This window comes from Pongo pygmaeus, chromosome 10 (assembly GCF_028885625.2).
Source record: "Pongo pygmaeus isolate AG05252 chromosome 10, NHGRI_mPonPyg2-v2.0_pri, whole genome shotgun sequence".
NCBI lineage: Eukaryota > Metazoa > Chordata > Mammalia > Primates > Hominidae > Pongo > Pongo pygmaeus.
In genome coordinates, this window is record NC_072383.2 from 66,040,896 (window position 1) to 66,112,984 (window position 72,089).

The 72,089-nt window shown below is 38.9% G+C and overlaps 1 protein-coding gene across 1 annotated transcript; it reads right to left on the bottom strand.

Moving 5' to 3' along the window:
• Positions 1-24,811: 24,811 nt before the first annotated feature.
• IL26 (interleukin 26) lies at positions 24,812-55,430 on the bottom strand. The gene is made up of 5 exons (XM_054444759.1): positions 55,208-55,430; positions 55,066-55,122; positions 54,771-54,905; positions 25,481-25,546; positions 24,812-25,394 (listed from the first exon to the last, which is right to left on the bottom strand). Exons 1-5 carry the CDS (start codon positions 55,376-55,378, stop codon positions 25,308-25,310), a joined length of 516 nt encoding a protein of 171 aa, XP_054300734.1. The 5' UTR covers positions 55,379-55,430; the 3' UTR covers positions 24,812-25,307.
• Between the last annotated feature and the right edge of the window lie 16,659 nt (positions 55,431-72,089).

The following is a 72,089-nucleotide window of genomic DNA, read 5'->3' on the forward strand; positions in this document are numbered from 1 at the left end:
TCATTACACATGCTGATGTTAGCTTTAAACTACGCCTGCCCTCTGTTTTCCTAAAAGCTGTGTTGCTGCCAATCTCAAAAGCTGCTGTTCATAGTCATTCACTGTCGGACATTAATGACAAGTCACTTTCATGAACTGACATCCATTTAAAGGGATTTTTAAAAAATGTGTTTATCTCATAACTGCTCCTGTTTATATGAGGATCCTCTCTTCTTTGAGATTATAATGACATCAAATGTTATTTGTTTTCTGCACTATTCATATAAACAACGTAACTGTGCATAATACTTTCATGATATCATGTCATTACTAATAAATCACCTTTTTAAAACATCTCTATGATAGTGTCATGGTTAACAAACAGCACATACAAACGAGCAAGACTGAGTTTGTGTCTGGGCTCCATCTTTTACCGCTGTGTAAACTGTGTGAATCTAGGCAAGCTCGTTAAAGTCTCTGGACTCTACTTCACAGGTTTTTTGTGGGATTCAAATGAGTTATATGTGCAGCTCTTGGAATAATACTTGGCATATAGCAAGCACAATGTGTGCTCATCATTTTTATTTCCATTTCATGGGTTTTTTTCCCTTGTCACCTGATTTAGAAGAAGTTGTATTTGTACATTTCTTCATGTTTAACGTATTTGTTCAGGTTAAATTGAAATATTTTACATATAGAAACTGAAGTTGGGTTACCTCAGAAACAGCTTGAGACAAGGATTTTTTTTTTTTTTTTTTTTTTTTTTTGGTGGTGATTCTAGGAAGCACCAGTAGAAAAGAGGCAAAGAGATTCAGGGAAGGGAAGGAAGTCAGTTCAGGGTGGTTCCCAAAAGGAGCTACTGTAGTCAACTGAGACTCAGCCCACTATAGACCTCTGGGTGATGGTATAGCCCATGACCCAAAGTTATCCTGCCCAAGGGACGAAGAAGTTGGGGTATCTATCCTGCAACTATCTTTAGCACTGTCTGAGCACTGCTCCCAGGGCATTAAACCCCTAGCTCTTCCAGTCTTCTTCATGTGCAAATAGAGAGAAGCCCTTAGGCCAAGAATAGTGAACTGTTACAGTCACAGGCAGAGGGTAAGAAGAGAGAGGGAGGCTGCTGAGAGGATGTTGGCAAGGCAAGTAGTATCTTCTATGAGAAGTTATTAATTATTCCCTCGTAATTTTTTTCAGTTTCTATTACATCCTTTATTTTTCAGCGTTAGTGTCAGTATACCAACAAGTTGCATTTGCCAGGACTTTTGTGGTAACAAGTGATGAAAATTCCAGTCACACTATTTTGATCAAAGAAAGGATCTCAGAGACAGGTACTCAAGTGTTGACAGGATTTGTCTCTCTAGCTGTCACTTCTGCTTCTCTTGGTGAGACAATATCAATCCTGCCTCCCACAGAGCAGCATTAACCAGCTGGAAGGTAAGTTAGCCATTAAGGCATTTAATTTGAAACACTGCACTAATTCATCAAATACTTGCTGAGCTACATATTTATATCATCAGGGAAATGCAAATTAAAACAAGATACCCACACACCAGTTATGAAATGGCAAAAATCTGGAACACTGACAACACCAAATGCTGGCTGAGACGTGGAGCAACAGGAACTCTGAAGGTACAGCCACTTTGGAAGACAGTTTTGCGCTTTTTTATAAAACTAACCTTACTCTCATTATACCACCCACCAATCACAACACTCCTTTGTATTTACCCAAAGGAGTTGAAGTCTTATGTCCACACAAAAATCTGCACACAGATGTTTATAGTAGTTTTATTCATAGTTACCAAAACTTGGAAGTAACCATGATATCCTTCAGCAGATGAATGGATTCATAACTGTGGTGTATCCATACAGTGGAATGTTATTCAGCACTAAAAAGCAGTGAGCTGTCAAGCAATAAAAAGACATGGAGGAACCTTCAATACATGTCACTAAGTGAGAGAAACCAGTCTGAAGAGGCTACGCACTGCATGACTCAACCATATGAGATTCTGAGAAAGAAAGATCAGTGGTTGCCAGAGGTTGGCAAGAGGAATGAAAAGGTGGACACAGAGCGTTCTTAGGACATGCAAACACTTTGTGTGGGACTCAGAATGAGAGATACATGTTCTGCCTTTGTTCAAACCTGTAGAAGTTTCAACACTGAGAGTGTAAACCATGGACTTTGGGTGATGATGATGCCATTGTAGGTTCATCAGTTGTAACAAACATACCTCTCTCACAGGAGATGTTGATTATGGGGAGAGGCTTATATGTGTAGGGGACAGGGGGCACACGGAAAATCTCTGTACCCTCCTTTTAATTTTGCTGTGAACCTAAAAGTGCTAAAAAAAAAAAAGCCTATTAAAAAAATACTTGCTGATGTGCAAGACATTCTTCTAGGCACTGAAGAAACAGCAAGAACTAATGAAAAAGGGACAAAACTCCTGTCCCCAAGGGCCTTACATTCTAGTGGAGAAGATTAACATAAACAAACACGTAATTGTGTAATACAATGTCAGGTTGTGATTAAGATTTGAAAAAGGAAAGCAGGAGAATGGAATAGTGCTATTTTAGATAGGGGGGTTGGGGGAGGATTTTCTGAGGAAAGAATATTTGAGCAGAGACCTGACTGAAGGTGATGAGAGAGTCATGGACACAACTGGGAACCATGTCCCAGGCAGAGAAGAGCCAAATGGAAAAAGCCAAGACAGGCGCCCCTTCAGCGAGGGCTGAGTCATAGCAGGGGTCATGTGTCTGGACCTGAGGAACAGGCAGTGGGGTTGGAAAAATAATCAAGGGCCAGATCATGCCCCCGGAAAGCACTTTGGGTTTTAGTCTAGAGGAAATGGGGTACCCTCTACTGGGTTTTGAACAAGAGAGTGACATGATCTGAGATATATTTTAATGGAATCACTGTGGCCAGCAAATGGAAATTTGGCTCTAACGGGACAAGGGCAGAAACTGAGAGGCCAATTTAGGAGGCTTCTGTACTCATCCAGGAAAATCCAACTGAGGGACTCCAACAGTTCAAATGAATTCCCACCCAAAGAGTCAGAAAAAATATGGCAACACGCCCCCTCACAAATCATGTGTACCATATAAGCCAGCTTCTATAGAGGAAGGAAAGGTACTGGATGGACAAATAACAGGGCCCATCACATAGTTGTAATTTACAAATTACCTCACAAAAAGTGGTTATTTAAAATGTAGACACACTCTATCAGGATCATATGTCATCATTCATGTATAAATGAAGCATGTCATTAGAGCTTTGAAATTTCTATTTTTAAAGATAGGAATGTAACTTTGTCCTAAAATAAAAATAAAATGAAAATATTGCTTTGATGAAAGCTTTATTATCATTTAAATGCACATGCTAAAATTTAATATAACCCAGTAAATAAAAATGTATAGCAATTCTCAGAGTCAAACAAACAAAAACTGAGCTTACAATTATTATTAGTCATACAGAAAAAGACGCTCAAAATTAGAGTTTTTTCATTGATACCCAACTAGCATGCCAAAACTCAAAGAGCTGAAAAGCACTCCTGCAGGTAAATATACCCTTTTATAACCTTTATCAAATAAGACATACTTGTCTATATATTTGTCCATCTTATTCATCCTTCCAACTTCATTTTACACTCCAATTCTATTTGTTTGTAGAACACTGTCTTTTTTTTTTGTTACCAGCCCTAACATATTGTAAAGATCCATTTGTAACTACTTTAATATCCACATTATCATGCATCTTTCAGTAAAGTAAAAATTGTCCAAGTTTCTCCATTCTCAGAGTTTGTTTGTTTTTTTTTTTTTTTTTTTTTTGAGACAGAGTCTCTGTCGCCCAGGCTGGAGTGCAGTGGCAAGATCTCGGCTCACTGCAAGCTCTGCCTCCCGGGTTCACGCCATTCTCCTGCCTCAGCCTCCCTAGTAGCTGGGACTACAGGCGCCCGCCACCGCGCCCGGCTAATTTTTTGTATTTTTAGTAGAGACGGGGTTTCACCGTGTTAGCCAGGATGATCTCAATCTCCTGACCTCGTGATCCACCCGCCTCGGCCTCCCAAAGTGCTGGAATTACAGGCGTGAGCCACCGCACCCGGCCTATTCTCACAGTTTTACTACTTCTGTATGCTGACAGCTTGTCCATCTCTACCTCTAGGACAGACCTCTCTCCAGAACCTCTGATCCACCCAGCCCACTGCGGTGTAGACGGCCTAGAGCAGGCGTTATCTTGCTTGAGACTCCTTTGTTTAGAAGAATTATAAACCAGCTTAAGCTATCTTAAGAAAAAAAATTATTTAAGAACCCAGGTTTTGCTCAGAGAATCCAGAGCAGGAAGTTCAGCCATGGTTCAAGACCTTTCCCAATCTCTCTCTGGTTGTGTGCTACACAGTTGATCATCTCCACTTTCTGTGCACATTTGCCTCGTTCTTTCTCCTCCTCCATCTTCCTCTGCTTCTCCTCTCACAGTTCTGGAGTTTTTACTTGTCCTATGGTTTCAACTATCTGAATCATAAATTAGAATTTCCAGTAGGAGCTGATTGATTTATCTCGGTTGCCTGTTGTCAGCCTTAAAGAACCCACAAGCCATTTTAAGATCTTCCCTGCGATGTGTGAAGCCAGAAACTACATTTCCCAGAATCTTCTTCCTTGTATATTTCCTGGTTAGAGTTGGGCAATTAAGGCAATTGCAAGAGATTTAGAAGGTGAGATCATTATTCTCTAGAGGCAGGAGCATGAACAGGTGTGAGGTTCAAAGCAGCTTCCTGGCAAGCTTTTGATAATGTTCCACCTCAGTGCTACAGACTGACAGGGTGCATAGGAGCCTTGCACACAGCTCAATGCTGTAGGCTGACACTGTTGGTGGTGGCTTGCCTGACCACAGCTCCCTACAATGGTTGAATCAAGCTCTCAAGCTCTAAATCCCTACATTAAAACCTCACGCAACCTTGCAAGTGGAATAAAATACCTAAAGCAGCTTCTGTTTTCCTGGTCAAACCTTGACTGTTACACCTGAAAAAGCCAACAAACAAGGCTGCCAGGTGTGAGGTGGCTCTCAAAGCAGCTGTCTTACAGTCACCCTAAACATAATCTAGCCACCCTAAGCCTCCTCCTCTTGTGTTTTCTCTCCATGGTGGTGACATCAACTCTATCCAGTCCCCCGAGAGGAAACCTCTCCCACGTCAGCTCAGTCTCCTCAGTTCTGCCAATTTTATCTCCTAATCGGTCTAATATTTTTAGCTTTCTGTCCGTCCTTGGAAACAGCCTTATTATCTTTCCTGAACCCTGATAGCTGCCTAACCAGCTCTTGATCTCTGCTTGTAGCCCCCTGAGCATCATTTTTTCAGGGATTCTTTCCAAAAGGAAAATCTGATTAGGGAAGGCCTTCCCTCAAATAAGAGTCACTCATACCTGAAAGTTATTTAACTTGTTGCAGGAGACCATCCCTGTGCTTCTGCCTACCCGCCCATCCTCATCTCAGCATTCTCTGACTCCCATTTTAAACTCCAGCGTTGCCAACTGGATTTCAGCACCAAGCTCTTGCTGAACCCACTGTCAGCTGATGGACCTGATGACTTCTACTTTTTAAGAGTCAGGTTGGACATCACTTGTTCCAGGAGGCTTTTTTTTTTTTTTTAAGATGGAGTCTCGCTCTGTCGCCCAGGCTGGAGTGCAGTGGTGTACAATGGCAGAATCTTGGCTCACTGCAATCTCTGCCTCTCGGGTTTAAGCAATTCTCCTGCCTCAGCCTCCTGAGTAGCTAGGATTACAGGCATGCACCATCACATAGGGCTAATTTTTGTATTTTTAGTAGAGATGGGGTTTCACCATATTGGCCAGACTGTTCTTGAACTCCTGACCTCAAGTGATCTGCCTGCCTCGCCTCCCAACGTGCTGGGATTACAGGCGTGAGCCACCACACCCAGCCTCAGGAAGCTTTTGATGATTCACTCAGGTTGAATGCAGTTCTCATCCCCTGTGTTCTCTTAATATATTATATATAGCTCTGTCACTGTAGTGATCATATTATCTTATAATTTTGTTTATATGTTTTAAGCTAGGAAGTTTTCCAGGACAAGGAATTTTGTTTTACTCATCTTTGTAATCCCAACATTTAGCACAGAGCCTAGCACATAACAGATGCAATTTATTATAAATGATTAATGAATAAAAAATATGAGATTTTTTGGGAGGCCAAGGTGGGCGGCCGAGGTCAGGCGATAAAGATCATCCTGGCTGGCACAGTGAAACCCCGTCTCTACCAGGTGTGTTGGCAGGCGCCTGTAGTCCCAGCTACTCGGGAGGCTGAGGCAGGAGAATGGCGTGAACCCGGGAGGCGGAGTTTGCAGTGAGCAGAGATCGCGCCACTGCACTCCAGCCTGGGCGACAGAGCGAGACTCCATCTCAAAAAATAAAAAAGGATAAAAAAAAATAAAAAGAGATTTTTAACAGAATGAAAAGACAAGCCACAAGCTGAAAGAAAATATCTGCAAAACATATATTCGATGAACAACTGGTATCCGAAATATGCCGTGAACACATAAAGTTCAACAATAAGAAAATAAACAACTTGATTTTAAAATGGGCAGAAGATCTGAACACACACATCACCAAAGAAGATACACAGATCACAAATAAGCATATAAAAAGATGCTCAAAATCATATATCATTAGGGAATCACAAATTAAAACAACAAGACAACCACTAGATACTTTTTAGAAGGGCAAAAATCCAGAACATTGACAATATCAAATGCTGGCCAGGATGTAGAGCAACAGGAATTCTCATTCACTGCTGATGGGAATGCAAAATGGTACAGCCACTTTGGAAGACAATTTGTTAGTTTCTTACAAAACTAAACACAGTTCTGCCATACAATGCAGCTATCACACTCCTTGGTATCTAAACAAATATGTTGAAAACTTATGACCACACAAAAACCTGTACAGGAATGTTTTATTTATAGCAGTTTTATTCACAGTTGCCAAAACTTGGAAGCAACAAAGAAGTCCTTCAATAGGTGAGGGAATAAGTAAATTCTGATACATCCAGACAATGGAATGTTATGTTGTGATAAAAAAGAAATGAGCTATCAAGCCACAAAAAGACATGGAAGAAAATTAAATGCATATTACTAAGTGAAACAAGCCAATCTGGAAGGCTACTCAGGATCGCCTGAGCCCAGGAGGTGGAGACTGCAGTGAGCCATGATCAATCGCACCCTTGAACTCCAGTCTTGGCAACAGAATGAGATATTGTCTCTATAATTAATTAATTATATCAGTAGTTGTCATGGAGCTCATGGGAAAGGAGAGAGGGATGAATGGGTGGACCACAGGTGATTTTTAGGACAAATTCTATTCTGTATGATACTGTAATAGTGGATACATGTATCAAAACCCATAGAATGTATAACACAAAGAATGAACCCTGATGTAAACGATGAAATTTAGTTAATAACATATCAAATTTGTCTCAAGTGTAACAAATGTTACACTAATGCAAGATGCTAGTAACAGGGGAAAATAGGGAGGGGGATATGAGAACACTACTCTGCTCAAATTTTCTATAAACCTTAAAGTGCTCAAAAAATAAAAAATAAAACACATATAATATGATTTTACCAGTGCTATCAACATGCCTTCCATAAACCTCTGGCCCCTCCAATTTCTAGTCCCTGCCCTCTCGGGATCCCGCCCACTGGTAAATCTCTAGCCCATTCACTCTTGGCTGTTGCTTCTCCTTACACTTTTCACCTACCTTTGAAGCACTCCATTTCCTCCTGTTTCTTCTGGCTGAGTTAGTCCACTTGTGGTGCATTCCATGCCCTGGATGTTTCCCCATCTGGTAACTTTCTTTCTGCCGAAGGAAACTCTTCTGGGGTCATCAGTAAAAGGATCAAAGCACACGGAACCCAAGCGGCTTATTCATTTTGGGGTGTGGACTTATCACAGATGATAAACCTACATGGTCCAGTCTAGATGAATGGGAATAATGCATCTTTATTTTCGACCATCTTGCTTGCTTATTCCATAAGTAATTTCCTGAAGGTCTTAATTTTCTGGAAGCCATGCTGGAGGCAGGAGTGATTTAGAAAGATGATCTTTACTATATTTGGCTTAAAGCAAAAGGATTTAAAATATGACCTTTATGTTATTTTTCCAAACTAATAATGGAAGTGGTATTAGGGTAATATATTTATAGGTGAGATTCCACGGCTGATTTAGTAAATATTAATTTCTAATACTTTGTCATTCCCACTGCATTATTCTCCTATAGCTGTCACAACAAATCACCATAAACCAGGTAGCTTAAAACAACAGAAATTTGTTCTCTCTCAGTTCTGGAGGCTAGAAGCCTGAAACCAAGGTGTCAGTAGCACCATGCTCCCACGATTCCTTCTAGGGAAGAATGCTTCCTTACCAATTCTGGCTTCTGCCTATTCTTGGCACTCCTTGGCTTGTGGCAGCACAACTCCACTCTCTGCCTCCATCTTCACATGCCCAGCTTCCATCCATTTATGTGTATCTATGCCAAATTTCCCTCTTCTTATAAGGACATCAGTCATTGGATTAGGGTTTACCCTAATGAATTTGGGGAGGACCCTATTCAATCCACTACAACCATCCTTCATGTACATGTAGCTGGTTTCTCTGTCAATTACATATTACAGAGTAAGGACGTTGCCTCTCCTCTAACAAGATATTATAATAACAATTATTGTCAGATTATTTAATGAATGCTTACTATATGACAGTTACATGCATTAACTCATTTAACCCTCTGACAATTTTATGAAATAGGTGCTATTTTTATTTCCATTTTGCAGATGAGCAGCCAGAGAGATTTTACATAGGGCAAATATCACCATTACCTAGAAAGAACAAAATAAGAGGAATAAGCAGTCCCCTTGTATTTTGGTTACTTAAAAGGGATGGATCTCAAGACAAAGGAAAATGGTTGGGTGCATGAGGGGCCAGATGCTGGAACCAGTTCTGAAGAAGTTTCCGGGGCCAGGAGGATCTGAGAGGTGGCCAGGTATGAAGACTGAAAAAGCTGAGTGTTAAGAACAGCAAAGTTGGCTAGGCATGGTGGTGCATACCTGTAGTCTCAGGAACCTAGGAGGCTGAGGTGGGAAGAATATGAAGGCCCAGGAGTTCAAATCCAGCCTGGGCAACACAATGAGACCCTGTCTTTAAAAAAAAAAAAAGAATCAGCGAGCTGGGAAATAAACTTGGGGCACACTGGGCACTTCATCATGAGGAAACCAAAATCTCCTGTCTTGGCAAGCTTCAGGAGCCATATAAGGACTGAGCCAGCCTCACCCATCACACTGTGTAGGGCCACTCTTCAGCAACGACATCATGTGGCAGAAGAAAACATGGTCACAGAGGATTCCTTCATTGTGCAATTACCTATAAGAAGAAGAAAAGGAAGAAAAGAAGAAGAAGGAGGAGGAGGAGATCTAAAAAGGAAATGCTTAAATTCTTACTGAAAGGTGAGTGAATTTTGGAGTTCACTGTAACAACCAATAAATAACATCTCTCTTCTCTTCTTGGTTCTGTGCCCATTGAAAAATAAGACAAAGAGTGAAACAAATGGAAAAGCAAAGTATTATCCTCTTTCTGATAAAGCAAATAACAGTGACTGTAGCTCTAATTTGTGGGCAAATGGGGGTCTTAAAACTGAACCTCAGAATTTAATATTTAACCAACTTCTGGTGCTGGACAGGATGGACACCCTCTCCAAGACCCTGGGGGAGAAGGACAAAGCCAGTGCTCCCCACAGGTGGTCACTCCCAGGAGGAAAAGCAGAGAGATGTGGAAGGGGCGGGGTACATGTGCCCTGTTTGTCCTCCCAAACACAGCAGGCAGAAGAGTCACTCCACCCAGGGCAAAGTGAAGGAGAGGGTGGAGGGAGATTGGGAATGCTGTGCTCACAGATCTCTCCTGACAAGAATGGGGAGAAAAGTTCCACACCAGCAAGGAGGGCAAAGCCAGAGAAATAGGGAAGAGGTCTCAGGATCTGCACAGTGAGTTTGTGGAGCATAAACTCCACATCAGTTTATGTGGCTACACATAAAGATAACTCGAAGAAACCACCTTCAGGGAGCCTGCTCGAAGTACTTGGCATGCTGGCTCCTTACACGGTTTCACTTAACATAATATTGTTACACAAGTACATCTAACTATCTTTTTCTTTTCTTTTCTTTTTGTTTGATTCGTGCTTTTTTTTTTTTTTTTTTTTTTTTTTTGAGTGAATCCTAAGTCAGGAGGCAGTAGGGGGTAGCAATTTAAAGCCCAGACAAAAAACTCTGGTTCAAATCCTAGCTCCATCTTCACTAATTGTGTGACAATGGGCAAGTTACTTAGCTTTTTAGGATCTTACTTTTCTCAATTAAAAGTAGGGAAGAAAATAGCACCTATCCTATAGAGTTGCTGTAAAGAATAAGTGTTGTTGGGTGACTCATGCCTGTAATCCTAGCACTTTGGGAAGCCAAGGCAGGTGGATCACTTGAGCTCAGGAGTTTGAGACCAGCCTAAGCAACAAGGCAAAACTCTGTCTCAACAAAAAATACAAAAATTAGCCAGGTGTGGTGCCTTGCACCTGTAGTCCCAGCTACTTGGGGGGCTGAGGTGGGAGGATCACTTGAGCCCAGGAAGTCGAGACTGCAGTAGGCTGAGATGGTGAGGTTGCACTCCAGCCTGGGTAACAGAGTGAGACCCTGTCTCAAAAAATAAATAAATAAATAAAGTGTTGTTGACGTTTATGAAACACTTAGAGCTCTACCAGGCATACAGTGACCTAGGATGTTGTTGATGACGATAATCATCCTTACTGGCACATGCCAGGACTTGATAACTTTAGTTTGTAATGTGAATCCTATTTAAAAGTATTTCCACTACAACTTAAGAAACTGTCATCAGGTGCAAAGCTCAGGGTAGACAGCAGAGAGTTGGATTTAGCCATGATTGATTGGAGTTTTTCCAGGAGAATACAATGAAGGAAGACAAGAACAAATGACAGACCATGGAATTGAGGATCGATAATGAGAGAAGTAAAGACATAAAGTGGAGAGGAACAGTGAAAGGATGCTAGGAATAACGGTTTTTTTCAATTCCATCGGAATTTAATGATAGCTAGAGTGGGTTATAGAAAGGGCAAGCTGAAAAGTCATAGAGTAGGAGTCATGTCATTGACATAATGTGGGGAATGGGGGCTATTGCTATTACAATGCAAGTTCTAGGATCCTCCCAATGGGAAGAATTGGCTAAAGTAAGATAAAGGGCAAGATCTGAGTGGAAGGGAGATCAGGAATGGAGAGACCAGCATGTTTGAAGTAGCATATGTACACATATTGAAGTGTATGATATGAGGTGGTGTTGGAGAGTGTGACAGTGAGCAATAGGTAAAATCTTTCTAGAATGAGGAGGAGCACCTGAGGGATCAATACAAGATGACCATGGGGATTAGTGGATAATGTAGTCTGATGATAGGATATTTAAAGCAGGAAGACACTAAAGAGTTTCAAGAAGAAGAGAGGGAGAATGGGGTGTGCCTTGATGAAACCCAAGAATGGTACTTAAACAACCTCCACCTACATGCCCGAGGTGCAAAAGAAAAGGGAAGAAAGACAGATGCATCTAGAGAAATCTGCAAAGGAACCAGGTCTCCAAGGGACAGTCAGGTCAGTTACAGTAAGAAAGCAAAGTTCAGAGAAAGTGTTAAAGATACAAGGGATCTTGCTGGTGACTGACAGTGAGTTCAGGGTACACATTGAAAGGGTTTCAGAAGCTGGAGATAGGTGGAAGATGAAGTGAGGGAAAAGGAAGTGCAGTGCCATCACGGAAATGAAAGCCTTGGGACGGAGGGGTCACCTGGATGTCCTGGGCTTCTTGGGCCCTCCGTCCTAAACAACCATAAAGAGCATCATGGGATTATCCTTGGTAGTCTCAAAGCTGAGAGTGATGGGGAGGCTGTGAACTTTGAAGATCCTACCAGGGACACAAAGTTACGGGTCCCTTCTTCAATCCGGCCTGTGGTTACCAGGAGGTTGAGGGAGCGATGGTCTTATTTCCCAGAGGAATAAGAGCTCTGGGCTCCTTCAGGAAACCCTGGGGAAAAGGATGTCCAAGTCTGCATAAATACCAACAGATGAGGCCATCGGAAGAAGGGCTCCTATGAAAGAGAAACCACACACAGAAAGGAAGAAGTGGGTATGACCCATGCTCACACACCAACATGCCTATAGCCAGGAAGAAATATGAGAGCTAGGAGGGAATTTAGGAGTCTCTGAATTGAAAGTATTCATTTCAGTGAGGAGGAAACTGAAGTTCAGAGACGTAGAGTAAACTTATTGTAAGAGGAACTTCTGTAATATGTCTTAGAAAGCTCTCCTTCAAAATCATTATCCAAAAAGAAAGGAATGGGCCACTTAAAGGAGTATTGATTTATTATTCGGGAAATTTGCTTATGAAAAATAGGCAAAACTTGCTTCGAAATGCTTGTCGCAATCCACCTAAAATTTCTGTTGGCAGCATCATTATCTGTAGCTGCTTCAGTGGTGACACTAATAAATCCACACTACAGAATAGTAGTAAAGGATTTATTTTTCTTTTACATTTTATATTATGGTCACCAATTGTGAGCTCTGAAGTAAAATGTCCTGTTACATGACAAATTTAAAACAATACATTTTAGAATTTACCTTGACAACACTCTCAGAGAAGATTATCTTAAAAACTATTGATAAATTTAAAATCTAAGTGAATTATATGCCTAAAAGCTTTCTTTTAAGTGATACTTGAGGGGAAAAAAGGTCATCCCAACATTTTTAGACACTGAACTTTACAAGTGTAGAAATGGTCACAGAAAGCCTATATTATTCGAAATATATTTTGTTTCAGCTATGTTTGTGAAAATTGACCAACTATTTGACAAATCTAGATTTTCTTAAAGGCACTCAACTAAATGCTATTATCTCCTAGGACTTGTCTTGGCCATTTTGATTATCATAACTCTCTAATATAGGCTTTAGGATTTCCAAATTCGTACTCTGATGCCCAAAATTATTCCCACTATAATTTAGAGTAGCCTTTGAAATAACTTATAGAAAGCATTAATTGATTCCATATCTAGGGGCCTTCTGAGTTGTTTATAACTTATATATCTACATATATATTTATTGATAAAATTTTATTTTTAATATAATTTACAACCAGATTTCTCTTACAAAAAAGATTCAAACTATTTTAAAAGTATGATAATCAATTATATCATATAATTTGTGCCACAATTCATACTTATCTATTGATTTAGAAACCACATTCAAGATAATCCTCTCTACCAAGAATTGGCCCCCAGTGTAGCAGCAAAGCACCATTAACTATCATTTCCACCGACAGCTGAGGTTGTGGTTTTGCATTCAGCACTTTTTTCCTTGTGTGGAGTATAGAACAAAAGATGTTACTAATGTAATAATGTGAGTCATCATCCGAATCTGTGGTTACTACTACCATGAAAATTTTCTTTCTCAGTAGGAAAGTGTCATTGGTCATTCCCAAGATGTTACAGATGAACAGAAAAAAAGTGAATATCGTTGGCACTTCCATTTTATCTAGGAAATAAAACTGAGTTCCTCACTTGTGGGTAAAGGCAAGTCACTGTGGTGAAACACCATGTTTTTTTCAGTAGATGAGGTGAGCAGGAAGCAGCAATCTGTGATGTCTCTTCAGTGCATTTCACACTTACGACATTCACTTTGTTTCAATAAATACAAATAGCAAACATAAAAGTTATTATCTATATACTTATTAAAATCTCTTCTAATATCCTCCAAACATACATATCATATCAGCATTTTGCTTCCTCAAATGTTTTTCTTATTCTTTGAAGAGAAATCCAGTAGTTGTTGTTTTTCTTCTTCTTCATTAATGATACACTTTTCTAGCTCTGCTTCATCTCAAGATAACCATTTGTGTGAATTGGTGTTTTCCAAACTGTTTTCTAGGTAACAAAGACATTTGATTTGACTAAGTGCCTACAAGGCCAATGTATTCTTGGAAGAAACAATCTTCTAGAAACTCATATTAAACAAAGTTAAAGAGTTGTTTTAATGTGGAACTTCTCCAACCTGTAACATTCTAACGGGCATTATAATTCTCCACACAGAAAATATAGTTTGCACCATTTTCTTAAACTTGTTAAATAAGAAAACACTTTTGTAAGTTTAAAACAGGAAAACTAATAATATGTTGAGGAAATACTATATATTCCGTGCAACAGAGTGAGAAAAGCTGATTTCAATCACACATTTGTTTCTTTCTTATGGGCAAAGTACACCATTACTTTGTGGTTAGTGCTTGCTGTTATGTCCAAGGCATCTATATTATTATGATGACCATATATTCATGGTTTGGTGCCAACTTCAATTATGTGGTCCCATTGTCCCTCTGAGCATGTTAGAACTTTTCAGAGTTTGTTGCCCAATTTTTAATTCAGAAAATATATTCACTGCATATATTGATAAATAATTTGGTAAATCAAAAGAACATAATTTTCCATAGTTAAGAAGTTGTTTCTCCCATTTGTTAAAAGTAACCAGGTAACTAAGAGGCTTACCTGAGAGAAAATAAGGCACAACAGGTGACTCAGAGAATTGTAAAATCTTCTAGATTATGGCTTTAACTTCTTTCATGATAATTATGTGATGCTACTAAAAATATTTAATATCCCCAAGCCTGTTTCTACATCCATATAAATTACAAAACCAAAATCAATAATCTTTTTACTCTGTACTCCTTAGTCATTGTAAGGATCCTTCAGGTCTGTGCAAAAATGTCACCTCATCGGTGAGCTTTTTCCTGACCAGCCCTTTTTTTTTTTTTTTTTGGAGACAGAGTCTCCTCTGTCACCCAGGCTGTAGTGCAGTGGCGTGATCTCAGCTCACTTCAAGCTCCACGGGTTCACGCCATTCTCCTGCCTCAGCCTCCCAAGTAGCTGGGACTACAGGCGCCCGCCACCACACCTGGCTAAGTTTTTTGTATTTTTAGTAGAGACGGGGTTTCACAGTGTTAGCCAGGATGGTCTCGATCTCCTGACCTTGTGATCCGCCCACCTCAGCCTCCCAAAGTGCTGGGATTACAGGAATGAGCCACTGTGCCCAGCCCTGATCAGCCTTTTTTTAAGAGCAAACCAGCCCCGCCCTTCCCCAGTCCTTGAAACGCCCCCCACTCCTGCTTGTTTGTTCTTGTTATTCTGACATCCTTTATGTTTACTTCTTTGTTTATTTCTGTGTCCCCCTATCGAGAATGGTATGTTCACCTGTTTAACGTTTAGGACAGAGCCTGACACTTAATAAGTAAAACAAATAAATCTTTGTTGGCTAAATGAGTAAAATACACAATGTAGTAAAATTTGAGGAAACACTTGGAAAGCTATATCAGAATAAAACAGCAGAGCCGTAAATAGTTTCCACAAAATCAGGTACATAGAGAAAGCTCAGTATGTATTTACAGGCAATCTTTGATCACACTGGGAAATTAACCAAAGGGGAATATTCATTGTTGGCTACAGTGGCCATGCAAGACTTAATAGAGCAGAGGAGATCATGAAGAAAATATATAATTTATCTTGAAATAAAAGAGTAGAGAAGACATAGCAGATGGACAATCTGGCACACAGAAGGACATGAAAGCAGAAATAAGCTTGTCTCGTGTTGGGGGCTTTTTTAAAAAAATAGACTGATCTTGAAGGAGTCATACATGTCAAAGGGTAATGAGAGATGGATTTTTAAACTTATTCAGTCATTTATTTGACAAACTCTTGTTGAATACCTACTATATGCTGAATTTTAGGTTAGGATTGATGAGAGTAAAAGGCCAGATAAGGACTCCCTGAATGTCAGGCTAACAAGTGAAAAAATGCTCATGCTGCCTCACGGGATTATTTTAAGGATTAAGAAAACAGTGCACCCAAAGTGCCCCATAGGCCATTTTGCTCTGTGATAATATAATCTGTATCATTACCCAGCTGGTGATTGGTCTGGTGAAAACAACATGTTAGGCCATGCATTTAACCAAATGGCCACAGCCAATATATTTCTGAGGATCATGCAATGTGTCAGAATTTAGAAAGCACAGTTGTGGGAAAAGCAGAATAGCAGTAAAATAGATTAAGCACCATCAACAAACAGAGCTATTTTATATTTTAAGAACAGAAATTTCTAAAAATAAGTTATAAACTCAACCTTTCCAAAAATGGAGCCAGACTCTTTAAAACAATCTATTCTGAAACTAATAAAACATACTTCTACTACCACTTTTAGAAGTTGTTGAGTGGAAAATTACAAGTGGTTAAAAGAAATAAATAGCTGTCTATAAGAGTTAACATCTTTCCAGAGATATGGAGAAAAAGCAAACGTATGCCATCTTCCTCAAAGCAGTCTTCTGCCACAGATTAATAGCGAGAATCGTCCTCAAAACATCTTTTAATATGAGAATTACTACTTTTATCCTCAAAGAACTGATAATGCCTCTTTTCATTCTGACAAACTTGACAAAACTTCTGCTGCATGTAATAAATCATGCTTAATTCATCCACTAGACTCTTTTGAGCCCCTATTGTGTTCTAAGCTGTCCTTTAAATGTTGGCAATACAAAGATCAACAAGGTACAATCCCTGCTCTCAAGGAGCCTTTGATTTGGTGGGAGCATCAGACAAGGGAGTCCAAGGTTTCAACAGTGTGACAAGTGGCATTCTACAAGTATTAACAGGTATCATGGCAACAAGAAGAATCCAGAGAAGGAATCTCATTTGACTAGGGATGGGAGTGAGAATATGAGAGGTGGCAAAAATGAATAGATGGGTAGAGCCACAGACAATATGCACGAGACCTCTCTTCTCATGAAGCTTACATTTTAGTAGAGTCAAAGAAAGGAAGATAATAAACAAGGAAATCAACAAAGAAACAAGACAATTTCAAAGCATGAGGATAATATGAAGGAAATAACCAAGGTGATTTGGAATTACTAGGAGTGGATGGAGATCCTTCCTCAGCTGGGTCGGGAACGTCATGTCAAAGGAAGAGACACTTGAGCTGACACGTAAATGAAAGGAACTGACTGGGGAAGGGTACTCCAGGGAGAGGAGCTAGCATCTACAAATGCCCAAGACAGAGCTGAACTTGCACTTTTCAGAAGCAGAAAGGTCAGCTAAGAGGCAACACAGGCCAGGAGACAAGGTCAGAGAGAAAGGCTAGGCAATTAATGTAGGTCTTTCTTGGCCAGATAATAAGGTTTATTCTCAGGGCAAGAGAAGCCATTAAAAGGCATCAAACAGGAAGGGATATGCTTTCATTTACACTTCTTTAGTTCTCTCTAGAAGCTCAATGAAGCTGGATTCAGGGGCAAGGTATGAGTGGAAACAATGAGACCAGTTAGAAGGAGGACTCTTCCAGTGTCCAGGTGAGACATGGCAGTGACCTGGGCCAGGGTATACTAATGGGGATAGGAGAAGCAGAAGGATTTGAGATATATTGGGGCGGTAGAACTGCAAGAATATGCTGATGAATTTGGTTAGGGATATGAGGGAAAAGAAGAAGTAAAAAATCCTTGTAATTGCAAAAATGGCCCTAGCAATTGAGGAGGTGACAATTTATCATATAATAATAACAACTTATGCGTATAAAGTTTTTATTATATAGCAGTCATGGCTCTAACCTCTTTACATATATTACCTTATTTAAACCTCACAACAACCCTACAAGATAGGTACTATTCTCATCCCTATTGTACAGACAAGGGAAGGGAGGGACGAACAGATTAACCTCACTTTGTTGTTAAATTACAGCCTCTATGTGAAGCTTTATCGGCTTCAGAGTCTGTGTGCTTAACCATGATATCTTTATGTTTTGTATTACCAGGTTGTGGAATACTAGAGAATGAACTAATTTTAGAAGGAGAAACAAATTTTCTGGTTTTGACATATTGTTTTTGAGATGTCTTACATGGAAATACCGAGTACATAATTGAATGTGTGAGCATGGAATTCAGGGACTAGGTCAACCCTGGAGACATTAGCACACTGATAGTATTTAAAGCCATGGGGTTGAATTAGCTGTATCAAGCGCAATAGAGTACATGAAGATTACAAGAAGCCACAACTAGCCCTGAGTCCTCCAATCTGTAGTGTTCTGATAGAGAAGAAACTCACTTGCAAGATCAAGAAGCAGCATCTAAGTGAGGCAGAAAGAATCCCAGAGGAGAGTGTGGATTTTCAGAACTGAGTGATTAACATGTTGGCTTGATTCTCAGCCAGTCTGTGTCCTCATGGTGGCAAGATGGCTGCAGCAATTCCAACCAATACTCTTCCAAGCTTATAGTTCATAGAAAAGAGAAAGACTCTTTTTCCAGAACTCATTTATAAATCCTGGAATCCACTCTGATTGGGCCTTGTTGGGTCATAGGCCCATTCCTGAATCTTCACCAATCATTGTGACTAGAGGACCCTAGAGTAGTCTCCCAACCACAACATATGGATGAAAAGCTGGGACTCGACCATCCTCTATGCATTGTACCTTGCAGGAAATTATTACCAAATTTTGAAAATGACTAAAAAGTACCAAAGGGACCTAATTTCTGTGAAGAGAATGCTTTCTCACCAGTTCCAAAAAAAGTCTCAAAAGGTCATCTTATTATGCAAAAGTTAATGACACTTGTGGTTGTCCATGTCTAACCCCCAAATATACCTTCTCATCTAAGCCACTCTAAGCCTAATCTAAAAGGACTAAATCATAAATGATATGGGTAAATGGAAAATAGAAAACATTAGAGTCTCATTTGAACCAACCACTTTGAAAATAGTTCTGTTTAAAGGATATGTGACTACATGGTTGGGAGCCATTTTACCTACCACTTACAAGAGTCTCTATCCTGTCATAGAGGGTGAGATTAGGAACCAGCCACGGTTGGAATTTTTAGCATCCTTGGCAATGGGGTTCTCTTGTTCTTTCCCCTTACATTTGAACACAGAGTCCACTTATTTACTCATTCAAGAGAAGTTTATTGAGCACATGCTTGTGTAAGGCACTGTTTAGATACTAGACATACAACAGTGAACAAAACATATGAAAGTCCCTCCCCTCATGAAATTTAAATTCTAGTAGAAGAAGGCAGACAATACTAAATGGAAATAACATGTAAGTAGTTTATATAGTATGTTAGAATGTGATACATGTTTTGGAGAGGGAAAAATGAGATGTGAAATGTCATGGTAAAAGGTTTGCAGTTTTAAAGAGGATAGCCATATCTCTCAGATACTTTTATCTATCTTTATTTATGAAGAATTTATTTATACCAAGTACCTTTATTTATGAAGCATTTTTTCATAAGAAGTTAAAAACATAAAACCAGTGATACACCAAGGTATTTAATGGAGGGGGAAGAGCGGGCTCCCGAAGACACCAGGGCAACATCTCTCATCCTTAAAAGCTGCTGGGAGTTAATGGATTGAAGTTAATTAATGGGAAAGTAGCACAAGTATTTCTCATCCCAAATCAGTAGGATGATCTGCCCTCTTGTTTTGCAGGAGTGGGAAGCAGAGGGAGTTTGGAGAAGCTTTGAGCAGGTCCTGAATAGGCAAGTGAGGGGCTTGCCTTAACCCTACAGGATTCTCAGTCTCCACGTCTACCTCCCACAACAGGTGCAAATGCTTACGTTCATGGTGGGTTTCTCCCTCTCCCTTGGATACCCAAAGCAGCAAGAGCTGGTGTGGAGCACTCCCCAGTCTAGGCTGGGGGATGCAAGGAGAAGCCATCCTCACAGCAATCTCTTCCTGAGAGATACTAAGGCGGTGGAGGGACTGCACAATGTGCCTTTCCAGGGCGTGTTTCTCTCTATTGATTATTTGAAATGTTAAACTTGATTACATTTTACTTTCATTGTACCATTTGAAATTAGATTCAGGTAAGATTTCAAACTTATTAAATAAATGGCCCATAGGACATTTGGGGGCATGTCTCAAAAAATAAAAATGTAAATAGAATCTACATATAAAAGTGATCAATTTAACAAGCTTTAAGGGGAATGCAAAGTAAAACAATATGATATAATTTGCAGCCACCAGACCGGCAAAAATATTCAACTATTGATAATATCCAGTTTTAGCAAGAAAGAATGTGGGGAAAAATTAGCAATGAAATAGTTATTAAAGTACTTTGGCAATATTTGGCATATGTTCTGATCCCACAATCCTGCTTCTAGAAAGCATTTCTGTAAAAATAAGAGCACAGATTAGGACACACATTTACACAGCCTGTGCTATATGAAAAAAACTGAAATTAACTGGGACTACTGAATAAATAAAATACATTATATTTGCAAAATATATAATTAATAGCTTATATGACATTTTTATTTTTATATAAAAATATATTTTTATATCTGCCCATATGCATATACATGCATGCACACCCAGACATGTGTATACACACATTTACATACCTGGAAGGATGTTCCTGATGTGTTAAATGGAAAGAGCTAGTTGAAGGGTAGAATAAATGATATGATAACATTTTTGTTTCTAAAAAAGTGAAAGATACTCTATATGAACATATATTTATATTGTTCTTGGAAAAATTATGGAAAAATCCCCACAAACTGCCATCATTGGCTCACTTGGGAAAGTAGAAGTGGAAAAGCAGTGAGCTATGATTAGTTTATATACCTTGGTGTTATTTCAGTTTTACAACAAATATTACTTTTTGTAATATAGGAAACTATAGGTTTGTAACTAGGAAAATATATATAAATTTCAGGAGGACAGATTTCAGATTAATATGAATAATTTTCTAATAGGCAGGATTATTTGGAGTTAGCGAGGGCTCTTCAAGAGGTCACTAGTCTTTCTTAATTGTAAGTGGTCAAGCATAAGTTAGATGGGGACAGTGTTAGGAAGGAGATTCTGGTATAAGATGCAAAGTTGGACAATGTAGCCTTATTGGTCTTTTTAAATTATGACATGCCAGGCTTCTATAAAGTCCACATTTCAAGGCATTTCTGCATTTGGCCAAATGAGATGCTAGACTCTCATTTCAATGCATTTTTGCATCTTTATTTACTTCAAATTAGTAGGAAATGTTGAAACCTAGAGTCATCCTAAACTATTTCTTTAGCTCTGATCCCCCCTCAAGCAGCAAACAAAATTACAACACAAGGTTGTAAGTGCTATTCTGAAGATGTGCTTTGCAAGGTGCATCTAAGCCAGCCTAGAAGTGGAGGGATCAAGGAAGGGTTGCTGGAAGAGGTGACACCTGAGCTGAGTCTTAAAGGATGTTTTCTCAAGGCTCACCTCCTCGGCAAAGTGCAGACCTCCACCTTGCTGCACTTTGCAAATGTCTCCATGATCGCTTGCATTGCACTAATTGTCTTTGATATGTATCTTCCTTCCTAGTTTCTAAATTGCTAGGGAGAAACTATGAGTTTTATTTATCATTACACCTCAGCCATGACTGCATGACTAGCAGAACATTCAATAAATATTTATAGAATCGACTGGTTTTCATTTTAGTTCATAACTCACAGCCGTAGTGAAGGACATCCATTCTTATGAATTCTCATGATGAACAGTAATTCACAGCACAGTTCCGCATCTGCTTTTGAGTTTGTTGTTGTTGTTGTTGTTGTTGTTGTTGTTTTGAGACAGAGTCTCGCTGTCGCCCAGGTTTGAGTGCCATGGCACGATCTTGGCTCACTGCAACCTCCACCTCCTGGGTTCAAGCGATTCTCCTGCCTCAGTCCCAAGTAGCTGGGATTGCAGACGTGCGCCACCAAGCTTGGTTAAGTTTTGTATTTTTAGTAGAGACAGGGTTTCACTACGTTGGCCAGGCTGGTCTCAAACTCCTGCCCTCAGGTGATCGGCCCACCTCGGCCTCCCAAAGTGCTGGGATTACAGGCATGAGCCAATACACCCGGCCTATTTTTGAGATTTTCTGCTGCTACTCCAGCTCAGCCTGACTGAGCTTTCACTTTTTGTTCCTACCCCTTTGTGCGCATCTGAACAATCCACAAGCCTCACGAACTCCTGTAGCTTCCCTCCCTTCGAGCTGTATCCACCATGACCTCTTGACCAGGGCTGAGGGAGAAGGACGAGGGTCGTGCCACTATCCTAGCACCCTCTGTCAAAAGCCACAGTCATCAGAACCATGGAGTGACTGACTGGGTGAGTGTGCTTTCGTCCCTCCATCTCCGGAAAAAATGACGGGAGCTCTGAAACCATTTTGAAACCTGAACAACGTGGCTTGACTTTTTCTAAACTGGTATCTGTGGGCAGGTTAAAATGATCTGGTTCTAATTTCATATATTTCTAAGTTTGAGGCAGAATGAGGCAGTGGAAATTCATTATAATGCAGTGTTTCCCAATGTGTGAGACACGTTCTGCCCAGGGTTTGCAAAATGATTCTATATGTACACATATAAACGTGTTTTGGTTAGGAATGTATTTGTGTAAGTTATCTATTTTTAAAGTCACATATTTATTTATGCTTTAGTTGGGCCAAATAAAATAATATGTTAATTTAAATTCATTGTTACACAAATAAGAGTATAAGTGCACTTGGAGAATTAAAGTCAGGAAGCACTGATATATTCCATTCCTCAGGGTTCGGGGCCTGCTCTGGGTGCTGGGGGCCCTAGAGAGAATAAAACAGACAAAAGCCCAGCCCTCCAGAGCCAATATTCTGATGTAGTAGAGACGGTCAATAAACAAACAAAGCATGCCAGCAGGAGAGGAGTGGTTTAGAGAAAAGCGAGCAGGGGTTGGTGGGGGGCTGGGGTGTCACTGTTTTGTGCAGGTGACCCACTGATGATGCCACAGAGACCTGAAGGAAATGGGGGCTGGCCTGGTCTCTCAACCCTGCTGAGGGTTCTTTGCAACACTCCATGCTACTCACTGGTACTCAAGCTCCTTCTGCTCTACCCTGAGCCAGGCCTGATATAATGGTTGACAGACAAAAGTATCTTTTAAAAATTTTTTTTATGTTTCTGTCTTTTCTCTGTGTCCTCACATGGCAGAGAGAAGCAGCAAGAGACGGCCAGACAAAACATCTTAATGGGATACTTAGGCTCTTTGTTTCATCCAAGAGGGATCTACCAAAAGGGATCACCTCCTACAAATGCTAAATGGGTTTAAGGTTTATACAGCAGATCATGTGGGTTCAGGGATGTGCAGCCATTTCCCAACATGTCATCATCCCTGGTTCTGATAAAATCCAGAGTGGGGCCTGTAAATCAGAGGGTTTCACCCCTGAGCCCACAGCAGCACCACCAAGACACAGTGTCCCCACTGTGCACAAGAATACAGCTTCTCTCTTGCTGCCCTTTCAATATACCAGTCCTTACTCAAGCACACAAAAACTGTGCTTTTGCCCCTGGCATCTGAGAAGTTTGTGAATAGGCACCAGCACTTGGATATTGATTTTTCACACAATGGTGGCTTTTAAATTCCTCTATTGCTCCTGACTGAGTTTAGCAACCTCTTGACTGTTCTGGAAAACCAAAGAACTTGGGAAACAATCAAACAAACAAATATTAAATTCAATCACCCAGCAACACTGGGGAGGCAAATGAAATTTTACTCCTAAGAATCTAAAGCCCCCATAATAAATATTTCTTTGCTGACTGGGCAAATGAATGTTTCTCAGCCCTTCTCATGTCTGGAGACACCAAGTAATGGGACAGCTTAAGAATGGTTTGTGACCAAGACTGGGGGCTACTTTGGCCTTCGTGGAAGTCCGGCACACTTCAACTGAGCTGCCAGTGGTGCCGAATCCTGGAAAATGCTGAGAGCCCTAAAAGTGGATCAGGAAAAGGCTGTCAGTGCCTCATCTTCCCCAGTCCTTGGCAAAGCCAGGGAGCAGGTTCCTGATCCCCCAGATTCCAGCTCTTCCTAATGTTTCTCAGGAAAGAAGACTGCCCTGCTGCTGATGGCCCAGGAGCCTGCCCAGAAAGCTCTGGGTAAAAAGCAAGATGAAGAGAGTCCTCCAGTCTCCCCTCACCAATGCCCTGCAGCTCACCACACCTTTCCTGTCCTGTATACTTGCCTAGGAATGACATCCTCAGAAGAGATCAGACATGGTACCACAGTGTGTTGATGGGGAAAGGCAGAAAGGGATCACTTTGGAATATGAAATCAATCAAGAGAGGGTAGTTCCTAGGGAACAGCCTAATGACCCCATGACTGAAACAAAGAACTAGGTGGTGGGAAAGCAATGAAGAGAAAAGCTTCCAGAGACACATCCATGAAGACCTTGGTGAAGTCCCACCTATTAATACAAAAGGTGCCAAGTCCCAGAATTGTCAGCGTGCAGCAGGGTCACAATGAAAGCCTTGTGGGAATGAATTGGCTGGTGGCCCAGGATGTGCCATCAGAAACTATTCCTGTTTTCCATGCTGTATGCCAATAGCACTGAGCAGAGTCCCTTTAATGCAAAACAATGATTAGGCCATATTACTCATTTAACTGAAGGGCTAAGTATGTAGATGGGGTTTTTAGACATTATGAAAAGTTGACTGCGGTGGAATTTGAACTGCATTTAGACTGTTATTTGGCTTCTATGAACTTTCCTAGTTGTACGGCACCCTGAAGGTGTGTTATCAAGATTCAGCATCATTTGATCTTGGTTGCTTGTGGTGTTAGTGGCTTGAGTTTCCTGTCAAAGGCATTCCTGGTAAATCATTCCAAGCATTAGTTACTTTGTGCATCTTATTTGCTGTTATCTTGTAGTTACCCCTTGCACTCCATGAAATTCTAGCATGCTGTCATGAAAAGGACACCCAGGAGAAAGAAACATAATTTATTTAATTAAAATCAAAATGTGTTAAGTACTAAATTCACACTGGGCACAATTAACAATTTTCAAACACTTAAATAGACAATCATATACATAACATCTATTTAAGTCTCAGTAACATTATATTGCATTCCAGAAATCTGTCATTCCCCCTCCACCCCCCACATCCCCCTCCACACACAAATATTACATGAGTTAATTCAGGTTACATACTTTAAATTAAGTTGACACAATGTATTTGTGAATGACAAAACATGTTCAGAATGGAAACATTATTTGAAAACACAGAAAATGTGCAAATTAGTGACAACTTATATCCAAAACTTTATAATACTAAATCCTTCTTGTCTATTCTGAATCACCTAACATGCTGTCAGTATTATGTTAAAAAGTTTTTAAAAGAAATAGACTGTTATAAACATATTTCTAGCAGTTCTTACTGTATTTCAAAATAACTGTAAAATCAATGTACTTGGCTTTGGTTTACTGACTGCTTTCCAATAATTTTTTAATCCAGGAAAGAAGAATATCCAGTTCACTGATGGCTTTGTAGATTCCTTTGTTTCCAATCTGCAGATAAAGTACAGATATAAGAGAATAAATTTTTCATATTTTAAAAAACAAAGTTTTTTAATATAAGGATTTAGAATTCTTACCCTGTAAAATATTCTTTTCATCCTGGTAATGGATTTCATCTCTCTAGCTGATGATGCACAGGAAATCTAAGAAATCAACAGTAATTACAGATAATATTGTTGAAGAGGCATTAATGATACTCTTTCATTCATTCAACAAATATTTATAGAGCAGGTATTATGTGCTGAGCACTAGATATGCACTGGCAAAATAAATAATGCATGATCTTTTTCCTCACAGAGCTTAAAGTTTCATGGGAAAGCAGATGACAAATAAAACAAAAATAAAAATTTACAAATTACAATTAAAGCTGTGTTAGCAACTCTCAAAGCTCTATGACAGGGATTTATAGGAACCACCTACCTTCAATTGGGTGGTCAAGGAGGGGTCTTTTGAAAAATGATATTTGTATTAGCCCATTTTCACACTGCTATAAATAACTACCCAAGACTGGGTAATTTATAAAGAAAAGAAGTTTAATTGACTCACAGTTCTGCATCACTAGGGAGGCCTCAGGAAACTTACAATCACGGCAGAAGGTGAAGGGAAACCAAGGCACATCTTACATGGCAGCAGGAGAGTGAGCAGAGGGGGAAGTGCCACACTTTTAAACCATCAGATTTCGTGAGAATTCATTGACTGTCATGAGAACAGCACAGGAGAAATTTCCCCCATGATCCAGTCGCCTCCCATCAGGTCCCTCCCTCCACATTTGGGGATCACAATTCAAGATGAGATTTGGATGGGGACACAGAGCCAAACCATATCAACATTTAAGTTGAGATAACAGAAATGGGAAGGCACAGGCTATATGAGAAACTGAGGAAAGGAGAGAGGAAGTTGGGGAGGAGACACAAGAGAGTAACTCAGGCAGAGGAAATTATGCTCCTCCGAGGCAAGAGAAAGCTCAGTTCTTTCCAGAAACTGAAAGAAAGCAAGCAAGCATGGCTGGAGCAATTAAGCAAGAGAAATGTGGGAAACATGAAAGACGTGAGAATGATAAGAAAAAAATTTACCTTTTAAAAAATCACTCTGCCTGTCATGTACAAAGCACAGAACAATGTTCAGTGTAGACTACAAGGAGAAGGCACCTAGGACATTAATATTACTTTCTAAATTAGGAGAAGCAGCAGGCTAGTATCTTGAGCAGCTGGCTTGTAGGCTGGCTGGCCAGGGGAAACTACCAGTCTGCTTTGTGCAAGTGAATTCTCAAACCGTATCTGAGCACAGGAATCACCTGGGCGTCAAACAGGAGAAAGTTAATATCTACTCTATTCTCCCACAAATTTCTATAGGACTAATAAAAGAAAAGAAAGGAAAGAAAATGTGAAAATGCCTAATTTATCTACTTAGTTTTTACTCATAAAACTTTTAGCACTGGAATAGACCAAGGAGATTGAATAGGCCGATTGTTTGCACTTTGCAGAAAGGGAGACCAAGGCCCAGGTAGTTAAGTCACTCACCTAACATCCCACAGGAAGTCCTATGCTCGTGACAAAATAGTGTCACTATCTAACAGTTAAAGATAAGAGTTAAAACTCGTGAAAAGGAAGTGGATAAATGATAACATTTAGTCTCTAAATGTCCTCTCGACAAAAGAATGTCATATCAATAAAGATAACACTTAGATCAAACACTTGAAATGAAAGTGGTTAAATGATAACATCTATTAAAATGAATGAAACATGGCTGAGGTCAACCAACAGGTCTCTTCAGGGGTGTTCATGGTGTTGACGGTCTTCTGGCTCTGCCCAAATGGGGATGCTACCTTCAGATCAGACCCTGCGTAGGAGGGAAGAGACTCTTCCTGTGAAAGGGGCTTTCATGATTAGGCACAGCAGAGTGCTGTGATCAACGGGCTGCATACACAGACTGCTCAGCATAAGGTACAGTTTGCAGGATTCATGAACACAGGGTTAGACCTCACTGTGATAGGAGCCCTGACTTCAGAATGCTCTCTAGGTGTATTTCATGTTACATTTGCACCAAACTATACAACATGGGATTCTTTCTCTGGGATGAGTGGAATGTTCTAATTTGTCATCACTGTGTCTGTGAATGCTCAGTAAAACTTCATCCTAATATTTAATGCATAGAATCCTTTTTAAAAGTAGTTCCTCATGTTTCTAAAATCCTCATGTTTCTAAAATCATGTGTTAGGATTTAAAGATTTTTTTTTTTTCGAGGCAGAGTCTTGCTCTGTCTCCCAGGCTGGAGTGCAGCGGCGCAATCTTGGCTCACTGCAAGCTCCGCCCCCGGGGTTCACGCCATTCCCCTGCCTCAGCCTCCCGAATAGCTGGGAATACAGGCGCCCTTCACCATGCCTGGCTGATTTTTTGTATTTTTAGTAGAGACGGGGTTTCACCGTGTTAGCTAGGATGGTCTCGATCCCCTGACCTCGTGATCCGCCCGCCTCGGCCTCCCAAAGTGCTGAGATTACAGGCGTGAGCCACCGCACCCGGCCAGGATTTAAAGATTTAACACGGAAGGTGAGAGACCAAAGAACCAACCACATTCTGGACACTACAGAAGTTTAATAAAACTAAGGCATTCCTGTCAACTGTGTCTTCTACCCAGGGAACTTGGATGTGCAATGCATCCCACAGCAGGTGGGAAGTGCCAGAGAGGTTTTGTCCCTCACTCACACCAAAGGCACATGCTACTCTAGGAAGAGTAATGAGAGTCAAAAAGGAGGAAAACACTGTTCAATTAAAAAAAAAAAAAAAACTAACAGTGCCAGTGTTGCCACTACAACTACACTCTGGTTGAAGGAATACTTCCTGGTGCCTTGAGCACTGTTTACTATGAGTGACCCCTAGTAAAGATCTGACCTACAGAGTTCTCATTTTCTTTCTTTTTTTTTTTTTTTTTGGGGGGGCAGAGTTGGTTATTTTTATTCAGCACATTAGAGTTTACAACATCATAATGCCTGCCTCACAGTATTGCTTGAAGGCTCTGAGGAGCAACTGTACATGAAATGATGTTGTAAACTCTCATTTTCTTTATACTGTTGTAAATGTGTCACAGGTCCAGTAGGATAGCAGATTTTACTGCCGTAATTCAGATTGCTTTGCTTGGAAAGAGGAATTTATTAAAAGAATGATTTCCTTTTCTTTATATTTTTGAGTCTAGTTGCAGTGGCTGAAATTACAGTGTGTGATAAAAGGGTCAGCAGTTTTCTCATAAGAATGGCTGAACGATTTGACAAACTCAACAGAAGCTGATATGATCTAGGCCAGAGGTAATTTATTGGTAGGGCTAGAATAACTAGAAATCAGCTCACAGAAAAATGTGTCATAATCATGTCATAGGAAACATTCATTATTATTAAGTCAACATATATTTATCACATACTATATGCTAAGTATACAGCAATGCCTCTGCCATATAGCACTGATTTACAGTTGACAATGAATGATTTACAGTTGACAATGAATGATTTACAGTTGAACAATGCTGGATAACGTTAGGTGCACTGACCCCCCCCCCAACCAATGAAGCTAAAAACCTGCGTAAAACATTAGACTCCCCCCAAATTAAACTAATAGCCTACAGTTGACAGGAAGCCTTATTGATAACATGATTAATCAATTAACATATTTTGTGAGATAGATAGATGGATAGATAGACTGTATTTTTATAATGAAATAAGCTGTAGAAAAGACAATGTAACTAAGAAAATCATAAGGAAGAGAAAATATATTTACTATTCATTAAGTGGAAGTGGATCATCATAAATGTCTTCATCCTTGCCATCTTCCTGTTCAGCAAACTAAGGATAAGGAGGAAGTGGAGGAGTTGGTCTTGCTATCTCAGGGATGGCAGAAGCAAAAGAGGTGGAGGAAGTGGAAGGGGAGGCAGGAGAGGCAGGCACTTGGTGTAACTTTAAGGAAATACATAGTAATTTCTGTCTGACTTTTTTCATTTCTCTAAAAATATTTCTGTACAGTACTAGCCCTTCTGCCACCATTTGCTCTAGTTTCAGTCCTCGTATCATAGAAAAGTTCATGTCATAAAAGAAGTGAAAACCACTCTTGAATAATTGGAACCCTTCTGCCAATTGTCTAATGTCAATTTGTTTTCTGGCATTGCTTCTTCTGTCTTCTTCCTCATCGTCTGGCGCTGGTTCAGAAACACTCATCTCCATCAGGTCATCTTCTGCTAATTCCTGTGGTGCGGTGTCTACTAGCTCTTGAATTTCTCCAAGATCCATATCTTGATATCTTCAACCCGCCCCTGCCCCCACCATCTTTTTGCTATAGACACAATCTATTTTGTGATTTCTTTGATTAGTTCTGTTGTAAATTCTGTGAAGTTATGTACAACATGTGAACACACTTTTCTCCAGCAGGAATTTATTGTTTCAGGCTTGATGACTTTCATGTTTTTTTCTATAACAATGATAGCATCTTCAATAGTGTAATCTAAACTTTGACAACGTTCCCTCCATTGGTGTTCTCTTCCATATTGTTGACAATCCTTTTTGTAGAATACCACATGTAATGAGCCTAAAATGTCCTTATGACCCCTTGATCTAGAGGCTGAATTAGAGATGTTGTATATGGGGGCAAGTAGATTACTTCAGTGCCTTCTGTGTTGAATTCGTGGGGTTCTGGGTGGCCAGGAGCATTGCCCAATATCAAAAAAAAAAACTTTAAAAGGCAGTTGCTTACTGGCAAGGTACTTCCTGACTTCAGGAACAAAGCACCAATAGAACCAATCCACAAAAAAATGTTCTCATTGTCTGGGCCTTCATGTTATACAATGGAAAGACTGGCAGCTGGTGTTTATCTCTTCCCTTCAAGGCTCAGAAGTTAGCAGCTTTATAAATAAGGGCAGTCCTGATCATAAACCTGACTGCATTTGCACAAAACAGTAAAGTTAGCCTATTCCTTCCTGCCTTAAAATCTTGGTGCTCACTTCTTTACTGATAAATGACTGTAGCATTGTTTTCCAGAATAGGACACTTCCATCTACATTAAAAACCTGTTCAAGCAGATATCCTTCCTTCCCAGTGATTGTTTTAATGGCATCTGGGAACTTGTCTGCTGCCTCTTGGTTGGAAGAAACTGCTTCTCTTGTTATCTTGACAGTTTTTTAAGCCAAATGTCTTTCTAAAATTTTCAAACCATCCTTTCAGGGCATTAAATTCTACAGCTGTAGATCCTTCATCTTTCTTTTGTTTTGAATTGTCATATAATGACTTCACTTTTTCTTAAATCATATCAGAGTCTATAGACGTGCCTTTCTTTTAGCAGTCCCACACCCACATGAAAGCTGCATTTTCAATAGGAGATTTTTAAAAGGTGTTTCTGGAAAAATGCAAGGTTTTCACACCTGCTGGTGTAGCTGTAGCGGGGGATTCAGAAATTTCCTTTTCTTTTTTCACAATGGTCCTTATCCTGGATTTGTCAGGCAACCTCAGCTGCAGACCTCACTCTGTGGTACATATCAAGCAATTCAACTTTTTCTTGTAATGTCATGACTTTTCTCTACTTCTTGGGAGCACTTCCAGCATCACCAGTGGCACTTTGTGTGGCACCCATGGTATTATTCAAGATTTATGATATTGCACAAAACACAGTGAAAAATACACAAGAGACCACTTTTTACTGCAGTGGGCAATTTACTGTAGCAACAAACTGCTCACATGAAGATAATTAACATTACACAGCATTTTAAGTGGATATTCACAGCACTTGGGCACACTACAATAGCAGCAGGAGGTGGCCACAGAATTATTATAGTAGTACAGCATTACCACAAGTAATTTTGTGCAGCTAATTATCTTCATGTGAGCAGTTTGTCTCTACAGTAAATTGCACATTGGTGATGTGCAATTTACATGCAATTTGAACACATTGATTGGTAGAAGCAGTTTCTACCAACCAAAAGGCAGCAGACAAGCTTCCACTTGCCAGATGCTTTAATATTGTATCTTTACCTTTGTTTACAAACCAAATGGCTCCAAGTATGGTCTGTAAGTGTTTGTGTGCATAGGTTTTGATACATTTTAACTCTTTATAATAGATTGGTGGATACTTTATGGTAGCAAATGATAAAATAGACTAGTAACTACATATATTTTATGTATTAATGACAAATTTTTCTTAATTTTTTCGATATTTCTAAGCTACACATTTCATCTGCAAGTTTGTCAAATTGTTACAAATCTCCAAAAAATTGTCTAATGTATTTATTGAAAAAAAAACCACATGTAAGTTGACTCATGCAGTTCAAACCTATTTATTGGAAAAAAAAAACAAACATGTAAGTTGACCTATGCAGTTCAAACCTATATTTAATGCATAAAAGTACCCTGCATGAAAATCACCCCAGGGTACACTTGATGCCTCATAGTCTGCCAGGAGACACAGTGATGCACAATTACAATTCTATATGACAAATACTGTGATTAAAACAAAAACATGACTGCTCCAGGAGACAGAGGAGAGGCAACCCCTGAAGTCTTCCAGAAGAAAAAAAGTGACTTGTGTCTTGAAAGATGAGTGGAAAAAGCAGGAAGAAGAGATGAGTAGGCAGGGAAGCAAGGTGTTCAAAGGCTGGAGAGCACAGAGGCAATTTAAACACCCTTCAGTTCTCAGCTGAAAACCTCAGACTAAATCCAAGTTATGGCCCCCAACCTCCACCTCTGCTACAGCACATCCTCCTATGTGATCTCTTTGCAGCACCAATCACAACTTGAGACTAGCCAAGATGGGCAGAAAACATTTTCTTTCTTTCTTTCTTTTTTTCTTGAGACAGAGTTTCGCTCTTGTTGCCCAGGCTGGAGTGCAGTGGCGCAATCTCAGCTCACTGCAACCTCCTTCTCCTGGGTTCAAGCGATTCTCCTGCCTCAGCCTCCCAAGTAGCTGGGATTACAGGCACCCACCACCACGCCTGGCTAATTTTGTATTTTAGTAAAGATGGAGTTTCACCATGTTGGCCAGGCTGGTCTCGAACTCCTGACCTCAAGTGATCCACCCGCCTCTGCCTCTCACAGTGCTGGGATTACGGGTGTGAGCTACCACGCCCAGCCAGCATTTTCAATGAGCTCTATGAGTACAGAAATATTGTCTGTCAATTTTCGTTGAGTCCCCTGCATCTGGAATAGTGTTTAGCAAATACTAAATAATAAATGTTTGCTGAATAAATCAATTAACAAATAAAATGCCAGCATCGACTTACCGCCTCAGGGTCCACAAGCCTACTTGTTTCTTAAAAATTTGAAGCGTGGCCTAGACATTAGTGACCCTTATAACTTTGTCTAAAACAATCAGATAAACAAGCAATACAATCCTTAGTTTTTTCCAATTTCCTTATGTGTTCAAAAAAATCATACAGATTTGTATTGTGTATGATGGCTAAAGCAAAAATGGAAAACCTCTACTGATTGTTGGGGTAATCAGACCCAATACCGGGTCGTGGGGGCAATGAAGTCCAGTGGAGTCAAAGGAATGAGAAAAGACAGTTTGAGAGAGAAAGTGAGCCCAGGGGGCCAACACGAGTACGGAGGCTGCAAAGGCCCTGAGCTCTGGAAGCCCAGACTATTTATTGGTGATCAAACAAAGAAACAGGTGGTGAGAATGTGGGGTTGAAAGGGAGCGTTGCATTAAGCACATGATTTACAGCTGTGATGGTTTAGCATATGCTCTGCTACTTGAGATAATGGAGAGCAGGTTCTTTTAACTCAAGATACAATCGATCCTGGGAGAGCAAGGAGCCTGCAAGTCTAGACACATTCCAGAGGCCACGAGGGGTTTTATGCCCTGAGCCCTGGATGCTATCCAAGCCCTGACAGGTTTTATGCCCTAGGCTTAGATTATGGTGTGTCAGGGTAGCCTTCCACCCTTTTGCACAGAGCTTGGTGTTCCAAAGGCCACAAGGGGTTTTAGACTCTGGACCCCGGACATGTTCCAAGACTCTTTTACATTATGTCAGACATGCAAGCCCCTGCCTCAGCTTCTCCCAACACTCAGCTTTTCCCCCAACACCGATAATTTGAGGAAAGGAGATAGTGGGTTATGAGTGGACAGCTACATGTGTCACGGTTCCTCAGAGAATTAACTGCCCAGACTGCATTCTCACAGAGAATGGCCTCAAATCCTCTCTCGACAAAAAGGATTTTATTAAATTATACTCTATCATATTATAAATATACAGCCAGAGGGTAAGTGAAAAACCATACATAAGACCTTCATTTTTATAGACCTCAATATACAGCTTCAGACTGGATCATAACCACCCCTCTTATTGTTTTTTGTTTTTTTAGTTGACCTTGATGGCTAAGATGGTTTCTACTCTGACCACAGCCTTGGTTTCTTGAAAGTTTTTCTTCTCCAAAATACAAATGATAGATAAGAGCGACAGATTAGAGATTCAACTAAAGACTAAACTTAATTTTATTGTTTTACTGCAGATACAGACTCTTAAGCAAATCTTATTCACTGACTTTTTGCACAGTTGTTCACATGGGGTCCTACAAATATTATCTGAAGTGCTTTTAAAGCCATACTTGAGAAAATTATGCCAGTGTAATGTTTAAAAAATAGACTAAATAAATAAATATCAGTTTGACAAAAAAAAAAAAAAAAAAAAGCACAAGCACTAAGACACCAACACAAAACTACTGACACCAGAAAGATTTATAGGAAACTTTGAAAGAAAATTACAAAATTAGCATACTTTGAAGAAAGCATGATTATATTTACAAGCAAGTTTTCATGAAAGGAGAAAAGAGTGACTAAATTATTAGCCAAGTGTCTCTCTGTGAAACCAAATTCATAATCAGACATTTAATTTTAATAAAAAGACAAATATCCAACAACTCAGTAGATATTGAACAGAAAAGTTTACAAAACATCATTATCCAATTCCTGTATTCTCTGTAACTACAGGATCATCTGATATAGATAAGCTAGCTTACCTAGAATAATCTTAAACCCTTGTAAGACATTTCTTCATATTCCAACCATAGAAAAAAATTAGAAAGAGTTTTTTAATACTTTAAATACAAATAGATACTATAGTAGGATAACATTAGTGCAGGTTTTTACATTTTTCAGTGTTATTATCATTCATCAGAATTAGTTCACACAATTTAGCATGTGAATTAAATTCCTAACTCAGCAATAGAGCTGCACCCCATAATTTTTTATTGAGACATAATAGATGTAAATATTTTCAGGGTACATGTGACATTTTGATGCATTCACATAATGTATTATGATTAAATCAGGGTAACTTCCTCCCACTGTGTTTTTGAGCCCATTAATCAACCTCTCTTCATCTTGCCACACCCTTACCTCTCCCAGCCTCTGCTCACACTCAATCTATTCACTGTCCTCATGAGATCCACTTTATTAGCTCCCACAAATGAGTGAGAACAGGAAATAGTTGTCTTTCCATGCCTGGCTTACTTCACTTAACATAAAAATGTCTGTTCCATCCATGTTGCTGCAAATGACAGAATTTCATTTTTTTCATTATACCACATTTTCTTTATCCATTTATCCATTGATGAGCACTTAGATTGATTCCGTATGTTGGCTACTGTGGATAGTGCTGAATAAACATTTGAGTGCAGGTTATCTCTCAAGAAATTGATTTCCTTTCTTTAGGATATATATCCAGTAGTGAGATTGCTGGATCACATGGTAGTTATACTTTCAGTTTTTTGAGGAGCTTCCATACTGTTTTCCATAGCAGTTATACTAGTTTACATTCCCACCAACAGTGTGCCAGGGTTCCCCTTTCTCTACCTCCTTCCCAGCATCACTACTGCCTTTTAAGTTATAGCCATTCTAATGGGGGTGAGATGGTATCTCACTGTGGTTTTGATTTGCATTTCTCTGATTAGTGATATTGAGTATTTTGATATGCCTGTTGGCCATTTGTATGTCTATTCAGATCTTTTTCCCATTTTTAAATCAGATTATTTGCTTTTTGCTATTGAGTTCTTTGAGTTCCTCATATATTCTGATTAGTCCCTTGTCAGATGGATAGTTGCAAATATTTTTTTCCCATTCTGTAGGCTGCCTTCTTACTTTGTCGATTGTTTCCTTTGCTGTGCAGAAGATTTTTAGCTTTACATAATCCCATTTGTCTATTTTTTTCTTTGGTTTTCTGTACTTTCAAGGACTTACTAAAGAAAAAATCTCTGCCCAGACCAATGTCCTGAAGTGTTTCCCCAAGTTTTCTTCCAATAGTTTCATAGTGTTAGGTCTTATATTGGGCTCCAATCCATTTTGATTTTATTTTTCTATACTGTGAGAGATAGGAGTTTAGTTTCATTTTTCTGCATATGGTTATCCAGTTTTCCCAGCATCATTTATTGAAGAGACTGTTCTTTCCCGCAATGTATATTCTTGGCACCTTTGTCAAAATATGAGTTGACTGTAAATGTATGGATTTATTTCTGGGTTCTCTATTCTTTTCTATTGGTCTATGTTTTTTGTTTTTAATGCCAGTACCATGCTCTTCTGGTTACTATAACTTTATAGTATGTTTTGAAGTCAGGTAGTGTGATGCTTCCAGCTTTGTTCTTTTTGCTCAGTATTGCCTTGGCTTTTGAGGGGAGTCTTTTGTGGTTCTGTGGTTCCATGTAAATTTTAGCATGTTTTTCTATTTCTGTGAAGAATGCTAGAAGTATCTTGATAGAAATTGCATTTAATCTGTAGATAGCTTTGGGTAGTATTGATATTTTAACAGTATTATTTCTTTCAATGAAGGAGCATTGAATATCCATGTTTTGTGTGTGTGTCCTCTTCAATTTCATTGTTTTATACACAATTTCATCAATGTTTTATAGTTTTTCTTATAGCGATCCTTCACTTCCTTGGTTAAATTTATTCCTAGGTATCTTATATTTTTGTAACTATCGTAAATAGGATTGCTTTTTTATTTCTTTTTTATATTGTTCACTGTTTGCATGCACAAATGCTATTGATTTTTGTAACTTGATTTTGTATCCTGCAACTTTATGGAATTTTTTTTATCAGTTCTAACAGTTTAGGTAGAGTCTTTAGGATATTTTGAATATAAGACCATGTCATCTGTGAAAAAGCATAATTTAACTTCTTCCTTTTCAAATTGAATGCCCTTTATTTCCTTCTCTTGACTATTTGCTGTGGCTAGGACTTCCAGTATTATGTTGAATAAAAGTGGTGAAAGTGGTCAAACTTGTCCTGTTCCAGATGATAGAGGAAAGGCTTTCAATTTTTCCACATTCAGTATGATGTTAGCTCATCATATATGGCCTTTATTATTCTGAGGTATGTCCCTTCTATATCTAGTCTGTTAAGGGTTTTTATCATAAAGGGATGTAAATTTTATTGAATACTTTTTCAATGATCATATGGTTTTTGTTCTTGGTTCTTTTCATGTATCACATTTATTGATTTGCACATGTTGAGCCATCCTTGCATCCCTAGGATGCATCCCACCTGATCTGGTGAATGATCTTTTAAATGTGTTGTTGAATTTGGTTTGCTAATATTTTTGTGAGGATTTTTGTGTTTGTTTTCATTAGAAACATTGGCCTGTAGTTTTCTCTTTTTTGTTGTGTCCTTGTCTGATTTATATCAAGGTACAACTGGACTCACAGAATGAGTTTGGAAATATGCTCTTCTCTTCAATTTTTTAAGAATTTGGATAGAATCGGAATTAATTCTTTTTAAAATGTTTGGTAGAACTCAGCACTGAATCCATTAGGTCCTGGGTTTTCTTTAATACAAGACTTTTGTTACAGCTTCAATCTTGTTACTCATTATCGGTTTGTTCAGGTTGTCTTTCTTCATGGATTAATCTTGATAGGTTGCATGTGTCTAGTAATTTATCTATTTCTTCTAAGTTTTCCAATTGGTTAACATATAATTGCCTGTAATATTCTGTAATTCTGTAATAGTTATTTGTATTTCTGTGGCATCAGTTGTTATGTCTCTTTTTTCATCTCTGATTTTATTTTGTATTTTCTCTTTTTTTCTTAGCTAAATGTCCACTGTTTATCTTTTCAAAAAAACCAATTTTTTATTTTATTGCACTTTCCTATTGTTTCTGTAGGCTCAATTTCATTTGTTTCTGCTCTGACATTTATTAGTTATTTCCTTCTACTAAATTTGGTTTGTTCTTACTTTCCCGGTTCCTTCAGATACATTATTAAGTTGTTTATTTGAAGTCTTTCTACTTTTTTGAGGTAGGCATTTACTGCTATAAAATTCCCTCTTAGGACTGCTTTTGCTGTATCCCATAGGTTTTGGTATATTGTGTTTCCACTTTTATTTAAGACATTTTTAAATTTCCATCTTAATATATTTACTGACCCATCGATTGCTCAGGAGCATATTATTTAATTTCCATGTGTTTTTGTAGTTTCCAAGATTCCTCTTGTTGTTTATTTCTGTTTTATTCCATTGTGGTCAGAAAAGATACTTGACATAATTATGACTTTTTGAATGTGCTGACACTTGTTTGGTAGCCTAAAATATGGTCTTTCTGGAGAATGTTCCATGTGCTGATGAAAAGAATGTGTATTCTGTAGCAGTTGGGTGAATTATTCTGTGAATGTCATATAAGCCCATTTGGTTTAATGTGTAGTTTAACTTTTTCTGTCTAAATGATCTGTCCACTAAGAGTGGAGTGTTGAAGTCCTCTGCTATTATTGTATTGCAGTCTAGCTCTCCCTTTAGATCTATTAATGCTTGCTTTATATACTTGGGTGCTCTTATGTTGCATGCATAGATATTTATAATTGTTATATCCTCTAGCTGAATTAACCTCTTTATCATTATATAGTGACTTTCTATCCTCTTTTCACGGACTTTGGCTTGTAGTCTATCTGATAAAATGATAGCTAGTCCTGCTCTTTTTTTGGTTTCCATTTGCGTGGAATATCTTTTATCCATTCCTTAACTTACAATCTATGTGAGCCTTTATAGGTGAAGCAAGTTTCTTATAGGCGGCATATTGTTTGGTCTTGTTTCTTTATCCATTCAGCCACTCTGTCATTTAATTAGAAAATTTAGTCCACTTACATTCAATGTTATCACTGATAGGTAAAAACTTACTACTGACATTATGTTACTTGTTTTATGGGGTTTTTTTTTGTTTCATTTTGTTTTTTTTAACTCCTCTTTTCCTTTCTACTGTCTTCTTCTGTGGTTATTTTCTTTGGCAGTATGTTTTATTTTGTTGCTCTTAATTTTTAGTGCATTTATTATAGTTTTTGCTTTGTGGTTATCACGAGGCTTACAAAAAACCTCTTATAAATATAACAAGTTATTTCAAACAGATGACAACTTATATTTGATCAAAATAAAAAGGGACTAGAAACACACCAAGGAAAAACTTTTCAATACTATACTTTAACTCCATCCCCCAACACACACACATTTTGACTTTTTGTTGAGGCAGGTATAGGTATTCTACCCAGGAACTCAAGATGATGGGGAAGCTGATTGTCCACCTCAATCCCATGTTTTCCAGTGTAGTAACTGTGAGTTGAGAGAAAATTTTCCCTATGCTTGGTGCCTGGCAGATTGGGGGAGGGGCATTGTGGATGTAAAATTCCAATTCTGTTACTATCTACCCGAAATTTTTTCACTTCTCTGAGGCCTCAGGAACTGCCTTATCCTCATATATTAGCATTCTGGGATATTGCTGGTGATAACCACAGTGCTGTGTGTTTGTTTTTGGTTTTCAGGATGCAGAAGAAGGGATAGTGAAGCCAGCTTGCTTTTTCTCCATCATTTTTCATGCCTCACAATTTTGACAGAGAAATTATATATCATTAACCAGGAAATGAATTTGTCAGCAAAATAATTCAATAACATAATGAGAAAATACCTTTACCAAAATTAAAACCAATTACTCATAATTTATTTATCTTTTTTTCTTGAGACAGAATCTCCCTCTGTTGCTGAGGCTGGAAAGCAGTGGTGCAATCTTGGCACACTGCAATCTCAGCCTCCTGGGTTCAAGTAATTCTTGTGCCTCAGCCTCCTGAGTAGCTGGGATTATAGGCATGTACCCCACATCCAGATAACTTTTTATTTTTATTTTTATTTTTAGTAGAGACAGGGTTTCACTATGTTGGCCAGGCTGGTCTCAAACTTCTGGCCTCAACTGATCTGCCCACCTCGGCCTCCCAAAGTGCTGGGATTACAGGCATGAGCCACCATGCTCAGCCTATTTATCTTTAAATTAAACTACTGCTGGCCGGGCATGGTGGCTCACGCCTGTAATCCCAGCACTTTGGGAGGCTGAGGTGGATGGATCACAAGGTCAGAAGAACGAGACCATCCTGGCCAACATGGTGAAACCTCGTCTCTACTAAAATACAAAAAATTAGCCAGGCATGGTGGCACACGCCTGTAGTCCCAACTACACAGGAGGCTGAGGCAGGGGAATTGCTTGAACCCAGGAGGTGGAGGTTGCAGTGAGCCAAGATTGCACCACTGCACTCCAGCCTGACAACACAGCAAGACTCCATCTCATAAAAAATAAATAAGCTACTACTATAAATTATACACATTATACAATATGATACTAATATTAAGCACTAAAAAAGTATTTGATTACTTAAGAGAACCACTCCTTTGTAAATTGTTGAGAAAATGTAATTGGAATAAAAATTAATGTTCTGTGCATGAAAAGCAATAAGGGAAGCACTAACAATTTTGCAGAACTACTACATGCTAGGTACTTAATTCTCCCAAAGACCTTAAGATGAGGCTACTGTTATTGAAGACACAGATTTTAGACTTTGCAGTTGATGAAAGAATAAGACAGGATTGGTCTCACTCTTGCTTTATCAGTTCAACCAATTGCAGTTTTTACAATTTTAAATTACAGGGATGAATAATTGGTAATGTTTTACAAGTTGATAATCTAGTTGCAATTGATGATACAAGTTACTTATTAAACAGCCTACAAAAAATGGAAACACAATATTCTGTTTGCCAATTTTTGCCAGACTTTAAAATTAATTACATGCAACCGACATGAAGAAATGTGTCTCTCTAAATACCAATTACTGTTCAGGCTCTCAAAATGTTAATTAAAGTAGATGAGGAAATCTTAAAAACTAACAGCAATTATTTTCATTTCTATTTTGATAACTAGCAATTAGGTAAATTATTTTATGAATCCAATAAGGTGACTGCTAAATTCTCTTTCAAGTCTGAGAGTATTTGAGTTCTATAAGAATCTCTAAAATGTCTTCTTACATAAACAATTTTCCAAATATTATGGCTAGAAAAGAGTATAAACATAAAGAACTTTACATTACACATAATTTATTTTTTGAACAATTATACTATCTGACTTACCCAAATCAAACTAATTGGAAAATATATTTTAGTAGGTGCTGCAAAATGCTTAGAATGTTACTAGAAGCAATGAGAGGATGTCCAAATATAGTGGTACTGGGAATTCCAGTCCTTAGAGTCTATCATGATAATTTGTCATGGTGTTTTATCTTAAGAGTGGCTCAAGAAAACGGACTTGCAAGGAAGCCCAAAAGGCAGGTACCTTAGAAAAATCAGATAAGTTTCACAAAAATAAGAAATAATTTCATGAGTTAATAATGAAACAGAGAAAATGACAACAAAATTAATAATTCATTGGTCATTATGGGAGAAAATCAGAAAACCAACCCCTTATGTTGAAAGCTAGCAAATAAAGGAAGATAATTAAGTATTTAACCTGGCTTTCTTATATGAAAAGTTCCTCAGAACATCCAAATAGGAGTAAATTCTATTTATTGAGTTATCCCAGCTTATGAGTAAAGAAGATAAAATAGAATTTAAAAATTATTATTTTGTAGTGCCTTATGAATTAACAGATCTAGACAATAATTGTCAGTGGTTGTTATCATCGTAAAAATAAAGATATACATCATGTGACCCAGTAAAAGCAGACAATGCTACCTATAAAGTGTTCTAGCTAAAACATCAAGCTAAATCTGATCAAGTCTCTCTGTATAATTGTTAATGTGTGGTAAATAAAGAGGAGAATGTATTAAATGACACTATGAAAATGCAGTCAGAAAATACAGACTATGAGAAACTCTGTAAGACAAATGGCCGAATGTCCTGAACAAATAAATTTCAAAAAGGAGGAAGAGGAAAAGGAAAAGAAGAAAGGAAAGCGAAATCATAGGAAATATGGTAGAGTTTACAGAAATGTGTTGCTTCAATGAGTGGCAAAATTAGCACTAGACTAAACAATACTTTGGTCCTGCCTAACAAAGCTTAAAAAACAAGACCTGAAAAGATCAAAGGTTTGCAAGTAATTTAACTGTGTCCCAGAAGAAAACTCAAGAATATTTACAGAAATATAAAAATGTCTAGGATCCAACAAGGTAAAATTCATAATATTTGACATTTGATCAAAATTACCAGCCATGCAAAGATACTGTAAAATATGACCCATAATGGGGGGAAAAATCCATCAATTGAAACCAACTCAGAATGGACACAAATGTTACAATTAATCGATAAGGATATTTTAAAAGTTGCTATAACTCTATTCCATATGTTCTAGAAGTTAGAGAAAGACTGATCATGTCCAATAGAGCAATGGAAAACATTAAAAAGACTCAATTCAAACATATAGAGATAAAAACTACAATGTATGAGGTGAAAAATATTCTGAATGGGACTAACAGATAGGCACTACAAAAGAAACGATTAGTGATCTTGAAGATGTAGCAATAGAAACTATTCACAATGAAACACAGAAAAAAACTGGGAAAAAACAACCCACAGACTCAGTGAGCTGTAGGACAATTACAAATAGGCTAATATATGTGTAATTAGCATTCCAAGAGGAGAAGAGACAGAAGGAGATACAGAAAAAAGTTTTGGAATAAATAATGCTGAACAATTTCAAATTTGATGAAAACTATATACTCACAAATACAAGATTCCCAATCAACTCCAAGCACAAGAAGCATGAAGAAAACTACATCAATTCACATCATAATTGCTTAAAACAAGTAATAATGAGAAAAATAAAAGACACGAATATGTTATGAGTAAAAGGATGGAAAAAGACATAGCACACTAACATTAATCAAAAGAAAGCTGGAGTGATTCTATTAGCATCAAAAAGGAAGTGGATTTCAGGACAAAGAATATTATTAGGGACAATAAGGGTAATTTTATAATGATACATGTGTCAATTCATCAAGACAATATAACAATCATAAACATTTCTGTACCTAATAACAGAACTTCAAAATACATGAGGCAAAAGCTGATAGAACTTCAAGAAGAAAGAGAAGTTCGCAATTAATGTCAGAGATATCAATAATTGATAAAATAAGTAGAAAAAAGTTAATAAAGAGAGAGAAAAAGTAAAAAGCTGTCACAACTAAATCTAATTGAAACATATAAAATACTCAGCCCAACAATGGCAGAATACATATTCTTTTCAAATATACATAGAACATTTACCAAAATAGACCAAATTCTGGGTTATGAAACATGGATCAGCAAATATAAAGGGATTCAAGTCATACAAAGTATGGTGTCTGGCCAAAATGCTACAAAATTAGAAATCAAAATTAGAAAAGTATCTAGAAAAATTCCCACATATGAAAACTGAATAACACTCTTCTAAGTAACCCATATATAAAAGAAAAAATCAAAAGGCAAACTAGCAAGTAATTTAAAGCAAATAAACTTGAAAGCACAACATAGCAAAGATTGTGAAATGTAACTAAAGAAGTACTTAGAGGGAAATTTATAGTTCTAAACTCCTATAATAAAAAGTTAGGAAATCACAGATTAATAATGTCAGCTTCCAACTAAAGAAAAAAAAATTTCAAGTTAATGACCCAAGTTTCTATCTTAAACTAGAAGGAGCAGACTAAATATAAATTTAATAGAAGAAAATGAATAATAATATTCAGAATAGAAATCACTGAAATAAAAACAGAAAAGTAATAAAGAAAAATCCATGAAACTAAAACTGGTTCTTTGAGAAATCAATAAAATTGATGAATTTTTAGCCAGACCCATGAGAAAGAAAAAATAAAGACAAAAATTACCTGCTGGAATAAGGGAAGTGACATCATCCTGTACTATGCAGATATTAAAAGCATATTAAGGAAATATCATGAGAAATTATCTGGCTATAAATTTGGCAGATTTGATGAGATGAACAAAATCATTGAAATACACAAACTACCAAGGTTCATTCAAGAAGAAACAGATAATCTAAATAAATAACCTTGCATCTACTAAAAAATAGAATATGTAGTTTAAAGTCTTCCCACAAAGAAAACTCTAAGCAAAAATGGCTTCACTGGTAAATCTTGCCAAACATTTAAGAAAAAAAATAGTCTATACTAACACTTTCCAAAAATTGAAAAGGTGAACCCTTTTCAACTTATATGATGCCAGGATTATGCTAGTATCAAAGTGACACAGATATTACAAGAAAACTGTAGACTAACATCTAACATATGTAGATGCAAAATTTTTAAGCAAAGTTTTAGCAAATTAAATCTAGTGATGTATGAAAGAAATAATATATTATTGCCAAGTAGAGTGCATCCCAGAAATGCAAGATTGGTTTAACTTTGAAAATCAATGTAATTCATTGTTTCAATTGTCCAAAAATTAAAAATCATACAATCCTGTCAATAGATGTGTTAAAAAGGCATTGATCTAAATGTGATATTTAAAATTAGCAAACTTCTAAATAAAACCAAAGTAAAATTTTTTCATGACCTTTGTGTTAAATAAAGATTTCTTCAATATGACACCAAAACATGGTCCATTAAAGAAAAAACTATTATACTTCATAAAATGTAAAATCTCTTCAAAAGACACTAAGATAATAAGAAGGTGTCATAGATATCTGATAAAATATTTACAAATTATATCTCTGATAAATGACTTGTATTAAGAATATACTGTAAAACACACTCACATACTCAAAACTCAATAATAAGAAACCAATCAACCCACTTTTAAAAAGGAGGGCACACTATTTGAACAGGCATTTTATCAAAGAAGCTATTGTGTGGTAAATAATCAAAATATGCTCAACATCATTAATTATTGTGGAAATGCAGATTGAAAACACAGTGCCATACCACTACTCTTCAAATAGACTGACTAACATTTTAAACACTGATCTTATCAAGTGAGAGCAAAAAAAAATGAGCACTTTGAACTCTCTTACATTACTTCTAGAAATGTAGAATGATAAAAACCACCGGGTGGGCTTCATCCCTGGGATGCAAGGCTGGTTCAACATATGCAAATCAATAAATGTAATCCAGCATAAAAACAGAACCAAAGACAAAAACCACATGATTATCTCAATAGATGCAGAAAAGGCCTTCAACAAAATTCAACAGCCTTCATGCTAAAAACTCTCAATAAATTAGGTATTGATGGGACGTATCTCAAAATAATAAGAGCTATTTATGACAAACCCACAGCCAATGTCATACTGAATGGGCAAAAACTGGAAGCATTCCCTTTGAAAACTGGCACAAGACAGGGATGCCCTCTCTCACCACTCCTATTCAACATAGTGTTGGAAGTTCTGGCCAGAGCAATCAGGCAGGAGAAAGAAATAAAGGGTATTCAATTAGGAAAAGAGGAAGTCAAATTATCCCTGTTTGCAGATGACATGATTCTATATCTAGAAAACCCCATTGTCTCAGCCCAAAATCTCCTTAAGCTGATAAGCAACTTCAGCAAAGTCTCAGGATATAAAATCAATGTGCAAAAATCACAAGCATTCTTATACACCAATAACAGACAGAGAGCCAAATCATGAGTGAACTGCCATTCACAATTACTTCAAAGAGAATAAAATACCTAGGAATCCAACTTACAAGGGACGTGAAGGACCTCTTCAAGGAGAACTACAAAACCACTACTCAACAAAATAACAGAGGACACAAACAAATGGAAGAACATTCCATGCTCATGGATAGGAAGAATCAATATTGTGAAAATGGCCATACTGCCCAAGGTAATTTATAGATTCAATGCCATCCCGATCAAGCTACCAATGACTTTCTCCACAGAATTGGAAAAAACTACTTTAAAGTTCATATGCAACCAAAAAAAAAAAAGCCCGCATTGCCAAGTCAATCCTAAGCAAAAAGAAAAAGCTGGAGGCATCACACTACCTGACTTCAAACTATACTACAAGCCTACAGTAACCAAAACAGCATGGTACCGGTACCAAAACAGAGATATAGACAAATGGAACATAACAGAGCCCTCATAAATAATATCACACATCTACAACCATCTGATCTTTGACAAACCTGACAAAAACAAATGGGGAAAGGATTCCCTATTTAACAAATGGTGCTGGGAAAACTGGCTAGTCATATGTAGAAAACTGAAACTGGATCACTTCCTTACATCTTATACAAAAATTAATTCAAGATGGATTAAAGACTTAAATGTTAGACCTAAAACCATAAAAACCATAGAAGAAAACCTAGGTAATACCATTCAGGACATAGGCATAGGCAAGGACTTTATGTCTAAAACATCAAAAGCAATGGCAACAGAAGCCAAAATTGACAAATGGGATCTAATTAAACTAAAGAGCTTCTGCACAGCAAAAGAAACTACCATCAGAGTGAACAGGCAACCTACAGAATGGGAGAAAACTTTTGCAATCTACTCATCTGACAAAGAGCTAATATCCAGAATCTACAATGAACTCAAACAAATTTACAAGAAAAAACAAACAACCCCATCAAAAAGTGGGTGAAGGATATGAACAGACACTTCTCAAAAGAAGACATTTATGCTGCCAACAGACACATGAAAAAATGCTCATCATCACTGGCCATCAGAGAAATGCAAATCAAAGCCACAATGAGTTATCATCTCACACCAGTTAGAATGGTGATCATTAAAAAGTCAGGAAACAACAGGTGCTGGAGAGGATGTGGAGAAATAGGAACACTTTTACACTGTTGGTGGGACTGTAAACTAGTTCAACCATTGTGGAAGACAGTGTGGCGATTCCTCAGGGATCCAGAACTAGAAATACCATTTGGCCCAGCCATCTCATTACTGGATATATACCCAAAGGAATATAAATCATGCTGCTATAAAGGCACATGCACATGTATGTTTATTGCGGCACTATTCAAAATAGCAAAGACTTGGAACCAACCCAAATGTCCATCAGTGATAGACTGGATTAAGAAAATGTGGCACATATACACCATGGAATACTATGCAGCCATTAAAAAATGATGAGTTCATGTCCTTTGCAGGGACATGGATGAAGCTGGAAACCATCATTCTCAGCAAACTATCGCAAGGACAAAAAACCAAACGCCGCATGTTCTCACTCATAGGTGGGAACTGAACAATGAGAACCCTTGGACACAGGAAGGGGAACATCACACACCGGGGCCTGTTGTAGGGTGGGGGAAGAGGGGAGGGATAGCATTAGGAAGTATACCTAATGCTAAATGATGAGTTAATGGGTGCAGCACACCAACATGGCACATGTATACATATATAACAAACCTGCACGTTGTGCACATGTACCCTAGAACTTAAAGTATAATAAAATATATATTTTTATATATATATTTATATATAAATATGTTTTATATATAAATATATATATTATATATATTATATATTTATAAATATATATATTATATATATAAATATACATATTATAGATTATTTTATATATAATATATATTATATATATATTTTATATATATATTAAAAAACCACTGTGGGAAACAGTTTGGCAGTTTCTTACAAAGTTAAACATATACCTAATCTATGATCAGAACTTTCCACTCCTAGGTATTTATGCAAGAGAAATAAAAATATTTCTCCAGAGACTTATGCATGAATATTCATAGCAGCTGGGAGAGGAGGAAGCAAATGCCCATCAATAGGTGAATAAAGAAATTGTGGCATATCATTACAATGGGAGGCTACTTGACAATGAAAAAGAAACACATTATGGATACTTGCAAAAATATGAATGAATCTCAAAATAATTATGGGAGAACAGCTAGGTGAAAGAAGCCAGAACAAAAAAAAAAAAAAGAGTATAACACATATAATAATATAATTTACATTAAAGTGATGGATACGTTTATTATCTTAACTGTGTTGTTGGTTTCACAAGTGTATACATATGTTAAAACCTTCAAATTATGCAGTTTAAATATGCTCAGTTAATTGTACATCAATTAGAAGTCTGGACACAGTGGCTCAGGCCTGTAATCCTAGCACTTTGAGAGACCAAGGCAGATGTATCACTTGTGGTCAGGAGTTCGAGACCAGCTTCGCCAACACGGTAAAACCTCATCTTTACTAAAAATACAAAAATTAGCCAAGTGTGGTGGTACCCGCCTGTAGTCCCAGCTACTCAGAAGGCTGAGGCATGAGAACCATTTGAACCCGGGAGGTAGAGGTCACAGTGAGCCAAGGTGGTGCCACTGCACTCCAGCTTGGGTGACAGAGACTCCGTCTCAAAAAAAAAAAAAAATTGTATGTCAATTATACCTCAATAAATCTATAAATAGATACATCAGTACATTTTAAATATACACAAAATATATACAAAGAGCTACATGCTACTGTTGTAACTACACTTTTGCATGGGACTCCTCAAACTTTTAGCAGGCCTGTTAACCCTCCTGCAAGCTTTCTACTGTGTTCTCACTGAATGGCACCAGCACCCACACAGCCGGCCCCCAGGTAGAAATCTTGGGGTCATCTTGGGCTCTCCTCTCTCCCTCAGGCTCTCCTCACTCTTGCCTATGACATTGGTGTGCCACCACTTCGGCACATTATTGCAAGTCTCATCTCACGGTTTCCTCTGTCTTGAGCCTCACCTCTACTTACATCCCTATACGGTCACCAGAGAGTTCTTTCTAAAATATCATGTATTTGATCATGCCATGCCTTTCAATGGCTTTCCATTATCCTCAGGATAAAATTCAAACTCCTTAGCCAGTCTCACCAGGCCCTCCTTTACCTGACCTTACTAATATCCCCTAAATCTGACCAGCCTACCTTCTCTTAACGGTCCACAAGCCCCTTTACATCCATACTCAATTACTTGCAGCTTCCTGAATATGGCATGTTGTTTTATACCACCAAACCTTTATTCAGGCTTCTTCCCCTGCCATTACCCTGGAAATTAAGCTCAAGCATCACCTCCTTTAATAACACTCTTTTGAGTTTCCCCCCACATGTACTCCTATCCCTGCAGCAGATAGAATTAACTACTTCTTCCTTTGGGCTTCCACAGTGATTTCTTCAAACAGAAAACTTTAAGCACTCACACATTTTGCATTTTACGATTCAATGAATTTTTTGTTTACTTTTCCCATCCAAAAAGAGTTTGGAGAGCCTGGACCAAATCACGCTTGCCTTTTTTACCCCAGCACCTAGCACAGTGGCCAGCAAATATAGAATTAGGCCAAACTGCTGTAAGACAGTTTGCCAAAAGTCAGTTCACTTCCTGTGATAGTTAATATTGAGAGTCAACTTGATTGGATTGAAATGATGCAAAGTATTGTTTCTGGGTGTGTCTGTGAGGGTGCTGCCAAAGGAGATTAACATTTGACTCAGTGGACTGGGAAAGGCAGATCCACCCTCAATCTGGGTGGGCACCATCTAATCAGCTGCCAGTGCGGCCAGAATAAAAACAGGGAGGAGAACGTGAAAAGACTAGACTGAGTTAGCCTTCCAGCCTACATCTTTCTCCCATACTGGATGCTTTCTGCCCTTGAACATCAGACTCCAAGTTCTTCAGCTTTGGGACTTGGACTGGCTTCCTTGCTCCTCAGCTTGCAGATGGCCTATTATGAGACCTTACATTGTGATTGTGTAAGTCAATACTCCTTAATAAACTCCCCTTTATATATACATCTACCCTATTAGTTCTGTCCTTCTAGAGAACCCTGACTAATACACTACCCAACCAATTTACAAAATGTACTTCTTTTAATCCATTACTTTTAGTTATTTCAATTTTTATTTTGTCTTTATAATACCATTGTAGGGTAAGTTCAGTTTTCCTTTGTCTGAATTCCCTTCTTATTCATGAGAAGAATGTATTCATAAGAAGAAATCATTCATTGACTAGTTATAAGCAGAATCATCCTGTACCATTGAGCAAGGCATGCCTCACACATGAATACCCCACTTAAGAGTGCTGTATTCATTGTACCTTGCTCCTGCAAGGCTATATCCCTTTTTCTGCTTTGTGCAAAGGTACTTTATAAGCTAAGAGTGGCCCTGGTCATAAATAATATATTATTAAAGAATTCTTAAATATTTATGGCAGGACTGCTAGCTGTAGGCCAAAATTTATTTTCTCTCTTCTGAGCCATAAGGTAAACTACATTTCCCATGATTCCTTGCAGTTACTTGTGGCCATGTGATGAGTTCTTGCAATGGAATGTGAACAGAGTGAATGTGTGATTTGGGGAACAAGACCTCTAAGAAGCTGACACGTCTTCTTACTAGTCTCATCCCTCTTCCACTGACCCAATGCAGAAGGCTTAGGAGATGACAGAGCTGCAGTATGGAACGAGTCTGGACCCTTGATTCATAATGTGGAGAAATGCGTCACCATCTAAAAAACCCAGACTTTTAAGTTGGTGAGAAATAAAGTTTTAAAATGTGAAGCCACCAAAATTGGAGGAGTACTTCTTACAGTTAGCAGTTAGCATCCCTCTAACACCAAAATTGGTACATATACTCAAATGTGCTCTGGACTATGGAGAATTTTTTTTTTTTCTTGAGACGGAGTCTTGCTCTGTCATCCAGGTTGGAGTGCAGTGGTGTGATCTTGGCTCACTGATCGTGGCTCACTGCAACCTCCACCTCCTGGGTTCAAGAGATTCTCCTGTCTCAGCCTCCCGAGTAGCTGGGACTACAGGCACGTGCCACTGCACCCAGCTAATTTTTGTATTTTTTCTTGAGATGGGATTTTGCCATGTTGGTCAGGTTGGTCTCAAGCTCCTGACCTCAGGTGATCCACCCATCTCAGCCTCCCAAAGTGCTGGGATTATTAGGCATAAGCTACCATACCTGGCCAAATTCTTATATATTCTCCCTTGTATACAAATATATTAATGTTAAATATAGTCATAAGAATTCTGCATGCCCAAAAATATTCCGATCTTATGATTTTTATGCCCTCAAGTCTCCCCTCTCCCTGCTACTTGATCTTTATTTCCAAAAGTAGGAATTAGGAACAGAAACAAACACAACAGTCCTCAACACGAAAGCCTCTTTCTCATGAAGACAAAACAAAGCCAGTCAACTAAAACTAAATAAATAAAAGAAAAAACTAATTCAACAACATGGTCATTGACAAATTCATCATTTGGCAATTGTTCTGGAGCAGGCACATGGACAGTTTTTTAAGTATATTAAAGGAAAGGAGGAATGGGGTGGGAGGAAAAAGAAAGGAATGAAGGAAGGAAAAGGAAGGAAAGCACATGGTGTCAGCCATTTGACGAATATCCATCAAGTGCAAATCCATACCCTCAAAATGTGGCAGTTACTTATTTCATCACTTTTATCAAATAGTAATGAGTGACACAATGTTGCCTACGAACAGGAATAAAAAAGAATAAATGGAAAGGAGGTGGATAAGACCAGTTGCTCACCATGAGCATTTTATTTTTATGTCTGAATTTTGAACTATCTAAAACCTAGAAATGTTCAATAGTGGGCTGGTGATATGAATGTCAAAAGAGTTGTACTGTTATCTGCAGCCAGTAATCATAAAGTTCCATGCAAATGAACTGCAAGCGAAATAGATATTGATCATCTCTAGCTGACAACATGTGATCCAGTATCTAATTCCGGGTTATACCAGAGTTCATCTTTAAGTTTTTCTTTCTGGTGATACAAAACAACATCCACCAAGGATAACTCAAATACAATCCAGGTTATATTCCAAGGTAATGAGATTTGGTAATATAGTACATAAGCATTCCATCATTGGAATTGCAATATTTCCCCAACCCAAATACTCCTATTAAACCTACCAGGGAAGGCTACTGTAAATTTTAAAGGAATAATTTAGTACTTTGCTCTTGATATGTGAAAATTTTCACCTAATTCAGCATGTAATCAACAAATCCAACCAGAGTCATACCCTATTTGGTAAAATATAATTATCTGAAAAAAAGTTACCATCACAAATTAAAATGTCTTTGCAACTTTAGCAGAGTAAGCATCTTTTAATAACTCTGGTATCCATTAAAAATTGTCTACAGAAATAAAACAGGTACACTGATAAGAGCATTTAAAAATCCCATGCACAAGCTAACAATTTATAAAGAGCTGTAGTAATCCTTACTATTACCTTTAATGTATTAAGATACAAAATACATAATTATTGGATTTTTCAAATGATTTAAAGCAATTGATATCATATGTTTTGCTTTTTAAAAATTATTTCCAAGGTTGGGGGCAGGGGAAACTTTCAGAAGAACACAAACCAATGTTTTATTGTTGGCGTAATTTCAAATATTAAGTGCACACATTAAGCAAGTAGGCTGTGTGCTAAAATTCTGCGTAAATCAGCTGTTCAGAACACAGACAGCATTTAACTCTGCAGCAGCACTACCAATCAACCAGCTACCAGCATTCATTGCCCAATCAACCCCTCAAAATCCTATTTAGCCTGTAGCATCATACTAACCTAAGCATTATCCCAGAGTACCAAGTCCAGAAAACAGAATGGACCATTTCCTCCTGTCTCCCAATCGTGGAAGAAGCCTTGGATCAGTTTTAAAATATGTCAAGTTTCTGCAGAAAGCTTTCTAAAGCTCAGAGCCTGCAGAACGGAAGGCCCCCTCTCACAGTCCCCCCTTTCAAGAAGGGACTTGACTACTTGTGACTTGATCACTGCTGCCCTGAATCCCCAGAGCTTTGTTTTATTTATTTTTCCCACAACAACCACAATAGTACGGAATTCAGGGGAAATACAGCAAGTATAATTAGTTTCAATAGGTTGACCATTTATACATTGATTACATTTAGTGTCCACTTTTATTAAGAAAATATCATATTTAAATTAATGTTGTTTACTTCATGTTTTATAACTTCTGTCTGCTAAGCCCTCTCCCAACCACTAATTCAGAGCTTCATATAGTAGATGCTCAGTTAATTTGTATTAAACAGACAAATACCAGCTTGTGTTGCCAGAAATATAAAATTATGTTTGGCTGAAAGATTAGACACCAGGCTAGTTACCTTTTTCCCTAAATCAATGTCTGCAGTCTTTCTAACGCTCAGGCCAGTCCTGCCGCTTTATGTTTCACAGGGGAGCTTGCTTTACCCCAGGGCATAAACTTCACAGCTTGTAAGACAACTGATGCTCACACTGATGGGCTTGAGGTGGGAGGAGGGAAGAAGGAAAGCGCGGAGTTACGTGTTGCCTGGCGAGACTGATGAGATGATGTGTTCGTATTTGGCCACAAGAGGGAGCCAGACCCTTTGGTAAGCAGCAACAACCAACCAGAGCGGCGCCACACTGTCCCACCCACTTTAGGAAAACTTCCCCAGAAACAAACCAAGAAAAACCAGAGTTCCTAGACATATCTAGATTTCCTAAGCTTTTCATTTAGAATATTGTTCGTTTTAGGTTATAACTGTCGCTATGAGTTCTCTAGCTATTTGGGTCGACAAAACCAAATTAGTAGTGAAAACCTGACATGGATTTGGGGGTTCTGGGGAACCAGACACCCTGTACTGTATCAGGCAAGGATTTAACAATGCAACTTAAATTTAAGAGACTGTTTATAGTTACATATGTACTTTCTTCATAAGGTAGTCTTATAGGTTAAGCATAGAACAAAATTTCAGGCACCGAGACTGGCCCAAAGAATTCTCCGTGTGTTTTGCAAAGAGGTATCAGTTTGTAATTTCTTTTTATCAGTGTTGTAACTTTAATAAAATATGAGAGTTTATGAAAAACCATGCAATCCAAACCTAAGTAAGGATATAACAAACACAAACTAACCAAAGAAATAGAGAACTTAAATTTGTTGGGTTTTTTTTTTTTTTTTGCTTGTTTTTTTCTTTTTAACCTAGCTGATCTACTCACACTCATAAAATGCCTCATGTACTCTGGGCTGAAATTTGGGTTATGGAGCACTTTAGTTGACCACAAGAAAAAGATATCTTAACTCTTAAAAAATAAACACCCCCCTCTAATGGCCCAGTGTTTAAGTCTCAGTGATCATGATGCCCAGGACGGAGAGCTCCTTTCCAACTGGCTTCCCAAGGATTGCAATAAGGCTCCCCACCCAACCTTTGTACCATCTGCAAGCTACAACTGCAGGAGGCTGGAGAAAGCATACTTGGACCCCAGCCAAGGGCACAGAAAAGCTTCAGTATTCCCCACAGAGGCAACTCAACTAACATTGCACAGATTCTGGCTCAGTGTTTTTGTTTTGTTTTGTTTTCTGCAGTGGTCTTTATTACTGTGGAAGTTTTCATAGAAATGTGATCACTTTTACCTTCTTAATTAATTCTCCACTGCTTGCTATGACAGTGACCATACTGAGGCATCAAATAATTTAGGTACCAAAGAAGGCATGTCTATCCCTTTTTACGTTTTTTACTGAGATTATGCCTTAAAAGGGGCACAACTATTTTTTAAAAAAGATAAGTAAATAAGAAAAGGGGCATCAGTTAGTTATTATTATTATGGGAAAGAAGGAAGGAAGGAGAGAGAGAAAGAAAGAAAAGGAAGTAAAGAAGGAAGGAAGGAAAAGAGAGAGGGAGGGAGGGTGGAGGAAGAGAAAGGAGAGAGGGAGGGAGGGTGGAGGAAGAGAAAGGAGAGAGGGAGGGAGGGAGAGGGAAGGAAGGGAGGGAGGGAGGGAGGGAAGGAGGGAGAGAAGAAGGGAGAGAGGGAGGGAGGAAAGGAGAGAGAGAGAGACTTAGAATAGTGTTTGGCACAAAGTTGGTACTCAAGAAATATTAAATGGATGAATGAATTACTTGGGAATCGCATAATGAGAGAATGATTTTAAAGTATTTATTTGAAAACCATTTCATGTTACTTTAGCTCTCTTCAGTGTGTTTTGTGAGCCATTCTTTAAGAAATAATAAATAGCAGCATTCTGAGTAATGTACAGTTATTTGATGCTATTTCCCTGGTGATGACCTCTCCATTTGGACTACAAGCCAACAATTACGAAGCTCGTTTTACTCACCCTTTGGTGTGTAGACAGATTCTTACATGCTGACTTCTAAATAGGTTTCTAGGATCAAATGCACAGTATTTGTTGTGTATACTTACACAGTGGCTCAGTTTCTGCCTAAGGCTATGAAAGTCCTCCACAAAGCGTATTTTCTTGCAACCTTGCAATTGCAGTTGACCAAAAACGTCTTCCATGAAGAAGGACAGAAGCTGTTCTTGAAATTGGCAGTTTTTCTAAAAATAAGATACAAGAAATTGCATATGGTAAATTATGGATCTTTTTTTAATGTTCCCCTGATCATTACTTAATTACTCTCTGAAAAAAATTTAAATGCGGGGGAAATAAACATCAAATAAGTGGAAATGTAAAAAAGAAGACGACTTTTTGACTTACCATAAATTGCTTTTTTGTTTTCTTTTTTAATAATCGTATATTTTTTATGCGGTCTTCCTACAATAAAACAAAAAGAAATAAGTTGTATCCAAGATTGTAAATGTCCTTGAGGTCATGATTTTAAGCAGAGCCTAATACTTACTGGAATCGTTGCTTTGAGCCATGCTGCTTTGATATAGAGAGCGTCAACAGCTTGGGACAGTGTTCCCCTTGGGTAACAACTTTTGGTGAAGGAAGATTGCCTGTGCTTGGCAATGGCAAGAGACAGAGTGACTAACAGCAACCCACACCTCAAAATGAAATTCACCAGCATTTCCCTTCACCCCACTCAGCGTGTGTCACTCACAGCAGCCCAAGAGATACTAGTGCCGGTTAGATGAGAGGATAACCTACTTAATGTAGCCCTCAAAGCCACCAGTCCAATGAGGTGCTGTGAAAGATAATTTACAGTTTATATAGAGGAAGATCACTTTGGTTGTTCTATTTTTTTAAGAGCTTGCTTCATAATCAAAAAACGCTGATCACACCATCAACTGACATTATTTAAAAGCTCAGCCTTACTGGTAAGATTGGGTTCTCATTTCCAAAAAAATTCAGAATTTCAGTTGCCTATCACAGCAGGTTGCATTATTTTAAAAGGCATGCCAATAAAAACAGGATGATTTCCAGGGGGCTGTGTCATAATTTTTTAAACCCCATGTGAAAAATCTCCTTTTCTAACCAGAATCCCAGAAAAATTTAACAAGGGGCTGGAAATGGGCAGCCCAGGAAATCTGCTCACGATTCAAATGGGTTTTGTGTTTATTGCTTGCCACATCCTTCACCCAGCTTCCCCCAGAGGCCATTATTCTGCAGATAGCAGCGACAACATTTCCAGTGCAGAAACAATAACTCCCCTTAACATATTCAAGATATGTTTGGAACTGGACCTAGGACTAAGGTCCATAATGTAATAAGTTCTCTGTCATCTCTGTCCAAATTTACCACTCAGACTTTCCTTATAACTCCCAACTTCCAGGAGAGTGCAAATTCTTTGAAGAAAGGGATCGTATATTTTCACCTTTGATTCCAGCATCTACCATGGCATCTCATCTAAAGAAGTGCATCCATTAGTAATTGAGTAAATACTTTTGTCACATCATGAGATGCTACCATAACTGCTTTATTTTTTAAATTTCTTCCATTCACACATCTTTATTAAAGAACTGCCTATACAAAAACCAGTGCTGGGTATGAGGGATCCACCAAGGTGGATTCTCCATAAACTCCCATCCTCAGTTCTGTCCCAGTTCTTCCTAGATGGTAAATATGGCTCATTCTGGGTAGCAGCCCCAATATAAGAAGAGGGCAGCCCAGAGTCATATTCTGAGAAGCAGAGATAGTTCACTAAAGCCTAGAATTAATAGAGTTAATGTGTATCAGGGATAAGTCAACACTAGAAATCTGGTTGTGAGTTAAGAGAGTCATCAAAACTAGTCAGTCAATAACAAGCATCAGAACCCAAGACTAAATTCCAAATGAAAGCAAGCAGGGCTGTCAAAAAAAAAAAAAAAGCAAGCAGAAAAAGGGAAAATAAGAAAAATGCTTGGACTGATGTCTGCTGTTTCAAAACATGAGTGGATCTCTTGGAAGAATCCAAGCCTTATTTCCCCAGGAGCAAGATCACTGGTAATGACACACCCTATCAATTGAAATGAGAACTATTCACAAAAAAACTATAGCAGAAGTCAGCTGACTGGGAGTGCTGAGTGAAGTTCACTGAAATGTTATGAAATTCAGAAAAAGAAAGAAGTCATTTCAGTTGGGAGTGGCTGAAAGGGTGTTTGAACTAGGACATGAAATACACAAACGGATTTATTTATTTATTTATTTATTTATTTATTTATTTATTTATTTGAGCAGAGGAATGCCTAGTATTATAAGTTCCTTTGGAAAGAAACAGTGTGAACATGGAGGAATCAAAAGCTCAAATGCCCTTAGAGGGCGAGGATTAATACAAACACACTGAGTGGGTAGATACCGGACAATTGTGGCTAATATGCTTATATTGTCACCAATCTTAAAGTCTATCTAATCACATAGCCTGTTAACACACTGTACTATAAACAGAGTGCAATAAAAGGATGACACAAAATACCTCCCAGAGCCATATACTGCCTTGAGCAGCCAATTTCAGATCTCTGGTGTGTACCAACAAAACTTGTGGCTAATATTGATAACTCAAGTGGCTTATATTGATAAATTAAGTTGATGTGGGTTCTGGCTATTTTTTAACTTCTGGTAGTTAAATTTCCATAAATACCTTACATCCCTGAAATCATCATCACACAAGGAAAACCCACATATAGTCCTAGAATGCCACTACTTTGGTTTACAGCCAACTCAAGAAAACTGTTGCCATTTCTTTATGAATGACCACATCACCCACTGGATCACAGTCATCCTCCATCTTAGTCAGCAAACCTGCCTCATTAGGGTCCTTCGATAAGCAGGAAAATCTGATCTCAAAGACTAAATAGTGCCCACTAAAAAGGACGTTCAAAACATGGGCCCTGAACACAGTTCCAAAGAGGAGCCCGTGAAGTGTCCTAAATAACAGAAGAGCCATTAGAATAAATGCATAATATTGTAGAAGCACCAATTGAAAAGATAATTCTCTGCTTCACTGAATGTATATTCATTATATCACTTTCATGAGTATCTTTTTTTTTTTTTTTGACACGGAGTCTCGCTCTGTCACCAGGCTGGAGTGCAGTGGCACCATCTCGGCTCACTGCAATATCTGCCTCCTAGGTTCAAGTGATTCTCCTGCCTCAGCCTCCAGAGTAGCTGGGACTACAGGCACGCACCCCCATGCCCAGCTAATTTTTAGCATTTTAATAGAGACGGGGTTTCACCATGTTGGCCAGGATGGTCTCGATCTCCTGACCTCATGATCCACCCGCCTTGGCCTCCCAAAGTGCTGGGATTACAGGCATGAGCCACCGCGCCCTGCCACTTTCATAAGTAACTTATACAGAAAGTATAAAAGTTGGTATTAATTACAAAGAGATTGGGTTTCAAAACCCTGATTCACTCTGATGCTATATGCCCTTCTGGAAGTTATTAGTCCTCTCTAGGCTTCCGTTTTTGTCATCATTAAAATGGAACAATAATCACACCTAACTACAGAGGATTGTCGTGAGCAAAAATACAGTAATCTAAATAGAATGTCTAGCACAATGACAGCTGTAGATGCACTCTGGAAGTGGTAGCTACTGATTTATTATTTATGAAATAAATAATAAATGCATGTGTAATACTCTGAATAATGTTAAAGTTTATCATGAGCCTTCAGGAGCTTTCAGAAATGGTTGAAGAAAGTGAGAAAAGTGAAGGAAATGCAACAATCTGACAATATGTCCAAAAAAATACATAGGCATGAGGAATTGAGTTAATCCCACACACATCCAGAGGGTGAACTTGGACCATTAAGAGGATATTTTAGGGAGGCCACTCTTGTGTAATGTACAGGAGAATATTCAAACAATTGATCTGCCAAAAATATAATTGACTGCCCCAATTTCCAAATGCCAGCATGGCGGTCATTTTCCTTAAAGTTTAAGTCCTCTCCCACTGAAAAGAATGCTAGCTGCTCTCTCTGATGGCCCAGCGTAGCCCATGAACAAACTCAGCTCACCAACTCCTGTGCAGAGTCTTAGCTCGCTTCGAGTCTTCAGTGACACCGCTTTTTATCTGCTTTCCTCCTATGGGGAAAAAGCAACAACTAATTGTTGTTACTAACCTATTTGGTTGACACTGAAACACACTTTTTTTTTTTTTTTTTTTATATTTTAATGTCTCTTAAATGACAGTGTGCATTGTAATCCACAGTTATCCCCACCTGTGCAGTCCTGAACTTGGTCACAAGCACTGATGATGACATCACTTCACTTGAACTGTGTGCATGGTTGTTACTACAGGTGTTTAATTGCTACTTAAAAGGTCTTCAGAAAGATTATGATTCCACATTAAAACAATTAATGTTAATATGTTCATAGAAAGACACAGAACAGCAGTGGGGCACAAATTTGATATTAGAAAAGTAAATATTTGTTTTTGGAGAAATGACCAAAATTACATATTTACTTGAAAAGCAAAAATCAAGTGCTAAATCTTAAGAAAGAAATGCATCATAGTTTAATCAGTAGCACTTTTTCCTTTATTAGTGGTAAACAAAGTAGTGGTGCAATTTCCAGTGTACAACATCTTACATTGGTTGAAATATGTTATTTAATGATCTCAGTGATTGGCGTAATTTCTTAGGATCCTAAACCTAAAATCAATGCAGCTGTGCATAAGAAGTACATGGATCTATTTTTATATAATCATACTATAAAAACTGAAATTCAATATATTTTTTCCAGAATAGAGCCAGAGGATGTAGATAAGAAACAGTGATAGACAGTTAAATATGTTTGATGCAATGATACTGTGGTTTTGTCTCTCCAGAAAAGATAGGCCCCACTACATTGGACAATGGTAAGCCTGGTAACCAACAGAATGGTAAACCTGTTTACCATCATGATGAGAAGAGGTTAGAGAAGGAATGAAGAGTGTTGTAAATGGACTGGAGAGAAGGAAAGGAGACGTGGAAGCTGGATAAGCGGAAGGGTATGACGGGGAGAAGCACATGAACATTCCCTGAGAGCCTCCACCTGTGTGTCCTGGCCCTTGGCTAGCTGACTTGTACTCTGCAGGTTTGCACATGTCATCATTAACACAGCCATTCATCAAATACTTATTGAGTATTCATTACCTTCCAGGCTGCACTAGGGCCAGAGATGCGTTAATAAACAAAACACACAAAATTCCTAATTTCATAAAACGTTCTAGTGGGGTGGGGGAACAGGCAGACAATAAATAAACATAATAGATGTAAGTTATATGCCTTAAGTACTATATAGACTGTTGGAAAATAATAGATGTTTTGAAAAAATAGACTAGAGTAAGAGAGGTGGAAGTGCTGAGATAGGAGATGATTGTAAATATATGGTCATACAAGGCCTCAATGCAAAGGGAACATTTAAGTAACATCATGAATGGAGTAAGGGAGTGAGCAATGGAGTTACCTGTTTCAGACAAAAGCAACTCTCACTGCAATAGGCTAAGGGAAACAACATGCTTAGCAGGTTCACTGTAGCTAGAAAGGTTGTGTGGATTGTTCTAGAGCAACGGAGGAGGACAGGGAGGATGACAGGCCAGGGAGGAAACAGATGAAGATCATGCAGAGCCTTTTAAGCTGTTGGTAGGACTTTAGCTCCTACTTATGTTATATGGGAATTTTGAGTAGAGGAGTTCTATCATTTGACTTATATTCTTTAAAACAGAAAATAGGACTCAAACGTCCATTAATGAATGGATGGATAAACCAGTTGTGGTATATATACATAAATATTTATATATGTGTATATATATATACACATATATATTTATATATGTATATATATATACACATATATATTTATATATGTATATATATACACATATATATTTATATATGTATATATATACACATATATTTATATATGTATATATATATATACACATATATATTTATATATGTGTATATATATACACATATATATTTATATATGTATTTATATATACATATATATGTATATATGTATTTATATATACGTATATATGTATATACGTATATATGTATATATATATACATATATATGTGAAGATTATTCAACCATTTTTTAAATGAAGTACTGATACAGGCTATAACATGGATAAATCCTGAAAACAGTATACTAAGTGAAGAACACTAGCCTCAACAGGTCACGTATTGTGTGATTCCACTTATATGAAATATCCAGAATAAATGAGTACACAGAGACAGATAACAGAAAGGTGGTTGCCCAGGGCTGGGAGGAGTGCAGAATGGGGAGTAACTGCTTAATGGTATGGGGTTTTCTTTGAGGGTAATGAAAATATTTTGGAACTAGATAAAGGTGATGGTTGCACAACATTATGAACATACTAAATACCAATGAACTGTTCACTTTTAAATGGTTAATTTTATGTTATGTGAATTTCACCTCAACTGTTAAAAAAGGAGGAGGAGAGGAGGAAGGGAAGGAGGGAGGGAAGAAGGAAGGAAAGAGAGAGCAAGAAAGCAAGCAAGCAAGCAAGCAAACAAAAGAAAAGAAGAGCCCCACCACAGATGCAGCAGTAGAGAGAGAAGCCACATCTGAGTCATATCTCTACCAAGTCTTATCTGGTACTTGCCTTCTTCTATAATCCAGAAGAATACTTTTTTAACTATGTTGTCAATGTAAGCTTTTTAGTAGCTCTAGAAAAACATGCTTAAGAAGCAGAGACTCATACCTCATCCAGCTTTTAAACCATATTTAGATCCATTTAAATGCTTTTTTAAGAGGTGAAATCATGACCTAGTCACTTGTTTGTTGAACCAGAAATTAGTAGAATTAAGAGACACCTTGAATGTCATGAGTGACGACTTAATATTCCACAGGCAGTTGGGGGGAGACAATTTTTGTTTCCTAAAATACAGGCATAACCGAAGATTTCCTGTTACATTTGAGAATGTTGTTAGTTCTTAAAGCAGCTGGCATTGCTCCATTTTAGAGGAAGGATCTGAGCTGCAGGGAAGTCTCATCACACGGCCAGTGGCACACAGCTCAAAAGTGTCAGAGGATTCCAATCTATGTTCGTGGAACTCCAAAGCCCGCGTGCTTCCCACTGTCTGTGCAGCCTCCCACCACATTAGAGCAGTTCCCAAGGAATGTCTGAGGCTGTGGTAGGCACTACAGAAAATAAGAGATGGGACAGTAACCTAAGAAAAAAGGAAGAAATGAAAATAGGAAATACCTAAGGAATAGTAAAACTTAAATGTTTATGGTATTTTAAAGCTCTTGCATATATATTATAACAGTATCTAATTTTATATAGTACTTCCCAAAGCCACCTCTTTACTTGATGTTCCCAATACTGCTATAAGAAGTACAGGGGATCTTGTTTTCTCCAGTTTACAGGTGGGAAAGCCGATACTGACAGAGGTTATGTGACCTGCCTGAAGGCACAAAGCCAGGAAGTAGCAAACCTGGGCCTTGACCCGTGTCTTTGAACAACAAACCCAGTGGTATTCCCATAGTACCATCTTGCCTCTAGATTAATAGGTAAACATTACATATGTATCATTCCAAAAAATCCTTATAGGCAGTGTGAGAATAAACCTACCTTTGAGGAAAATTTTGTATGCTCCAATAGCTGTTATTGCAATATATCAATACTCTTCATAGCTTTATAGGTTTGGGGTTATTTTAGCATTTTCAGATTTGACAAACTGGCATTATACATATTGGCTACTCATTCTCTAACAATGAAAAGTACACCATCTACATAATCTGCAAAGAATATGGTACCCTAACTATATTTCAAAAATAAGACAGAAGCAGATTGCCCATCATCGCCTGCACCAAAGGTAATGGAAAATAGCTTCTCTGCTGTTTTCATCTTCACTCTTAGCCCAGCAAAAGAAAAAGGAGAAAAGAACGCACAGTGCACAAAGCCTCTCAAGTTTTATCAAAGCACAGGTGACATCAAAATAACCTTTCCATTTCATTTTCTAAGTACATCAACAAGAAGGTTCACAGTAATAACATCAAGAATTGAGGTGATGTTTAGAAGTCACAATTGTGAGAGCTCTAGAAATAGATGTATCTTTTCTGTCAAAACACATTAATTGTTGCTTCAGCTCTTCAACCTGTGTCCCTGAGGCAGTCAACATGAGCATGTGAATAGACTCTGCTTGGGCTGAGCAATGAATTTGAGCCTGAACTTTCAGGGCACCAGGAACGCGATTTCTCCCTTAAGGATCCCCCTCCAACCCAGAGTAAAAGCCAATATCCTTTCTGCGGCCTAAGGACCTATTCTATCTTGCCTATGCTCCTTACCCCTAACCCTCCCTGCCCCCCAACCTTTGCTCCTATTCCTCCTCCTGGCTCACCTAGTCCAGCACAATAGGCTCCTCACTCTTGTGAGGCCCATGGAGCAGGCCTGTGTCTCAGTGTTTGCACTTGCTGTTCCCTCTGTCTGAAATGCTTTTCTGTATAGATAGCTAGCCCTTTCAACTCTTTCAAGTCCTTGCTGAAATATCACCTTCCCAGCAATGTTTTTCCTGGATGCCTATTATAGGCCGAAGGAGGCATGGGGGGCATGTGTTGTCCTCCATGCCCTCAAATTCGTATGTTGAGGTCCTAACCCTCGGCTTCTCAGAATGTGACTGTGACTAGATTTGAAGATAGGATCTTTAAAGAGGTGATAAAGTTAAAAATGAGGTCACTAGGTTGTGCCCTAATGCAGTATGACGGGAGTCCTTATTAGAAGAGGAGATGAGGGCACAGGTAGAGAGGGAAGACCAACTGAAGACACAAGGAGGGGCCATCTACAAGCCAAGGAGAGAGGATTCAGCAGGAACCAACCCTGCCGACACTGTGATGTCAGACTTGTAGCCTCCAGAACTGTGAGAGGATAGCTTTCTGTTACTTAAGCCACCCAGTGTGTGGGGCATTGTGGTGGCAGCCCTAGCAAAAGAATACAATGCCCTAATTAGGATTCACCCCACTCCCACTCCCAGTGTGTGGGGCTTTGTGGTGGCAGCCCTAGCAAACGAATACAATGCCCTAATTAGGATTCACCCAGCTCCCACTCCATCTCTTTTTTTTTTATTTTCTCCAAAGCTGTTATCATTATCTAACATATGATATATTTCATTTGTGCATTTTGTTTGCTATTTATCTCCCTTTGCTAAAATCTAAGCTTTATCGGAGCAAGGATTTTTGTCTGCTTGTTCGTTGCTGTTACCTCGGTTCCAGACAGTGACTGGTCCATGCTATGTGCCCAATAAATACCATCGGGCTACTGGAGACACCTCCCTACCATCACCACAGAATGTCCTGTGGGATGAAACAGACTATAGGGATGTTTGGGCCGTGAGGAGGAGGAAGAAGAAATGTGGGGACATTTGGCATAAAATAATGAGCTCTGCTTTCGGAGGGCTTCTCTGGAAGCTTCTTCTTGATCCTCTTCTGAGATTGGGCAGCCGCAAGCAGCTCTTTATCTCCTAATTTTGCCTTAGACATCTACAGAGCCCACAGTGGGCATCCCCTCCCCTGCCTTCATCATTGTTTCCTGTCTCTCCTCTGCATTTCAAACCAAAGCAGAGGGAAGGAGGGCAGATGAGCTGAGTGTCTGGGCTAGATAGGAGCCTCTAGTGCAGCCCTGCGTTGGCTGATGCCGATGACTTTTCTTCTTTCTCTCTCTCTGCATCTTTTCTCTCGTAACTTCCTACACACCATCTGTTCCCGTTACTGCAGTTAAATATGTCTGTGTTTCTTTGTATTACAGGCCTAGGTGCTCTCTGATGGTGGGAATCCACTAATAAGAGGTGTCCAGTTCTTCTAGCAAACTTGTCAGTGCTCGTGTCTTCCATGGGTTGTGCCCTGAATCAATGCATTTATTAATTCTTTCAAAATGCAAAATAAAAATTATGTGTTGAGCCTCTACTAGGTGCAAAGAGATATCTTGTCTATGCCCCTTACCCCCATCCCTCGCCCCCCCCCCACAAATTCTTACCCTCATGGAGCTTAGATTCACATAGGAAATTGGCTCAGCCCAGGTTCCCCAGAAAATAGAGCATGAGGATAAGTTTGTGTGCTGAAGCTCTATTAGGGAAGAGTGAGAGTGATGGAAAAAAGAAATTAGGTCAACCAGGATGGGGAGCAAGTTCATGGCAATGCATAAGTGATCTAGCCAGTGCTTTATGAAGAGAGACAGCCAGCCTCTTGGCCATGTAGGACATCTCCACAAAGGCTATGCAGAGGCATGCCTTGGGTCAGACCAGGGGAAGGAGAGAGGGGAATGAAAGTTAGATGCCAGCTTCCTCGCCTGCTCTAGGAGGAGTTAACTTCTTCAACCTCTGGATGGTACCTGGTCTCTTTAGCAGCCAAGGGGAAGGTAAATTCCACAACCTGTTCCATGGCACTTTATCTGAGTCCAGAGTGGAAGAAAGAGCCAGAGATGATCACTGCAGTGGCAACAGTGGAGCAAGACAGACCAAGAGAATCTGAGATGGTTCCCATGATGATACAGAGATTTATTGTCTATTGTAATAAAAAAAAACTTATTGTTATCAAAAATGGCTAACGGCAATGTAGGTTCATCAATATAACAAACATATCACTCTGGTGGGAGATGTTGATCATGGGGGAGTCTATACATCCATGGGACAGAGGGTATTTATGGGAAATCTCTGTACCTTCTGTTCAGTTTTGCTGTAAACCTAACACTGCCCTATTTTTAAAATGGCTAACAAGATAAAATGCTACGATAGTCACGATTTGATTTTATTGTTCTGCAATAACAACTGTGGTTGATATGGAAATTTAATGCAATTTTTGTTAACTCTGGGTCACACCCAGTGCTGAATTTATCTGCCATCTGCCACTCATAACAGATCTTAATAGTTGCCCACAAAACCAATGTCTTTTAATCTTAATCACGGAATTTTATTTGGGTGTCAGTGTGTGTAGTGCCAGGAGATGAACTGCAGATAATCTAAGCCCGAAGTCAGCAAATCATGACCCAAATCTGGCCCGAAGCTGGTTTTTGTAAGGCTTATGAGCTAAGAAGGGTATTTACACTTTTAAAGGGCTGAGAAGAAGGAGAAGGAGGAAGGAAGATAAGGCAGGAGGAGAAGGAGTAGGAAGAGAAGAAGGGGTAGGGGAAAAGAAGAGGAGGAGAAGGAGGAAGAAGAGAAAGACAAGGAGGGGAAGAAGAAGAAATATACAACAGAGACCATATGTGGCCCACAAAGCCTAAAATATTTACTATTTTTCCTTTAACAAAAAAAAACTTGTCCATTCCTAATCTAAGCCAATGATAAGAATGAACATATGAGACATATTTGACCAAACAGATTATGAGGGGATTTCTGCCTATAGGGCAGGTCCATTTGGAGGGAGGGCAAATCAGCATCTCCCTGGGCTCCCAGCCTGGGGGGAGGGAGAGGAGCTTGGTCACGGTGCACCTTAGTTTTCATTTCTGAGCATCATTAAAATTCAATTTAAACAATTATTCTTCCAGCCAAGATGGAAGTGATTTAATTTCTCCATGAGGATAGGTGTACTTCTCATTTTAAGGACAAGGAATTTTCCATTCAAAGGTTCTGGGGCGGTGAAGAGCAGATCACATGCACTCTGTAGACAAGCCCCATTGGAACAACCTTCTGAAGATGAAAGCCTGGAAAGTTTGGCAAAACCATGGGAAGAAAGCTCAAGATGATTCAACCATGGCTTTAAACCACAGGGTTCCTAGCAGCTTTCACACGTCAGCAATTATCAATAAAAGCAATCCAACTAGGCTGTAATTGGGTCTCCTACAGTTTGAGTGTTCCCTCTGAGGGAGCACCTCTTGTCTGGCTGTGTCAGAAACAACTTAATTGCTGTGTATTTAGTTTTTTGAATGGATTTTACTCCACACCATCAGTGGCACCAGCTTTCGTATCATTCTTGTGAGCACCTGATGGTGGGAAGTTTTCATCAGTATCAGCTGCCTAAACCCACCAAAGAGAAAGTGAAAGTACACAGCGTTGATGGAATTATCTTATCAGCCTGTAGCAGGTTAGGGACTGAGGCCCGGTATGACCCCAAATCCTGTTAGTCCACCAATCTCCCTTTGCATAAGTCCCATCAAGAACTGCGTTTCCAGGGACTAGAAATAGAAAACTGAAGAGAATTAATGTTACCAGCTACTGGCCATTTCCCACTGCATTGCCCTCACAAGCTGTGCTCTAGACACCCAGACCTGTGGCCCTCACCTGAGCACTCTGTCCACTTTCACATCCCCAACTCTTTGCTCATCTGGGTCCTTGGGTCCAGAAAGCCATTCAATCCTTTATGCATCCATCTCAAGCATTTACTGAGCACCTATAAAGTGCCAGACATTTTCAGGCTATAGGGGCTTAAATGTAGGCAACAGTTTCTGTCCTTAAAAATTCTCAAGATAGACACATGACAAGGGATTAAACTACAGTGTGATAAATGCTAAGAGAGATGTAAATTATACCTTGAGAGCCCTGAAGATGGAGCAATTAACTATGGCTGGATTGCAAAGGGGAAGAAAATAGGGAAATTTCACAGTGTTGTCATTTGAACCCATTTAAATCCTTCTTGTCCTCCAAAAGATCAGCTTAAATGCAACCTTCGGTGCCTTCCCAGTGATGATTGTCATCTTGTTGGTGCCTCACCTGTAGCACATGTCAGTCCACTTGTGCCCTAGGCTGTTGCATGCCTGTCTTCCTCTCAAGACAATTGCAGACTTCTTCAGGGCAGCATCCAAATAAAATCTGACCTTGTGTTTTCAAAGCCCATCCCGCAGGATCTTGTATACTCTATGATCTAAAAAATCGTTTAGGAACTAAAATGAATTGAAATTTCTAAGGATTTCACTGAGACAAGCAGCAATGTAAGAGTTCTAAAATTCCTGGGCAGTTACTGTGCTTAAAAATAGCATCTGCGGCAACGGCAAGATGAAAATGTCACAGATGAAAGAACAGCTCACAAAAGCACCTCACAGCATGTGAATTTCAAAAAGAAACAGTGCCTACTGGTAAAGACTCAGCTGGTCAATCTCTAGGTGCTATAGAGATTAAACTGCACACACATGGCTAACATAAGATTCAAGATGCAGAGAATGAACCCAGATGGTTAAGCCCCATAGAAACAACGAAGGGACTGTGACTAATAGAAACACGTTGGGTCACCCTGAATATTTTTAGTAGCTGTAACAAGAAAAGAGGAGGAAGATGGGCCACACGCAACAGAATCAGCCAAAATGCAAGGTTAAGAGGAGTCAGAATTATTCCAGTGAAAGAATCTCTCATCCTGTAGCTTGCATAGTAGCCCAAATTAAACAAAGATTCCTATGAATGCCCTTGGATGCTGCAGAGAGGGAAGAGCCAACAGAGAAAGGAGCAAGGGCACTCCTGGGACTGAGAGGGAGAAGGGAATTTTAGGCTCCTGTAGGCGATAGTGCACATTGGCCTCAGCACCTCTACTTCTTTGTGGAGAAAACAGTTGGAGAAACAGGAAAACAAAATATTAAACAGTATTTAAATTTTAGAAATCAAAATACTATTGTTTCCAAGTTTGTTTTGTTACAGGATCAAAAATTTACACACGACTCAGACATACCCAAAATTGGTTTTATTTATTGTCCATAAATGATTTCACCTAAATTCCTAGACTCCATCCTGCTGCTGGGTGGGAGTTGGGGAGGCGAGGGAAATGGAAGGGGAAGAAGAGTAAATAGGGCAGAGTCCCAGTAGAAAATGTATGCTACGTTTAAACTGGGGAATGGATAAGAGTTTAATAATAGATTGATTTTTTAAGGCATTGTGTTAGTGTGTTTGTGCTGCTATAACAAAATACCACAGACTACATAATTTATAAAGAACAGACATTTATTTCTCACAGTTCTGGAGGCTGAGAAGTCCAAGATCAGGGTGCCAGCAGGTTTGGTGTTTGGTGAGGGCTGGCTCTCTCTGCTTCCAAGATGGCGCCTTGTTGTTCATTCTCCAGAGGAGACGAATGCTGTGATCTCACAGGGTGAAGGTGGAATGGAAAAAAGAGGGCCTAAGGCTGTGTGGAGCTTCTTTTAAAAGGGCCTGAATCCCATTCACGAGGGAGAACCCCTCATGACTTAATCACCTCCTAAAAGTCCCACATCTTAATACTATTGCATTGGAGATAAAGTTTCAACATGAATCTTGGAGGAAACACAAACAGTCAAACCATAACAGGTGTGGAAAGAGCTCAAGGAAACCAATAAGAAATAGTGCAATTCCCTGAGACTAACAACAGCTAGCTGGCTGTTGAGGTCAGGGTTGAGAGCGGTTTTCAGAACTAAGAAAGATATCTGTATGGAGAAAGCCTGTCTGCAAGAGCTGAGGCTTTTGGTAGAAGTACATAGCCAACCAGCATGGCAGCCTGGCAGGAGAGCTCCAAGGGAGTAGATACTCTGACCTTATCCTCCCCACCCCCCAGCCCACCCTTCGATCTCCTGGTACTTCTTCCATTAGCCAAATGCAATCAAAAGCCAGAGAGCATGCATGTATATGAACCAATCCATATATGTCAGCCTCTTTGGGCACCAAGTAGAGTGGAAAAGTACAGAATATGGATCTGGAGGGCCAGATGGACACCTTGTATCCCTTGTGTCTTCAGCATCCACTCCTATCTTTATCCAGGTGAAAAATGTGTATTGGCAGCACAGGAAACATATAGAATCTCATCAGCTACCATATCATTATAGGATGATGTCATTGTGGTCGTATTCCCACCTGAAAACAAAAATATTAGCCACCACAGTACTCTTCAAATAAAAGGGAGGAAAGGAGGGGAGAAGACAAACAATGAACAGAAATCCTATCTGCTACAGTTCCTGCTTTTATAGCAATTCACAAGATCCAAGTTAACAAGTGTGGATTCTTTCTTCCACCACCGCTTTATTTTTCCCTTACCCTCTGCCTGAAGCACAGTAGAATGGAGTCCTTTGCCTGGTAAAGTGACACAAACCCTCATTCCCATAGAAACGGAATGCTTAATGAGTCTGTCTCTTCTGAGTTGATGCAATTTTCCAATGAAAATACTCCTGAACAAGGGGCTATTACAAGAAAATCCAGTGAATCTCCTTGGTTCAGGCAGACGATAAATTCACTGAGGCTGTGTTTGCCTCCAAGACAAGAGGACTTCAGCCTTCAACCCTTGGTATTACTTCATTCTCCTCATCTAAGTGTCTTTACTCAAATCTTAAAAATTTCCTTTCAGAAAAAATCACCTGTCTTCCTTCAATTCCTATATGGAGCACCTTCTGCTAGTGAATAATATAGTATAAATGAAGAACCAGAAGAAACACTAAAGAATTACTTTTCCTGTTAGTGAATGTGATCCATACATAACTCCTATTTCCCAGGCAACCCAAGCTGAGTGTCACAGTAAGAGTCACACGCCAGATTTCTCTGGCTCTGCTCCCTTCCACTCCAATGCAATCATTGCTTCTTTCCTAGACTTTTGTCCTGGCCTTGCTTCTATCCTTACTCCTCCTAGATTTACTCTGCATCATCAACCAGAGTGATCTTACAAAACGTGAGTCATACCAAGCCTTCCTCATGCTTGCAACCGTCTGGTGGCTTTTCCTCAGCCTTAGAACAAAATCCAAAGTCCTGCTCTAGCTTGCAAAGACGCACATACCTGGTCCTAGTCAAATCTGGGGCTCATCTTAAGCTTTGCCCTTCACCCAGGCTACTCCAGTCCCAACCTTCTTGCTACTTCTTGAATACGCCAAACTTGCCTCATCTCAAGGTGATATCCCCAGATATTCACATGGCTCCTGTCCCCACCTCATTCAGATATCTGCCCTCCAAGAGGCCTTCCCTGATCTCCTTACCTAAATTAACCCCCATTAAGTTCTACCCCCACGCCCTACTTTGTTTTTCTTTATAGCAGATATCCATGCTTGTTATTATACTGTATGTCCTCTGTTATATTTACATTAGAGCGCAAGTTCTATGAGGACACAGGCTCTGTATGTATGATGTTTACCACCACATCCCATGGCATCAAGTTAACACCAAATAAGTACATACTGAAAATTAAATAAATGGCAAAAGTAAATAAATAGCTAATTTCATATGTGCTAAGTACAACAAAGAAAAATGAAGTGGGGTGATGGGAGGGGAGGGGAGGGTGTGGAGGGTGGTGAAAAGGTTGTGTTTGATAGGGTGGCCAGTGTAGATCTTTCTGAGGCAGTAACATTTGAGCAGGACCTGAATGGAGGGAATTATCATGAAATATTAGTGGGAAGATTGTTCTGGGCTTAGGAAAACAGCCAGTGCAAAGACTCCTTGTCAGGAGCTAGACTGGTGCGTGTGAGGACCAGCAGGTAGGCCTTGTGACTGCAGCAGAGAGCTCAAGGGAAGTGTGATAGCAGATGAGATTGCAGAGGTGGGGTGATGATATGAACTTTCAGTTTCATTCTCACTGTGAAGGGAAGCCCTTAGGGGAAGCCAGGATGTGCCCAATCTACTGTTTTTAATTTGTAAGTTTACTTTGGCTCCTGAGTTAAAAACAGACAGTAGGAGGAACTTTAGAAACTTCAATACTATGGTAATTTAGAGGAGAGATGATAGTGGCGTGGATGGGCTTTAGCCAGAATGAGAAGTAAACAGATTCAGCCGTTACTTTGGAGTTAGAGCAAACAGGACTTCTGACACATTCAATGTGCAGGGTTAGGGAAGGAAAAACCAAGGTTGACTCTAGCTATTTCTGAAATATATCTGAATATAAAGTCTCTCAGTTTCTTACCTTCCAATTTTAGGGGTAAATATTCTTCCACTTTTAGCTCAGTTTCCAGAAGACTGGCCAAAAACAAATATGATATCAACTTTTGCTCTAGTCATTACACGGAGACTCATTTGGAAAAGGAAAGACTCCTTAACCTCAGCTAATCACAGAAAAAAATATTATAATTCTATCATCCCTGAAAGGGAACATCAGTGCCTCTCAGCATTTGGAATCTGCCGTGGGTGAGCAGCAACTATCTGAGGCCCATGGTACAGGTGGTAAAAGAACTTACCAAGACAGTTGTAGGTAAAGAAAGGCAGATTTATTAGAGAAAGTATGATAATATGTTGCAAGAGTGCAATGGGCAAGTTAGTAAAAGAGGGGCTAACTGCTGGGAAACAAAGGCATGCTGGGGATTTTGTAGACTGGAATGTGAGCCGAAGAGTGCTGCCTGCAGTACTGATAACGCCAAGGCTGTAGGGAGCTAACTCGCCGGTGTCTGGTGATAAGCTGGGCGCAGGAGGGCTATATGTCCTGGACCATGAAGAAAAGCAGACTTTATAGCTTCTCTACTTGCTTTTTTTGCTTTCCCTCAGTCCCAGCAGCCTA

Coding starts and splice junctions, on each gene's coding strand:
- IL26 (XM_054444759.1), bottom strand. CDS start 55,378: ATGCTGGTGAATTTCATTTTGAGGTGTGGGTTGCTGTTAGTCACTCTG. Junction 54,906..55,065: donor AAACAAAAAAGCAATTTATG/GTAAGTCAAAAA, acceptor TCTTATTTTTAG/AAAAACTGCCAATTTCAAGA. Junction 25,547..54,770: donor GGCAGAAACTGAGCCACTGT/GTAAGTATACAC, acceptor TTGATTTCTTAG/ATTTCCTGTGCATCATCAGC.